This window comes from Anabrus simplex, chromosome 10, assembly GCF_040414725.1.
Source record: "Anabrus simplex isolate iqAnaSimp1 chromosome 10, ASM4041472v1, whole genome shotgun sequence".
Lineage (NCBI taxonomy): Eukaryota > Metazoa > Arthropoda > Insecta > Orthoptera > Tettigoniidae > Anabrus > Anabrus simplex.
This window is the reverse complement of record NC_090274.1, coordinates 14795073-14856020: the sequence shown is the minus strand read 5'-3', so window position 1 is coordinate 14856020 and position 60948 is coordinate 14795073. Positions and strand designations below refer to the sequence as shown.

Sequence of the window (60948 nt, the reverse complement as noted above, 5' to 3'; positions counted from 1 at the left end):
AGACCAGAACCATGTCATCTGGGTACATATACAGTGATAACTTTGATATTTGCCTTTACTGACCTAGTGTGTCTTCTGGCATGGGCTAGAGTAATTTTGTTACTTTCATTGATCTGTCTCTGTCTTATCCTTGGCTTTGACAATATGAAGGTGACTGAGGTATGAGTGATGCTAGTAATGCCATTCCTTTTGGAGCCAGTCCCTGCTATGAATGGTGTGAACATGTTGCTCATAGGGTCGGTCGGTGCATGCATTTCAGTGGGCTTGGCTGACTGATATGTAATAGCAACTTCTGGCTCGGTGAGGAAAGCAAGGGGAAACTCATTTCTCCAGTACGCCTCTTCAGTGATGCCTAGGCCATCTATGACAGCTGATGGCAGAGCTGTTGAGGATCCAACCAGCCTTAGGGCTGAAGACTGAACATACATATATACATACATACATACAACTCTTTGATATGTCCTTAATTACAGTGACGTTACTAAGGATGAAAATCACTTATATCAGAATGTTATTGAAAGCGTTAGTCGCTAAGCAACCCGTTAAGTACCCGTTAAGGATAAGCCTTCGCCTGGAATTATTGGAGTGATAATTTAATTATTTGATTTTATGATTAATCAAAGTTGAACTTAGAGATCTATCAATGTCTCATGATTCACCGGCAGGTAATTCCGGAGAGAATAAAACAGAAATGAAGCAAATCGGTCCAGTAGAACGGACGGGCGGATTTGCCAAAGCGGTTTTTAGTAAACTCTTTTCACATATAGAGAATAATAAATAATAATAATAATACACCGGTACTGGTCGACTTCCAAGTCCATGGTGATTCCATTGGGGGATGTAAAATCCCCGACAGTGGTAGTAAATGGAGGGCGACCAAACTTCCTCTTTTATTCGACTCTGTCCTCCATTTTTGACCATTGTCCGGGGTCCGGGTGGATTATTAAAAAGAACCGTAATGCCCTCCCGTATTTAGTGAATCTGCTCATTTTGGGGGAATCTGTTTTATACTTCGTTTTTACAGGTATTCTTTATTGCGCGACGACATCATCGATATCTTGTAGAAATGCGATTATGGACATGGGCGCCCGCAGGATCTTTTCCAGGGGGGGGGGGGCACATTAACAATGTTCTTGAATATAAAAACCAATATAACGTCAGCAACATTAAATTGTTTACAGAAACTTCCAGTTATAACATATGCTAGATGACTGTGAGTAATTTCAGTTTATGAAATAATCTGGTATGATATTAAACAATTGATCATCAACATCTTTAGAATTCCAGGGGGGGGGGGCAAGTGCCCCCCCTTGCGGGCGCCCATGATTATAGATATGCAGTACACACGATTATTCTATGCATACCTTGTATTATGATAATAGACACTATTTACTATTCTATATATTGCATGCTTTTCTCTCAGCAATAGCCTGTCAGAGCACTGCCATATTATACTCCGCACTGCTTTGCTTCTAAATTGACGTTCTGGACGATTTTGGCTCTGTCTGGTGGTTATGCGCTGAAACAAAGACATCAAACCAAATACAGTAGAGACAATACGCGACACTTCCGGATTTAGCCTTGTTAAAATGGGAGAAAAGTCGCAAGTGGCGCTCCTAGTGGCTTGACCTGAAAATTCGTGCTAAATTCAAATATCAATGGAAATGTATATACGGAAATGGATAAATAAATTTCGTCTAGAAAGAAAGTGTTACTAAGATATTAACTTCAAAGTTGCTAAAGCAATTCTGGATAAATGAATGAAGAATTACTTAACAGGTTATTATTTAAAGACTGAAATTAGACATATTATCAAGATGTGAAATGGACTGCTCTGAAAGGGCTTGATCTTTCATTTATGCATTACGTTTTTAGCTTTAGAATTCCTGCCTGAACGTTCACGGCTATATTATTCTTTTTTCTCATTTAAAAGCATTCTATCATCATATTAAAACACTTGTCAACAAAAATATCGGCACATTCCTTACACACATGATTCAATGAATTTACATTTAAGAGCTGGACGATTTTCCTTTTAACTTGAAGCCTACTAACAGAAAGAAAATCTATAAATTTAGTCTCAAAAACATTCAAACTTTCCCTATAAGCAATACTTGCCATAATGCCGTTACATTAGGGTAAAGCAAATTTGCATCATCATATTGAAAATGAAAACCTACAACCTGTTATCCAGTCATTGACCGGGTCAGGGATGTAATGAATGAAACACATATAGGCTGTTATTACAATGGGGTCGCCACTCCCAAGGTGATTTATTAATGAGTGATAAATGCTACGAAATGATAATGGAGAGTGTTGCTGGAATGAAAGATGACAGGGAAAACCGGAGTACCCGGAGAAAAGCCTGTCCCGTCTCCGCTTTGTCCAGCACAAATCTCACATGGAGTCACCGGGATTTGAACCACGGTATCCGGCGGTGAGAGGCCGACGCGCTGCCGTCTGAGCCACGGAGGCTTCTGCATCATCATATTGTTTCAACAAAATATGTACATTTCTTAAATCACTCATATTTTCTTCAGTGCTTGACAACGCATTACAGCATTCCAAATGGGGTAACTTGGAACACAACCAGCTACACTCATATGCATATGTATTTTCCTGATTTAAATCAAACCCACAGATCACACCTACAACAACACATCGGTATCGAAGGTTAACTGCGGCACTATACAATAAAATATGCGTATGATATTTTAAGCCAGTTAAAATATGGGTCGAGCAGGTCAGAAGATTATGAAGTACTATAAAAATCTCTTTGTCACTGGAAGAATATATATGCTAACACAATATTACCGTACTTACATTTTGTTGTCACGAGGGAAACGAAAGGAAGACCGCGCATTCTTCTTTACTTCATAGTTACTGCAGCCAAACACAGCACATACCTTTCCCCTCATGTTTAGAGGAGATATCAAGGAATGACGCACGCATGTCAACTCACTGAAAACGCATAAATAACACCAAACAAATACACGTCCTCTTATGACAGATTCAGTAGTTCTCAGGTCAATCCGCTAGAGAGAGCTCTAATACCTGTCCCTCGATATCTCGCTGAGTGTCGCGTATTGTCTCTACTGTATTTGATCCAACCAATCCCAAGCTGCCATTCATATATACAGACTGCGATCTCGAAACCTAGTTGCCAACTGTAATATTTACATTCACCAGGTGGTTAACCTATCCCGCTCAGCGTGTATGGTATTCGGTACGGTGCGTGATCTTTTGCATTTTTCTTCAGTATTAGTGTTTTTCATATTAGTCGTTATCTCTCTAGTATGGTACAGTATAGCATAGTTTACAGTTTAGCACAGCATAAGTTATTACAATACAGGTTTAGTAGTTCAGTGTATAAAATAGCTGTAGTTTTATTTAGTCCGTGTATTGGTTAGTGTACTTAGTTCGTGCGTGTTTACTATGTTTCAGTGTAGTTCGGGAAAGACAAGGGGCAAAAAAGTGACTCTGTCACGCTGAGATCAGTGGAGTGCTCCCTTTGTAGGCCATAACCTCCTTCCTGAGCCAGCCATTAACAGTGAGTGATCTGTTATTTCCTCATTCTCTTTTATTCTTAATAATTCATTTTCTTTTTAGTGTCGGATGTTATTATTAAGTGTAATTTTTGTTCATCGTTTCCAGTCCCGATTCATCCGCTTTCCTCAGTACGGTTGTACATTCTACCGCGATCGTATTGCATCAGCTGTTCTCGCGGCAGGAGCGCGCTGGTAACAGAGGTAAGGCGATGTTCATTTGTTCTGCGAAACGTTAGTTTAGAAGTAAACCCGTGCGGAGTATAATGTGAGACAACTGACAATGTGCCAAGTGACAGGAGATAACCGGGATTTGAAGGAAGCATGTTTTAAATGGATAGCGCTGAAAGTAACATTGATTATTGTGATGTTGAAAAAATATACTCTGTATTTGGCTTTCAAACTGATGATGTGAAATATTTTGAGCAGTTCTGCAATTTCAAACAATTCCTGAAAGACAGTAGTGATGACCATGCATATAACAAATTACGTACCTTGCAGTCAGAAATGGACATAATCAGTTGTAGTTCAGAGTTATTAAAACTCGCAGAATAGTTTTTTCCTATATCAGGGCACACTGCACGCGTAGAAAGAGTACTTTCATTGGTCTCAGCACAATGGACCGATAATACTGTAGGAACCGTTTCAAAGTAGAATATGTTAAAATCCTCTTAATGGTTTACATGTGTGTATGTTAGACACGCCAAAACTCCTAAAGGCAACTGAATCTTGAGAAAAGTACCAGCAAAGCGTGTAAATTACATTCATTTTTAAAATGTTGTAAGAATTGACTGTATATTATGGAAACGGATACCTTTTCCTTATGTATGTGAAAATTAGAAAATGTGTAAATTCAGATTCTCAATGGAGGATTTTTGGTCGTCTTTTCGGTATTGTCCTCTTTTAGTTATCTATTTGCATTTGGTTACCCTATATAAATGTGTCATTAGAAAGAAATCACCACAATTCTCTGTTTCCCCATAAGTAAACTAACCGTGAAAAGCAGGGGTTTCCAAATGGCGGCTCGCGGGCCGCATTGCGGTCCGTAAGGCCTTTTTAAAAACATATTTTAATAAATGTGAAGAAAATTGACAAAAAAATATTTCAGAGCTCGTTAAAAAATGTAGCCTAATAATTGTTATATCCTTTATACACCTAGGTCAGAATTAATTCATTCTTTATTATTATGTGCGTATTGACCCAATAGCGATTCTGTTTTCTGAGTTGTCAAACAGCTCTCATCCTTTCTCCGTGGATCCTTTTTCGTTCTTCTGTCCACTTTCTTCCAGTTTTCTTTTTCACTTCGTTCTTTGGTTGCACTTTCCATCCATTAATTTTTTTCCTGTAGAGGTTTTTGCCTGTGGTGTTATTTGAGTTTATCTGGGCTTTTTCCAGATCCTTCTTCACTTCCAGTACCCATGGAATATTTTTTAGATGTTCTATGTAGCTGAGAATCTTGTGTGTCAGTCTACTTGCCGGCAGTCTGCGGACGTGCCCATAAAATTTCAGACGTCTTTTGCGGATGTCTGCTGCAATGTTGGAAAGCTCTTCTGTCACTTTGCGTGACCTCAGTCTATATCCATCTTCTGTTTTTCGGGGGCCGAGAATTTTCCTCAGGATTCTTCTTTCTTCTTTTAAAATGTTTTCTAGGTCACCTTTCCCATTCTGGCATATAAGACTTCGGGTTTCATTACTGTATTGTAGTGTCTGATCTTTGCATGGCGGGACAAGCACTTTTTATTGTATATGTTGTGAACCCTACCGTAGGCTTTCCGAAATTTTTGTAAGCGAATTTTCTGGGCAGCCTTCTCGCCTCCCGTTGGTTCAAGTATTTCTCCCAAGTACTTGAAGTGTGGTACTAGGTTGATTTTCCCATATGTCGTGTTCAAATTTTGGATGTCAAGATTTGAGTAGAAGAACTTGGTCTTTTCAAAGGAAATTTGTATGCCAACCTTTCCAGCACATTCACTAAGGGTTTCAATTTGTTTAACGGCTGTGACTACATCATCTGTCAGTATGGCAATGTCATCTGCAAAAGCGAGGCATGATATCTCAATACCGTCTTTGGGTCGTCCTAGTTGTATGGGGCGCCAGTATCCCATGTCTTTCAATGCCTTCTCCCACTCGCGGATGACTTTGTCAAGGACGAGGTTGAAAAGAAGCGGAGATAAGCCGTCACCTGTTTTTAAGTATTCACTTGGTCTGAATAATTATTTTAGATTTAAAAAAAACCTCAGCGGAAAATGAACCATTATAAAAATGGCTATGGAATCCGTACCAAATCTTGAACTTCATGCCAATCTCACTGTGGACATTTTATTGCTTTGTAGCATGCATTGAATACCAAGAAATTACTTAATTGCCATTGGTGTAAGAAGCGCCTTCAGTTCTTCATTATTCTCTCATTGATAGTACTGGCTGGTACACAGTGTTGCACTTTGGAAGAAATTTTCAGGGAAGTACTCCTGGAAGTACATTGCTGGGATTCTAGGCTCTTACAGCTGTTATCATTGTTCCCTTCACACTACTCCCATAAATAATTCTTCTTTATGTACTATCTTAACTGGGCCCAGCTGAGCACTGAACATCTGTTGCTCTATTTTTGAAAAACAAGAGCATGGTGGTTCCTTAAAGACCGGTTCATCGTTACCTCGAAACAGCTCTTGGTATATGTTGACATTTCTTTGGGTTCTCAATGTCCCTTCGTATGCTGTTGTAAAGGACATGAATGCTACAAAGTGTGATAGATATTGCATGAAGGCCGTGCTAACGAATATTACAGTCTTGGTCATTTCACGGTGAATGATTTAATTACGTGCATCCGCTGTGTAACTAACCAGTAAGTTGTTGTCGGCTTCTGCGCTGGGGAATTCTTTGTCCGCTTCGTCTGTTGTGACATTTATTCTGATTCACGGTCACACGTGTGGCGGACTTAACGTCTACGTCATTTTCCGTACAACGGGGGAGACCTGACTGACTCGGCAGTGTTAAAGCAAAATTGACATGGGACATTGTTTTGAGAATGATTTTTATCAAAATAGGGTCAATTATGTTATATTTATTTAGTACTCAAAACGATATTGTAATCCGTCAATATATTAAAAGTTTACTAACAACAGGTTTGGCAACTCCGTCCGTCCGTCCGTTCTACTGGACCGATTTACTTCATTTCTATTTTATTCTCCCTGGAAGTACCTGCCGGTGAATCATGAGACATTGATAGGTCTTTTTTTTAAAATATTTATTTACACATTTTGGCATTTGGTCCGTAAGACCATGCTGCCAGCTCTGTACAATTAGAAAACAGGATGGTCAAAGAGCAACATCTTTACCACTTGGGACCTATCAGATGTAAAGCTTTTCAGGCGTTTGCTCTATTAACCAGCGTTTCGTCTTAGGTCTGACACTAGACTCGTCAGAGTGGGATGTGTCAGACCCTACCCACTGTCGCTGGGTGTATGCACGTGAGCTTATCAGAAGCCTATATATGAGGCGCAGTCTGATAACTGCATACAGGAGATAAATCTCCACAATGGAATTATTGCCCGCCTAGCAATTCCGAATGGAAAATTCTAAATTCCCATGGAGGGAATTAGATATTTTTCACCAATAGAGCGTGTCAGAAACATATCAAATGTAAAGCTTTTCAAGCGTTTGCTCTATTAACCAGCGTTTCGTCTTAGGTCTGACACTAGACTCGTCAGAGTGGGATGTGTCAGACCCTACCCACTGTCGCTGGGTGTATGCACGTGAGCTTATCAGAAACCTATATATGAGGCACAGTCTGATAACTGCATACAAGAGATAAATCGCCACAATGGAATTATTGCTCGCCTAGCAATTCCGAATGGAAAATTCTGAAAAGCTTTATATCTGATATGTTTTTGACACTCTCTGTTGGTGAAAAATATCTAATTCCCTCCATGGGAATTTAGAATTTTCCATTCACTTGGGACCTTTCATGGCATTGTGACTAATTGGTGATAGAAACCCACGGTACAAAACTTGGGTTGGATGAGGACATTTTAAATACAGACTATAGAACAAATTCATCACAATGTTAAATTGGCTTCACTTAAAAAATTGGCTATTGCTTGATATATACGGATGTCATAGCTGCTGAACAACGACGAAACGGAAGTGGGAAGTGGAACTTTGAGTTGTATAAACGTTTGATATAAATTGGTCACTTGTGGTTTGTATCTAGTGCATCCTAGAATTGTATGGTTGAGGTCTGCTTCTTGATTGGGGTCAGAGGGACAATTTGGGAAGTCTATAATTTTGAGTCTGAACAGATGACTGGGTAAGATGCATGTCCAAGTCTCATTCTCATAATTGACGTGATATGGCGGCGAGTTAGAGATAGGTCTTTTAAGTTCAGCCAACACCTCCTAGATAATAAGGCCTAACAACAGCGTAGTGACGTCACGCTACGGAGGCGATGGCAATGCAGAGAAACGCGGAGCATAGTTAAACACAGACATGATTTTAATATTTTTTGCCAATGGAATAATTTATTTACTAACAAATAGCGTTTCAAATTTGAAGGATATTGAATTACACTGTCGTTATTACCGTATTTTAGTGACTCTGCCATTAAAGATAAACAGCAGACAGTTGTAAAACACGACAGCATTTTGCAATGTTAACTCACTTAGGCCGAATTGCTAACATCACAACAGAATGTTACAAACATATTTCAATTTAAATAGGCATTACGTGATCTTAAAAGAAAACTAGCACGCATAATATTAGCATAGGCCTACCATCTAGGCTGATGTAGCATCACTGGCAGTATATGCACATGAGCCTACAATGTTTCCTCCCTTGAAGTTCATGCATGGTTATGAGAATTTCACCTACCATCGATGTTACTAATTTGTAATTCTGTTCGAAACCTTTATGTATTCCAGAAAGTATGTAAGTTTCTAACCTAATATTGGACTACCATTCGGACTGGAGCCTACTCTTTTAAAAGTATTGACATATTGTGGCAACATTAAATTGCTACTGTCTCATAAATTTGTAAAAATCGCACGGCGCAACAGCCCTGAAGGGCTTGGCCTTGATCCTGCTCAGCCCGAAGGCCTGCAGATTACGAGGTGTCTTGGGTTCCGCAGGACGAATCCTTTCAGCCGTTATTCTTGGCTTTCTAGACCTGGGCCGCTATCTCACCGTCAGATAGCTCGCAAATGTAAACACGCAGGCTGAGTGGACCTCAAACCAGCCCTCAGATCTAGGTAAAAATCCCTGACTTGGCCTGGAATCGAACCGGGGCCTCTGGGTAAGAGGCAGGCATTATATCCCCTCACCACGGGGTCGGCCATAAATTTGTAAACATGAGGAGATATCAGACAGAAGGTTGAACAAATAACAAGAAAATCATGCACATACTCCTTTATGAACTAAGAAATATTTTAACTATGGCTATTAAATTAACTGTGGGGACATCATCCTCGGTGTTCAATTCACCAACTAGGACTAGAATTAACTTATTTATTGAATCTTTCTACACATTGTTACACTCATTCCTTGTGATGCAGCTATGATGTTTTGTAACTAAAGAATATACCGCATTTGTATTAGTAATTTTGTCCACATATTCATTAGAAATATTTTTTACGTTAATAAAACCCGTTTAGAATAAAGGCCATGTCTTATAAGATGATTGCATATGCCATGCAGTATGGTTGCCTTGATGTATCGACGTACAGAAAAATTACTTACGTTCCCTTCATCACAGTACAACAACCATCAGGTAACAAACGTGTTTATTGTACTTTTCAGCTGTGTTGAAATTCTGTGTATGAGATATGTACTATCTTCAATGGCTCTCTTTATTGCTCCTTTCTATTCTGCATTTTTGCCTGGTTCTTTTAACTACTCCTCTTCCAAGACCATGATTGTCAGAGACAGCAGTGGCTTATATCTTTTCCAACTGCCCATCATATTTATAGTCACATTCTGGCAGGATCAGTACCAGTTACTTCCCATAAAATATCACCGACTTTGAAATGCCTGTGGCATACCTGTAAAATAATGTATCACCGTAAGCGAAATTCGTGCGTTTACAGAGTGAATCGGCCTACACCAGCAGCTCCTGTAGGTGGTATGTTTTAATGGGTATAATAATAATAATAATAATAATAATAATAATAATAATAATAATAATAATAATAATAATAATAATAATAATAATAATAATAATAATAATAATACCGTTGAAATAATGTATCCCATGATTGTGATCTAACATAACCTTATATCATTGAAGAGTAAATATGCCTACATATCACCAGCTGTTGCGTGTAGTTAAATACGTCATAGGCCTATACTCATTATGATTGTGTGAGAATGTAATAATAATAGTTACTCACCATTGAGTTATTAGTAAATCTGTAGTCTTGTCTTGGAATTGCACGTAAACATATCTGCCGCATAACCTCGTCTTTCGTAAACTTAATGCATGCACTTCGTTATCACTGCCGGAATTCTCCTTAAAGTTGAGTACGCAGCACATCAGTACCATTACGTACAACGGTATTAACAATTGGCACCATTAAACGAATTAAAACTCTTCTAATTTCAGCGTTACATGGCCAAACTCATTGCTGTATTATTACTGAAAAGGTTCAAGCTTGCCTCCCGATTTTGACGTCACAGTATATTCCCAGAACAGTTGTGAGGCCTTATATATCTAGGAGGTGTTGGTTCAGCCAAGTTTGAGTAATCATAAAATGAAATCATTGAATGGTCACTCTAATAATTGCAGGCGAAGGATTACCCTAACCCGCAATACATTCTGTACTTAGCGGCTTGCAAAGCAAGTAACACTTTCATTACTATTTTGATATATGTGATTTTCATCCCAAGTAATGCCATTGCATGCAGCCATGTTTGATTACGACCTGTCAAGCCAGAGAGTATACACTTCATCTGATCACGGAAGAATACTATTTCCTGCTAGATACTCTTTGAATCTCTAACCTTTCCCAGCTTCCAAATATATTCAACAGAAGGCAGAGCGTGCCTAAAAACGTCTGCGTACAAAAAGACCCTATCATGATATACATCTTAGACATTATCTGGGAACACCTATCGAAAGGTAATCTAGCTACACTAGAAAGAGTGAAGGCCATGTATCTTAAAAAAGTTCTCTGCCTGTCAAAAAAGGCTCCTTCGAGAATAACCTGTGTGCTCACAGAATAACCGTTTTATATAGAAGAACTGGGATTAAAAATACCACTGCCCTCTACGACACAATACCAAGCTTTACATCAAGAAGTGAAGGATAAAAAAGCGAATATATGGATACATTTTTACTAAACAGGCGGCATGATTACGTCAGACTGGTTGAATTCTGACTACGAAGTGCGGCTTACCATAATGCGTTGCTTTACGTCGCACCGACACAGATAGGTCTTATGACGACGATGGGATATGAAAGGCCTAGGAGTTGGAAGGAAGCGGCCGTGGCCTTAATTAAGGTACAGCCCCAGCATTTGCCTGGCGTGAAAATGGAAAAGCACGGAAAACCATCTTTAGGGCTGTCGACAGTGGGATTCGAACCCACTATCTCCCGGATGCAAGTTCACAGCCGCGTGCCCCTGCGCTTCTTATTAAATGTTTATAAACCCATTGAAAGGGACAGACAAAACAATGTAACTACGACAGACATATCAAGACGAGTTATCTGACGTATTTATAGCGAATGCTGTGTAGGAACACGGGTTTTCTAGTTACTGGTACCTGGGCTGATTCCGCAATAGTCCGATATTCGAGCTAGAAGTCTGCAAATAATACTGTATTGTAGAAGTACTTTTCTTTGAGTTTTCCATCTTATTTCCATTTTCTTATTTTTCTTTATATGTTTTCCCGTTTTTTCTGAGGACGACACACAAACACAGTCCCCGAGCCAGTGCAAATAACCAATTACGGTTAAAATCCCCGACCCGGGGCCCCTAGAACCATTTAGCCATGGAGCCGGAGAAGTATAGTCGGAGCACCTTTTAGCGATATTTCTTTGTACGGCGGTGAGGGGTAAGGAGAGAGCTCTCCCGGTTCCGGTAATACTGCCAACCGAATGGAAATGAAGTCTTAATTGAATCGATAGTATGGTCGATCCATAGGAATTTTCTACACCTTAAGCCGGCCCCGTGGTGTAGGGGTAGCGTGCCTGCCTCTTACCCGGAGGCCCCGGGTTCGATTCCCGGCCAGGTCAGGTACTTTTACCTGGACCTGAGGGCTGGTTCGAGGTCCACTCAGCCTACGCGATTAGAATTGAGGAGCTATCTGACGTTGAGATAGCGGCCCCGGTCTAGAAAGCCAAGAATAACGGCCGAGAGGATTCGTCGTGCTGACCACACGATACCTCGTAATCTGCAGGCCTTCGGGCTGAGCAGCGGTCGCTTGGTAGGCCAAGGCCCTTCAAGGGCTGTAGTGCCATGGGGTTTGGTTTGGTTTTTATTATCTTAAGCCAACAACTGTGTCATATACACATAATATAATATTATATAACATTTCCCGATGCGAATCTTGTTCCTAGCATGAATTCTATAGTTTAGCTTTGCTGTGTAAACAACAGTACTAGTACGTAAAGTGTACGCCAGATGTCGCACAGCGATGCATAGAATAAGCAATTCATAGTTTGTGTTTTAAAGGTTGCCAATACGAATCTCGAAGATACTCGAGGTCGACCGTTTCAGCACTAGGGTGTCCATGTATACTCGTGTTAAAGAAGCCTGTGTTCCCAACCCAGTACACAGGAAAAGTACCGGTTACTTGATCTTTTTTTTTTTTTTAAAAAAAGAAACAGACACGATACACTTCTGTTTTTAAAATGTATTTTCTCCCAAACGGCGAGACCTGAATCATGAAGCACGGTTAATTATGATAGTAAGTTCTCACTATGGAGTGGGGCTTTGAGTATTTGCTCCCACCCCCACCCCGTGGATTGGGGCGGTAGAATAACACCCACGGTAGCTCCCTACCTGTCGTAAGAGGCGACTAAAAGGGGCACGAACATCTGTGTACTTTGGAGCGTGGGTTGGCGACCACGAGGTCCTTAGCTGAATTCTGGACTCCTTCCACTTATTTGTGCACTTTCATCTATCCCATCCGACCTTCCCTGGTCAACTCTTGTTCCGGTGGTTCAAATACGTCAGCCTCGTGTCGGTACATTTATAAGTACGTATACGTACTCCCGCGGGCCTAAATTCCGGCACCCCAGCTTCTTCAAAAATCATGCTAGTAGTTATTGGGACGTAAAATACCTTATTATTATTATTATTATTATTATTATTATTATTATTATTATTATTATTATTATTATTATTATTATTATTATTATTATTAATTCTTGATTCGTTATGCCCAACTAAGGATCGCATGTGAACTTATTTAGCACAACGTTTCTTCTTGTCTTCCCAAAATCTCTTCATCCTTTCGCTGTGCTCCTTTTTGCGTTCTTCCCTCCATTCTGTAGCTTGTCTTTTAGGTTGATCTGCAAATTTGTGTTAGTTTATGAGATTTATGATTTTTTTCTTTCTTGCAAGATTTCTTCATTTATACCAATTTCCTGAAGATCTTTGTTTATTTCTGTAAGCCAGTTGTGATTTTTTTAGATACTGCGAGATTTAGTATTTTCTTTATTAGCCTATTGTTATCCATCCTCATCAGGTGATAATAGAATTTTGATCTTCTTTCTCTAATGGTGTCTATGATTTTTTTCTATTACTTGATAGATTTCCTGTGATTTCCTTTCCATTCAAATACCATTTTCGCATTTAGGTCCTAGAATTTTCCTGAGAATTTTCCTCTCTTGTGTTTCGATGTTTTTTTTTATTTTTGATCTGCCACCAATTATCAGAGTTTCTGATGTATAAAGGGCCTCTGGTTTGACAACTGTGTTGTAGTGTCGTATTTTTGCGTTTTAGAATATTAGATTTTTTGTTGTATCTGTTCCATACACTTTTGTATGCTTTTTGTAATTTTGTAATTCTTTCTTTGTTTGCTTGTATAATTTCGCTTAGTTGTTTGAATTTATATACTTGAGAGATTTTTCCATATCTAGTGATTAGAGGATGGTTGTTAAATCCTGATTTTGTACCTTCCAAATACTTTGTCTTTGCAGACCTATTTTTGCCGCTATTTCATGAAGTTTTTTCTACGGATTGGAATGCTTCTTGTTTTTGTTGGAGAGGATTGCCAAGTCACCTGCAAAGGCGAGGCAGTCAAGGTGAATTTTGTTTTTGAGAAGTCTACCAATATTGATTCTTTATTTTCATTTTTCTATTCTTGAACCCTATTTTTTTCAGAGCTAGATTGAATAGTAGTGGTGATAATCCATCGCCTTGTCTGACCCCTGTTGTAATTTCGAATGGCTCTGAAATTTCTCCTAGAAATTGAACTTTCGCTGTTGTGCCTGTTAGAGTTTGCTTGATCAATTCCCTTGCTTTTTTGTCGACTTGAAATTCCTCAAGTGTGTTGAATACAGTCTGTCGGTCTATTGAATCATAAGCTTTTTTCTTGAAGTCAACAAAAGTAATTATTGTTTGTTTTGTTTTACGAATTTGTAAAATAATTTTTAGGTTTAAGATTTGTTCTGGGCATGATCTTCCTTTTCGAAACCCTGCCTAATATTTTCCAATGAGGTGGTCGGTTTGTTTTTCTAATCTATTCAATGGGGCTTTCTAGAAAATTTTGTAGACGACTGATAGTAAGGAAATCCCTCTGTAATTGTTTATGTACCGGGTGGTACACCTCCACGCCGCTAATTTAAATGCGCGCCAGTTAAAACTCCTCTGCTGGAGGAAGTCTGAACTTTATTGACGTTATTAATTTTCTACCTTCTCAGAAGATGTCACTACCTGTAAATTTTGGAGTTTTAGAACTGTGTCACTTTTGATGTGTTTTTGTTTCGCTTGAAGTAAGAAGTGTGAACTTTCTCTTCTAGAGGACACTACTGAAGATCTACAATAGTGCAACCTAGTGCGGAGTCAAAGAACTATTTTTTTGGAGAAAATTTAATTTCAAGAGTTTGTTCTTTGTTAAATTTCTTTCTGTCGTTGTTTAAGTTGGCAATATTTACCCCTTTCTTCCCCTTGTTATGAATGTATCCAATCCCGAATTTCTTCTATTAATTTCTGACCAATCTGGTGTATCTTCCCCCAACTTGAATCTGTTGCGGGGTCCTACCCAATAAAGAGTTTGTGGGAGGGTGTTTTCTTTCCCCTAACGCCTAGAACCTTCCGCGAGAGGATATAAACTGCTGATTTTCGGGTCTCCGGGCCACTTCTGTTCCATCTTTCAGTGTGTTAAGTACATAGCAGGGGGCGGGAAGCGCCTCTTTCTTCTCCAGCCGTTCAACACAAGGTAATGGCCGATTAATAACTTCTTTCTTTGCTAGCTCAGCAGTTTAACTTTCGGGGCGGGTTCTAAGCGTTCAACCATGTAACCTTTTCCTAAAATGTAACTACTCTTTTCATATATTCTCTTTTAAAACGACATATCGGGATAGAGAGTGCTTAACCCTCTCGAGCTCCCACTCACATCGTCCTGAGGTGAACTTATTTTTCTCAACCAATCCTTCCGTAATGTAATGTAAATTGCTATTAAGTCACCTCTGTAGTATGGGATTAGCCCTTGTATTAACGGCCTAGTGCCAAGTAGGTCTTAAGCAAAGTGTATTAGGAGTGCAAGTTCGCCTCCTCTCAAATTGTATTTTAGAGGTCATGTATTAATCTTCTTGTCATTTAACAGACCTCAGTAGGTTGGGTATTTTGCCCCTGTGTATATGTCCTTTGAGGACGGCTTAAAGGTGGAGTTCGGAGTGGCCTATGATAGGCTTGTATTTTAGGGGGAAGTTGCCCTTTTTTGAAAATTGTGTTTCTGCCTCAAGGAGGCTTTTGGATGTAATTGGAAGCAGATGGTTCTGGCATGTTTGGGGGTTTTCGGCCCCTTTGTTGTATGGTGTTCATTGTAAGGTTGGGCTCATTGCTCAAGAATTATGTTTCTGACTTTTGAAGCCCCAAATGGGGTACCTATGTAAATGTATTTCTCAATCGTGTTCCGGCTACTAAGTACCTGTTCTATTTGTTGTTACCTAATTTTGAAAAGAAAATATAAACTTGTTAAATTTTAAAATTAATTTCACTTTAGTAGCTTGACACCCATTCACCACCCAGCACCTTCTTTCATGCATAACTACCACCAAAACACGGTAACAAGTGGTAGCAGAGCGTGGTTGAATGGGTCTCAATTTAGCCCCTTTTGTCGGCTACACATTGTTTTGATCCGAATTCTAACCATTTTCTCAGTTGCTGGAATTTTTTGACCTTTTCAAAATTGGTCTGTCATCATGCCCGGCCCTCGCGATGTTCTCCTTCTTAACTATTTGCGCAAAGAGGAGTTGATCTATGAATTAACTATCAGAAATGTGCAATCTGGAGGCACGGTTGCAATAGACACTAACAAGCTTAGAGAGTCCCTTGATTTGCCCATTTCCATCCCCAATTTGGGAGAGAAAGAAATTGACGACTCTCTTTCCACGATCACGGATAATATTACTGGGCTAGCTTCTGTAGTTAGTTTTTTTGATGAAAATGATCCGTCTCCTAATCAAATTAAGCGTGTGCAAGGCAGGCTATATCATTTTTCGAATAGGGTTAACGATCTGTTGTCTCTAAAACTGAATGATGTTCAGAGGAAGGAAGCTAGTACGCTCCTGGAAAATATTTCCGAATTATCTAGTAAGGTCACTCAATTGTTAACTGGGGAAGTTCCTCCCAAATCTGATCTACCCACCATAGTAAATGCAGGTAGTGAGGAAGCGCCTCCCAAGGGAGAAGTTAATAGAATAACCGTTGCTGCTCAAACTATCCCTGCCCCATTGGACAACGAATCCGAACGTCGTGCATCATTGAGTAACATCCGTTCTGAATTAACTTCCTTACCATTGAAACCTTTACCTACTATGTCACCCGGGTTTAGTAGCTTGCCTCATCCATTGGCAATGTTGCTCAGAGGTATTTCTAAGTTTTCCGTTAATACCACCAGTGACGTAATTTCATTTTTAAGATTTCTAGTGGAATTTCAGGATCATGCCCTTGTTTTTTCTCTTTCTCCATGTCAAATCTTGCAAATTATCTATCCGTATGCTATTGGTATTCTCTCTGACAAAATAGTTAGAGCCATTGCCGAGCAATCATCTATTGAGGATTTCCATGCCCATTTGCTAGCTAACTTCATCCCTGCTAGGGCCAGGTCCTCCCTTATTCAGAAGTACTATTATCGTGTACAGCGCTTGGATGAAAACTTGGCTGATTTCATACAGGACATTAAGTTTTATACTAGGGTGTTTGCCCTTCATTTTCCTGAAGATCAGATTGTACAGGCTATTGTAGAGGGAATTTCACCTCCCTATAGGTCATATTTGTGTTTCGCGGCGTGCCCGCAAACGTTCTCGGAACTTGAAGCATTGGCCGTCTCAGCGGAAGGAGTTAGATACGCCGATTCTTTGCGTGTCGCGAAAGAACCCCCGCCTTCCATTAGTAATACTCGGCCTCCTCCTCGCCGATCAGTCACCCCCCGTAAATGTTATGCTTGCGGGTCGCCTGACCATCTGCGCAATAAGTGTCCTCTGATCAAGTCTAGTAGGGCAAATAATGGAGCGGGTTCATCACAAGGCTGTTTTAAATGTGGGGCTTTCTCACATATCGCAAAGAATTGTCCCAATTCGAATAGCACCCCCTCCTGCTCAACTTCTGGTGTAACTTCTAACAACAATCAAAAGTGACTAGTGGCGGCGGCTGAGTCAACTAATTCTGCTTCCCAAGGCTCAGCCCCTGGCAAAAAGGTCGAGAATTCAGGGAACGATAAGCCTTCAAATTCATCTTTTGAATGCCCTAAAGAATGTCTTAGGATTGCGGCGGATACCCCCGCACCTGTTCCTTTTCTTAAGATTGAGTTAAATAACGAGCCTATAACAGCTCTCTTAGATTCAGGGAGTGTTTGTTCGATTATTTCGGCTGAATGGTATTCTAAATTGAAATCGGTTTGTAAACTTCCTGACTATGTCTCTTCTCCTGTTCAATACATTTCGGCTAATTCATCTCCATTAGAAATTCTAGGTTCCTTACTGGTCAAGATTCGTATTTTTAAGTTTACATGGAAAATTAAATTGTTTGTGGCCAAGCAATTGTCTTGCCCTATTATATTGGGAGCTGACTTTATTTCTCACACTGGTCTTGTGCTCGATCTCCAGTCTAGGTCGTGCACATTCAAATTTGCTTCTAGTTGTAAAATACCACTATTAAAGTGTAATTCTGTGTCATGTTCATCTATTTCGCCTACCCAGGATGAGATGTTGTTAGACCTTAGACATCTACCTGAGGAGCAGGCTGATAGTATTCGTAAATTATGTCAGTCATTTCCAGAGGTGTTCTCTGATACTCTTGGTGTTACTGACCTTATTGAATACAAAATTGAGGTCACGGATTCGATTCCTGTCCGTTTTCCACCTTATAGGCTATCTCCACCTAAAATGAAGGCTCTGAAAGAAATTATCGATCAGATGTTGAAGGATGGTATTATTAGGCCCTCTAAGTCGGCGTATTCATCGCCTATTTTTCTAGTCCCGAAACCCCAAGGAGGCTTCAGGCCTGTCATTGATTACAGGGCTCTCAATCGGAAGGTGGTGTTGCAATCTGTGCCCCTTCCTGACCTTCATTCTTGCTTTTCATGGTTTCGTAAGGCCAAGTTCTTCACTATCTTGGACTTGAATCAGGCCTATAATCAAATTCCCCTTGCCGAAGAGTCTAAACACCTTACAGCGTTTGCCACGGACTGGAATTTATACGAATACAACCGCGTGCCTTTCGGGCTCCCCACGGGGGCAGCTGTGCTCACTAGGCTACTAGATAGGGTCTTCTCCGACATCAAATTCGAGTACTTATATCACTACTTAGATGATGTCGTCGTATTTTCAGAGACTTTTGAAGAACATCTAGACCATCTGCGAGAAGTTCTCGATCGCCTTCGTAAGGCTGGGTTAACTGTTAAGTTGTCCAAGGTTGCCTTTGCTAAGCCCTCTATGTCATTCCTAGGGCATATTGTGTCACCCGATGGGGTAGCAGTCGATCATTCTAGAACGCAGGCCATCCGTGATTTTAAACCTCCCAAGGACATTAAAGGTATCGCCAGGTTCATTGGTATGGTGAATTTCTTCAGGAAGTTTATTCCTAACTTCGCTAATAGAGCGGCGCCCTTAAACCTTCTTCGTAGGAAAGGCATCAAATTCGAGTGGGGACCTTCTCAACAAGCCGCTTTTGAAGACCTTAAATTAGCACTTTGTAATGCCCCTGTACTTGCTATGCCTGATTTCTCGAAGAAATTCATTGTCCAAACCGACGCGTCGTCGTCAGCGGTAGCTGCAGTCCTTCTTCAAGAGACTGAACTAGGGAGGCGCCCCATCGCCTATGCGTCTAGGACATTGTCGGCTCAAGAAGCCAAGTATTCCATCTATGAGCTCGAAGGTTTGGCAGTCTTATTTGCCTTAGAAAAGTTCCGTCTCTATCTGGAACACGTCAAATTCGACCTGGAGACAGATAATCAAGCCTTAAGCTGGGTCTTAGGTAGGCCGCGTCGTACTGGTCGTATAGCCCGCTGGGCTATTCGTATTTCCGCCTTCCAGTTTGATGTTAGACATATCAGAGGTACTGAAAATGTTGTTGCTGATGGACTCAGCCGTATGTTTCATAACGACGTCGAGACCCACGAACCGGTCGATAGTTCATCACCTTCCGAGTCCATACTATCTGGTGTTAATGCCATCTTAACAGATGCTCCCATGCTTTTTAGGGATATTGAGAAATACCAACGTGAAGATCCGACGCTGGCTCCGATAATGGAAACCCTTTCTTCTGGGGAACATGCTGTCCCTTATGTTCTGAGGAATGGTGTTCTATGTTGCCCTTCGAGGCATGATAAGTTGATGAAAGTTGTTGTTCCAGCGGTTCTTGTACCTATGATCTTCAAGTATTATCATGAGACCCCATTAGGAGGGCATCTTGGAATCTTTAAAACCCGTGAAAAGATTCGTGAAATGTTCATCTGGAAAGGTATGGACGGCGAAATTCGTGAACTTGTAAAAGCTTGTAAATCTTGTTTGCTCAGTAAACCAACCATGTCCACCAAGGTAGGCCTCTTGTCTTCGCATCAAGCATCGCGCCCCATGGAACGCCTGTATATTGATTATGTAGGACCCTTCCCCCAGTCAAAGGGAAATGCCAACAAATTCATCTTTATATGTGTAGATGGTTTTACAAGATTTTCGTGGTTATTTCCGACTAAGCTGGCTACCGCTCAGTCTACAATTACTTGCTTAAATTCTATTTTTGCTTCTTTTGGTCCGTGCCAATATATTGTATCTGATAATGCTAAGGCTTTTACATCTAATTTATTTCGTAAATTCTGTTTTGACTTATCCATCTCTCATGTAACTACTTCTGCTTATTACCCTCAACCATCTCTGGCTGAACGGGTTAATCGTAATCTCAGGTCCGCTCTTATTGCCTATCATCATGAAGATCATTCCAGGTGGGACACGTCCCTGCATTGGATAGCTTTTGCTTTGAATTCGGCGGTTCATGAATCTCACAAGTTTACTCCAGCTTCTTTGATGTTCAAGTTTGTTCCCAACTCGCCGCTCTCTAACCTCTGGTCTCTGAATGACATTCTACCCGAGACAATAGATCCGGATAACATTAAAGATCTTTGGAAGAAGGCTAAAGCCAATCTTAAAGTATCTCATGAAAAGGTTAGGGAAAGGTATGATCGTGGACGGAGACCCACCCCTTTAAAGGTAGGTGACCAGGTTATGGTCAAAAATTTTGTTCCCTCGGGCAAGCTTGCCCCCAGATTTCATGGGCCTTGTATAATTCTCGATTTCCTCACCCCGGTTACGTTGTTATTAAGCAATCCAGCCACCGAGAGGATATTTAGGGTTCACCTGTCACAGGTGAAACCAGTGTAAATTTTGTGTCAACTTGCTTCATATAATTTGAAAGGAATATGAAGGTTATATTTTTTTTGAGTTCAACTTTTAAGGCTTTCTGCCCCTTCTATAATATTTTGTCTTATATGTAAGCATTTCTTGTAAACCTCCCCCGACTGTTAAACTGCCATTCTGTCCTTACCTCGGCCATTACCACGCTCCCGTCTCCTGCTTCAATACACACTGTCGCTTGATTTGAGTAAATGCCATGGATATCTGCACGCCGCTGACCCCTCAACCTCCTCACCAAGCCTGTGCCCTTAAAAAAAAAAAAGATGATGGTCCAACACAATTCTGCCACCAAGCTTTAATGTTTCAGTGCCCCCGCAGCCGCGCGACGCCGTGCAACTACTGGAGCAGAGGACGGGCCCCCTCGGCCCCAGCGAGGACGACGTGTGCACGGCGAGCCGGAGCTCTCCTCCCGGCCAAGGCTGATGTGCGGCGCACGACCTGCTACTTGCCCGCAGCCTGTATATGTTCACCGCGGGCGCGGCGTGCTTCAACACCTCTGCTCCCCTCATAGTGCGGGCGAGCGGTATCTCAGGGTACTTGAGGGGTCCGAGCGGCCTCCTTTGGACGCAAGCTGCAACGGCCGGTCTGGCCATCCAACTTAGCCTACATCAACTACATGGACAGTCACTATAAGAGATGACTACACTTGGGAATTCAACAACAATTGGTGGACATTGCAAAATTTTTCATCACCTTTTAAAAGATTATCTTCAGAAATTCGCCTTCTACAAACATAAATACCTTACGTTACCAATTACAACAAAAATTTTGGAACTGAATTAAGAAATTTCTCAAATACTTCTGCAATTTATTTTAATATCAACATCAAAACTTGGGCCTTATTTTCAAACAAAAGTTTATGTTCTTCTGTGTTACCCCCTTGGAGGAACTTTTGGGGGGGGAGGTCTGTACCGGGTGGTACACCTCCACGCCGCTAATTTAAATGCGCGCCAGTTAAAACTCCTCTGCTGGAGGAAGTCTGAACTTTATTGACGTTATTAATTTTCTACCTTCTCAGAAGATGTCACTACCTGTAAATTTTGGAGTTTTAGAACTGTGTCACTTTTGATGTGTTTTTGTTTCGCTTGAAGTAAGAAGTGTGAACTTTCTCTTCTAGAGGACACTACTGAAGATCTACAATAGTGCAACCTAGTGCGGAGTCAAAGAACTATTTTTTTGGAGAAAATTTAATTTCAAGAGTTTGTTCTTTGTTAAATTTCTTTCTGTCGTTGTTTAAGTTGGCAATATTTACCCCTTTCTTCCCCTTGTTATGAATGTATCCAATCCCGAATTTCTTCTATTAATTTCTGACCAATCTGGTGTATCTTCCCCCAACTTGAATCTGTTGCGGGGTCCTACCCAATAAAGAGTTTGTGGGAGGGTGTTTTCTTTCCCCTAACGCCTAGAACCTTCCGCGAGAGGATATAAACTGCTGATTTTCGGGTCTCCGGGCCACTTCTGTTCCATCTTTCAGTGTGTTAAGTACATAGCAGGGGGCGGGAAGCGCCTCTTTCTTCTCCAGCCGTTCAACACAAGGTAATGGCCGATTAATAACTTCTTTCTTTGCTAGCTCAGCAGTTTAACTTTCGGGGCGGGTTCTAAGCGTTCAACCATGTAACCTTTTCCTAAAATGTAACTACTCTTTTCATATATTCTCTTTTAAAACGACATATCGGTATAGAGAGTGCTTAACCCTCTCGAGCTCCCACTCACATCGTCCTGAGGTGAACTTATTTTTCTCAACCAATCCTTCCGTAATGTAATGTAAATTGCTATTAAGTCACCTCTGTAGTATGGGATTAGCCCTTGTATTAACGGCCTAGTGCCAAGTAGGTCTTAAGCAAAGTGTGTTAGGAGTGCAAGTTCGCCTCCTCTCAAATTGTATTTTAGAGGTCATGTATTAATCTTCTTGTCATTTAACAGACCTCAGTAGGTTGGGTATTTTGCCCCTGTGTATATGTCCTTTGAGGACGGCTTAAAGGTGGAGTTCGGAGTGGCCTATGATAGGCTTGTATTTTAGGGGGAAGTTGCCCTTTTTTGAAAATTGTGTTTCTGCTTCAAGGAGGCTTTTGGATGTAATTGGAAGCAGATGGTTCTGGCATGTTTGGGGGTTTTCGGCCCCTTTGTTGTATGGTTTTCATTGTAAGGTTGGGCTCATTGCTCAAGAATTATGTTTCTGACTTTTGAAGCCCCAAATGGGGTACCTATGTAAATGTATTTCTCAATCGTGTTCCGGCTACTAAGTACCTGTTCTATTTGTTGTTACCTAATTTTGAAAAGAAAATATAACCTTGTTAAATTTTAAAATTAATTTCACTTTAGTAGCTTGAGACCCATTCACCACCCAGCACCTTCTTTCATGCATAACTACCACCAAAACACGGTAACAGTTTATATCTGATGTATCTCCTTTCTTTTGGAGTGGGTGAATTAGTGCACATTTCCAGTCTTCTGGTATTTTCTCAGTATTCGAAATGTTCTGTATGATTTTATGAATTGCGTAAGCCATTTTCTCACCACCTGTTTTCAACATTCAGCAATTATCCCATCTTCTACTGGTGCTGTATTATGTTTCAGTTCTTGAATTATTTGCTTAATTTCCTCTAGAGTGGGAGGTTCTGAGTCTGGATTTGGTGTAGGTTTCTTAAAGGTTAATTGGTTTTGTGGACTTCCGCAATATAATAGACTTTTAAAGTAGTCTGCAAGAAGTTTGCAGTTTTCTTTGTTATTTGTTTCTAATGATCCGTCTGGACGTTTGAAGCAAAGACTGGGTGCTTGTTAATTTTGAAGTTCTTTTAACAATTCTTGTAGTAGTTTCTAGAGTTGTTTTTCTGGAAGTATAAAATTTCTAATCACTAGATTGCGTGCCAAAAGCCTGGATTAAGTTCCAAATCTCTCCGCAGTGCTCATATGGAGTGAGGGCATATGACACTCTTGATGGTGATTCCTCCGTCGGATGGCGACGTTAAGCCTTGCGCAGACCCCTTGGTGCTATTCGACAGGAGTAGGCTAAGTGCCGGCACCGGGTTTTACCCTCTCCCTTCTTAGTATCATATATCACGCCATTCATTTCATCTCATTAACTCCTCTGTTGAGGTTGACGTCAGGAAGGGCACCCAGTCATAAAAACCCGCCTCGACAGATTCATCTTACCTCACCTCATACCCGACCCCGTATTTTATTTTCAGACGAACATCTCTTACGTTTCGCGCTCGCCATTTCTGTTTACCTCGTCGGCTGATCAGAGATTGTATGTAGAGGAGAGGAGATAAGACATATTTTAGGGCCAATGATTATTCATTAATGCACTTATAGACCCTCCTGCCATCTGTTGAGAATGCTGGAAAACAGCGCTCAGATAAACTGCAATCAACAAAACATAGGAAGTCACATGGCAACCATAGAGATGTCAACTAAAGCAATGTTCGCGTCCCCCACATACTAATGTTTCAAACATTGAAATATTAACCTGGTAATTATCGGTTACTATTCGAAGAACTTGAAAACCACCGAGAGAGTTGGCCGTGCGGTTAAGGGCGCGCAGCAGTGAGCTTGTATTCGGGAGATAGTGGTTAGAACCCCACTCTTGGCAGCCCTGAAGGTGGTTTTCCGTGCTTTCCCACTTTCATACCAAGCAAATGTTGGGGCTGTACCTTAATTAAGTGCACGACCGCTTCCTTCCCACTTCTAGACCTTTTCTATCCCATCGTCACCATTGGACCTATCTGTGTCGGTACGAAGTAAAGTAACTCGTAAAAGCTTGAAAACCATGTTCTTTGACTGCTTCAATGGCATCTAATGTCAATTATGCCACCTGCTTTCCAGTTAGCGAATAAGTGAAACATGACGAAACTGGGAGACTATTCTATAAAATGTTGGAAATCCTTTGAATAGAATACACAGCAGTTTGTTAGCCAGCTCGACTTCAACGCCCAGTGCATCTCTGTCGACATCTCTCACGCCGAAACATGTCTCAAGCTTCTATCATATTGTAGTAATATTTGAATACTGGTGTCCCATTGCTATCGGAAAGTTCAATATTACAAAGTCCATAACAAATATACTAGTTAGTAATTGTAATGAGGGTATTGCCTAATATATGGACACTGATATTCCATTACTATCTTAATGTGCGCCAGTAGAACATAGCCGACAGATGTCACCCGAGCATGGCCGAGTATAATCGACAGATCTCATCCGAGCACGGCCGAGTATAGCCGACAGATCTCACCCGAGCGCAGCCGAGTGGCTTCACATTGTCAGGCGCTAGACACAAGTATGTTCGCGCCGTTCTCACAGCCTTCTAAATCATAAACACAGTCGTTGTGAACTTTGTCATTCTGTTCTAGTTATATCACGCAGTCCAGTACAGAATTCTGCTAATATGCAAGGATAAATAGCAATAAATAGAAGAAGATTTGAGCTGGTACGAATGTTTGTTGTGAAAAGTGGGCGTGGCCTATGTGCATCGTCAACAGCTTTAAGTTATTTAGTAGACTAATGGAGATTTAATTCGCATTCCAATCTTTGGGAATATAATCTCTAAAGTCTAAGCAACGAAGTATGAGAATAAAAAAATATTGGATATTTTGGTGTATTTCATTGACGTTCCCCCTTAAGCTGACTGTTTATCCCCAACATACAATTACGCAATTTATTAATATTGAAAGTCTACATTTTGAGATGGAACAATTTCCTTACCGTCACTATGTCACCAAAAGCTGGTACTAAACTCACTTCTGCATTACAAATTCCTCGCCTTAGGGGAACATGTTCTGTTAGAAAACGCAGCTTTTCGCCTACTTAGCTACACTGACCGCTGAGGGTTATAAACAGGGTCGAAACTTCAGTCTTTAGAGTTCAGATAAGGAGGATGTCTTTGTTATCGCATCTTCGCTCACTACTGGGTTCTCACAACTGGTTAATTACTTCAAAAGCCTTGTTGATTGTTGTGAGTGGCAGCCAGGGATGGTTATTATTGGAACAGGTTGGGAAACCCTCGGAAATAACCACCGCACTCCTCTTGATGAAAGAAGCTCTGCACTACGGCGGCCTAAGTTTGGAATAACACTGTGTTGTGTGCTGTACCTTTATCAATATGTAAAATCACTCTTCAGCGGCTGAATTATGAAACAGTTATGGGCCGTCACAAGGCACGCCCCCCGTCCCGGGGTGTCTGTGGGTCCTTATCGCCGCCACTGCCTTCTTGTTATTTATAGTGAAATTGAAGAAGGTATTATGTTGGAGGCAGTGGTGATGGTAGAAGATGTGCAACGAAAAAAATATGTTAGCCTTGAAAAACATCACGATTTAATATGATTCCATTTAGTAGAAATTCTTGTGTGATGGTTGTATTATTTTTAGAAGTGAGTTCGATTGACTGTTTCGAATTATTTCTAACGGATGTAAGTTTTGTAGTAGGTAATCGAAACCAATTCTTATGCTAAAAAGTGCGTCGTAAAACTTGTAAATAAATCTCTTCATACACCCCGTGGACAGTAGAATAACACCCACGGTATTCCCTGCCTGTTGTAGAGGCGACTAAACGGGACGCCGGAGGCTCTCAACTTGGGAGCGTGGGTTGGCGACCACGGTGCCCTTAGCTGAGTCCTGGCATTGCTTCCACTTACTTATGTCAGGCTCCTCACTTTCATCTATCCTATCCGACCTCAACTCTTGTTTTTCCCGATCCCGAGGGTATTAGGGCACTCGAGGCCTAGGGAGTCTTTCATTTTTACGCCCTTCGTGGCCCTTGTCTTTCTTTGGCCGATACCTTCATTTTTCGAAGTGTCGGATCTTTTCCACTTTTGTTCCTCTCTGATTAGTTTTATATAGAAGATGGTTGCCTGGTTGTACTTCCTCTTGAAACAAGAATCAACACCACCACCTCTCCGCATATGACACGATTTTGGAAAGAATACAACTCTTGTGAAATTCAGCGGTTTATTGCGTCAATTTTGTTCATGGATATAATTCAAAAGCCGGAGATAAATATGTGTTGGTTACAAGGCAGTACTCACAAAATACCAATAAACAACAAAGAAAGCTAAAAAGAGTGTAAATAAATTGTGAAGTAAGCTTTAAATAACCATTGAATATTATATGAATGGGTTCGCATCACATCTCCTTATTCACTTCCATTAATTCCTTGCTTTCTACAAATATATAATTTCCTCTGAAAAACCTTACCTTCTGCGAGAACCCTCCAGTGAAGTGTATAATAGTTGTACATAAGAATATTATTTGATACACTGCACTTGCAGATACGTAGGTGCTAGGTGAAGAAACGAAAGAAACTTGAAATATTTTCATAACGACAATTGGAGACATGACGACATAAATACATTGCCGAGAATAGAAGTGGAATGTATAAATACGTATCCGTTGTTGAATGTAAATTAGGGTTTTCAAGATAAAGTTAATAATGATTGCGAAAATTCCCTGTTGTTTACATCCTCGTGCTGGCTAAGCCTTTCGTACTTGTGTTTAAATGTACCTGTTTTGATGATAGTATTTAACTTCCCACGCCTGTTCAGGAAATCACAAGTGAAGACGAGACTATAAAAGTCATGCTGTGCGTGTCTGATGATTACTTGATACATCATGAAGCTTTTAGCTGGAATGTTCTTACTTCCCTTGCTGGTAGCAGGGATCACCGTTCAGGAACAACCAGAAGGTACGTGCTATGTCTCTTTTTAGAGGTGTAAAGTCATCAAAAATTCACATATTGTTGTTACAGTTCTCTACTAGGGTAGAATATAATGAACCCAACTTGGCAGGTTCGATCCTGGCTTAGACCGGTGGTATTTGAAGGTGCTCAAATACGTCGGCGTCGTGTCGGTGGATTTACTGGCACGTAAAAGAACTCCTGCGGGACTAAATTCCGGCACCTCTGCATCTCCGAAAACCGTAAAAGTAGTTAGTGGAACAAATAACATTATTATTATTATTATTATTATTATTATTATTATTATTATTATTATCATTATATGAGGCCTATGCTGATTACTTGGTCTTAACGGAAAAATGTTTTGAAAGCCTGCAGTCTAATGTCTTGGAACTTGAAAACAGGCATTCCATAGTAACGGGTATTAATCTTGAACAGTTAAAAGGTTGAATTTGGAGAATGAATGAACAATTGGTCAAAATCTCATCAATTGCAAAAGATAGCTCTCTCTTTCTTTTGTGTGTACTATAGGTATGGGCTATTATTTTCTGAAATAAATATTTTCCCAGCATTTTAAATATTAGAAAAAACGGTACTGTAACGGGTGTTACACGAATGCAACCCACATTATTGATATACAGTAGATGGTGAAAAATCATTAACTCTGTGAGATGACAATTAGTAGAAACTTACAAACTTTATTGCAGACCAAAGAAACTCTAGAAAAACAAAACATAAATTCATGAAAATGAAAATCACTATTTTTCTTATTATTTTACTATTATGAATGTAACGGTTGTTACAAGAATTATAGCGCGTATTACACAGTTGACATAAAACATTATAACTGAGCAAAATACTTATAAGATTAGACGAGATAATAAATAGTATATAAGGACAAATTAAAGTAAGATTGTTTGTATAAATGAGCAAATGAAGCATTAGAGTGGATTTAGGATTTATTGAACTATACACGCCTTGGCCCAATACAAAGTTCAAATCCGTAATAGCCTAAGCCTACGAAACCATATAGAGACTTATAAACAAATTAATGACAAGTTAAGAATAGACGGCCAGCGGTCGACACGCTACCGGAGTGCCGTTGGCCCTGTGAAAAAATCTGTTTTATGGAAATAAATATTGTACAGGCTATGGTATATATCAGGGGTTTCCAATTTGTAAGGGCTCGAGGGCCATTTTGGAAACCTTAGTCATGGTCGCGGGCCGCACTTGAATAGGCCAATTTTCGTAAAATTCTGCAAATAGTAGAGAAGCACCATTATGAGATAATATGCATAGTTCAATTGAAAGGAGGGTTTGATCATTTTAATTGCTTAACACATTTTAAAATTGCATAAAAGAGTGACATTTGGAGCCGGGCTGACACGGTTGAGGCGCTGGACTTCTGACCCCAGCTTGGCAGGTTCGATCCTGGCTCAGTCCAGTGGTATTTGAAGGTGCTCAGATACGACAGCCTCGTGTCGGTAGATTTACTGGCACGTAAAAGAACTCCTGTGGGCCAAAATTTCGACACCTCGGCGTCTCCGAAACCATCCAAAGTAGTCAGTGGGACGCAAAAATAACATTAATACTTGAAATTTGGATTTTAAATGTTTTAAAATCCAAAGTTATCTGTTGAGAGCAAATGAATAGTTGAAAAGATGAACTTGTATTAAAGAATAATTAGTTCTGACTTGGGTCTATTAAGGTGTATAAAAATTCATATCGAACGAGTTAATAAAAATGTTTGTGATTTTTTCTTCACATTATTTCTTACAGTGCTCTCGCGGGCCGCAAAAATAGCTTCGCGGGCTACATGCGGCCCGCGGGCCGCCATTTGGAAATCCCTGGTCTATATAATAGACTCCTCACGCAGTGACCATCGCCCGGCGAAACCTGATACAGTGAGGCTGCTCCCTGCAACAGAAATTAAGCATTAGAGCTCATGAACAAATTTAACGACTTCCTGTAAATAATTCTGAAACTCCGTGTATTGTTATTTATTATTACATGCACATTGGAACGATATTTAAAATTCGAGATAAACTTAAGACAAAATCTAGCGTTAATATTGTTACTATTTCTCCTTTTTAAAACGTCAAAAACTGCATCTAACCTTTAATAATAATGATTTTAAAAATATGTAATCACTAGATTTGACTTTGTATAATATGTACTGTTCATATAGTTAAACATACCACTATTTTTTGATAGCTTACAAAAACATGCCAAGGTTGCACTTTTATGGAATCCGTGAAAATAGATGTAGGGAGTTTTAGTCCCGTTGATACGGGGTCGGGAATGACGCGAGCATAATTTATATAGTATATTTTACGGCCGGGTGCCCTTTCTGACATCAGCGTCGGTTGAAGAGTTAATGAAGATGAAATGATGCCTAGGATCTGTCCCGGTATTTCCCTCTAAGGGAAACCATTCCGAGGACAGTCGACGGCGGGGTTCGAACTCACTTGCCTGGCAATTCCGCTCGGAGTATGATATGAAAATGAGCATGTCGGTAGGGAGGAAATATTTTTTCTTTTCTTTGCTAGTTGCTTTACGTCGCACCGACACAGATATGTCTTATGGCGACGATGGGACAGGGAAGGGCTAGGAGTGGGAAGGAAGCGGCCGTGGACTTAATTAAGGTACAGCCCCAGCATCTATCAGAGACGAGTGGCAGCAGAAGAGACAATTCACAACAATGGTCAATGTAATGTTATTGTTGATCGGTTTTATAAGCGTTCTATATTGTAGGCCTTCACATTCAGTTTCCTTCCCACTCTATGATGGCGGTAGAATAACACCCACGGTATCCCCTGCCTGTCGCAAGAAGCGACTAAATGGGGTACCATGGCTCTCGTCTTTGGAGAGTGGATTGGTGACAACCGTGCCCTTGCTTCCACTGACTTGTACCCGACTCCTCACTTTCATCTATCCTATCCGACCTTCCTTGGCCAACTCTTGCTTTTTTCCGACCCCGACAGTATTAGAGCATTCCAGACCTAAGGAGTCTTTCATTTCACGCCCTTCGTGGTCCTTGTCTTCCTTTAGCTGATACCTTCATTTTTCGAAGTGTCGGATGCGTTCTATTTTTTTTTTTTTTTTGCTATTGGCTTTACGTCGCACCGACACAGATATGTCTTATGGCGACGATGGGATAGGAAATGGGTAGGAGTGGGAAGGAAGCGGCCATGGCCTTAATTAAGGTACAGCCCCAGCTGTGAAAATGGGAAACCACGGAAAACTATCTTCAGGGCTGCCGACAGTGGGATTCGAACCTACTATCTCCCGAATACTGGATACTGACTGCACTTAAGCGACTGCAGCTATCGAGCTCGGTCGTTCGATTTTTCTCTCTAATTAGTGTTATATAGAGGATGGTTGCCTTGTTGTACTTCCACTTAAAACAGTGATCACCACCAAATCTACTCCCTCTTGGTTTATTCTTCAAGCGATCTTTGCAGACAGAGACCACCGAAAATTTAAAACAATACATTTCCTTGTTACTGTGGACATGGCCGATTACGGAAATGCCACTCATTTTAAGTTCTGATCAATGTACAGATGATGGTAATAATAATAATAATAATAATAATAATAATAATAATAATAATAATAATAATAATAGTGTTACGATGTTTTGTGGATTTGCAGAGGTGAAAGAAGGTGCTGGTTGGAATAGGTCTCAACTTACGAAAGTAAAGTTAATTTAAAACTTTAACAAAGGTTATATTTTCTTTTCAAAATCAACAGATAACAACAACAGAGTAACAGGTACCAAGTAGCAGGAAAATAATTTAAGAAATTACAGTAGTTACAAGATTTGGGCTTCGAGCCCCAAGATTAATTTCTGAGCTCTCAGCTCACCACCACAATGGCTAAAGGGCAGAAAACCCCTAAGTACAAGGAGCACTTGCTCCTAATTACAACGTAAAGAAAAAGAGCAGACCCGCTCTCAATTTGACAAGCCTATCAAAGGCTACAACAAACTCCATTTCTATCTGCCCTTAAGGCACACCAAGAAACAGGGGTATTTGATACCCAACCTACAGGGCCTTTACATGAGGAAAATAAAACATCAGGTTAAGTTACTGGCCCATAATACAAAATAGAATGGAGGCGAAGCTTGCACTCCTAATACACTTTTGAAACCTACTTGGCACTAGGCCGCTTATGCAAGGGCTAATCCCATACTAAGGAGGTGACACGTTAAGAAAACTCTATTACAATATGAAGAGAAGAAAAACGGTTATGAAAACGTAGTCACCTCAAAACAATATGAGTGGGAGCTCGAGAGGGTTAGGCACTCTCTATCCCAATTTGTAGTTAAAGAGACGGAATTTTTACCAAATGTCTATTACATTTTAAAGATAGGTTACATGAGAAAAGCTTCGAACCTGCTCCAAGGGTTAAACCGCTGAGCTAGCAAGAAAAAGTTATTAAACGGCCATTACCTTGTGGATGAACTGCTGCCCGAAGAAAGAGGCGCTTCCCGCCCCCTGCTACATAATCACACACTAAGCAAGATGTCGATGAAGTGGCACCGAGACAAGAAAATCAGCAGTTTAAATACCCTCGTGGAACATTCGAGACCTTTCAAGAATGAGTACCCACACCCCCCCTCAACTTTATTGGATAGCTTAAAGCAACATCTCCATATCGGAGAAGACATACGTTATTGGTCAAAAATTAATTAGAGAAATTTGGGATTGGCTAAATTCAAAACAAGCGGAAAGAGAAGGGTTATACTGCCAACCCAAAAAATGACTGAAAGAAATTTAACAAAGAACAAACTTATGAATACCAATTTTCTTCAAAAAAAACCAGTTCCTTCACTTCGCACTAGGGTGCACAATTATAGTTCTTAAGTAGTGCCATCTAGAAGAGAATGCCCACACTTCTTGATACGGAATAAACAAACACAAATCAAAATAGACACAGTTCAGAACACTACAAGATTACCAAATTTACAGTAGTGACATCAAGAAATAGTAGAATTAGTTCAGTTTTCAAGGTTCCAAACTTCTTCTGTAGAGGAGTTTAAACTGGCGCAATATTTGAATTCGCGGCGTGGAGGTGTACCGCCCGGTACAAATAGTAATAATAATAATAATAATAATAATAATAATAATAATAATAATAATAATAATAATAATAATAATAATAATAATAATAATAATAATAATAATAATAATAATTGTTACCGTGTTTTAGCGGTAGGTAGAGGCGTAAGAAGGTGCGGGCGTGAATGGGTTTCAAACTACGGAATCAAAGTTAATGTAAAAGTAATTTAAAATTTAACTAGGTTATATTTTCTTTTCAAAAACAAAGCAATAACAGACATGGCAGGTACAAAGTAGCAAAACAAGGGGAGATACAATATTTACAGGTTTTGGGCTTCACGCCCTGACTTCTGCGATCAGCTCAGTTTTACCACAAACACAAGTTTTAACAGAGGGGCAGAAAACCCCATTCATCCCTAGGAGCCCCTGGCTCCGAATTACACAGAAAAGCCTCCACGAGGCATATGACACTCCATTTTCAAAAGAGCGATCTTAAAATTTAAGCCTCTCAAAGGCCACACCAAACTCTACCTTCAAGCTGTCCTCTAAGGACGTATTCACAGGGGTAAAATACCCAACCTACAGAGGTCTATTACATGAAAAGAAGGTTGATTATATGACCTCTAAAATAACAATTTGAGAGGAGGCGATCTTGCACTCCTAATACACCTTGTTTTTAAAACCTAATCTGGCTCTGGGCCACTAACGCAAGGGCTAATCCCATACTACAGAGGTGACTTAGAGAAGAACACTTTACATTACATAAACGACGAATAGTTTGAGAAAATAAGTTCACCTCAAAACAAATGTGAGTGGGAGCTCGAGAGGGTTAGCACTCTCTATCCCAATATGTAGCTTTACAAGAAAAAGATGAAAAGAGTAATTACATTTTAGGAAAAGGTTACATGATGGAAATGCTTCGAACCCGCCGCGAGTGTTAAACTGCCGACCTAGCAAGAAAAGAAGTTATTAATAGGCCATTACCTGGTGTTGAACGGCTGAAGAAGAAAGAGGCGCTTCCCGCCTCCTGCTATGTACTTAATACACTGAAAGATGGAACAGAAGTGGCCCGGAGACCCCAAAATCAGCAGTTTATATCCTCTCGCGGAAGATTCTAGGCGTTAGGGGAAAGAAAACACCCTCCCACAAAATCTTTATTGGCTAGGGAAAAGAAACCCCTACAAAGAGGAAGAAGAAACACATTATTGGTGGAACATTAATTAAAGAAATTCGGGATTGGCTAGATCCAAAATAAGGGGAAAAAGAGGGGTATACAGCCAACTTAAACCATGACAGAAAGAAATTTAACAAAGAACAAACTCTTGAAATAAAAATTTCTCCAACAAAATAGTTCTTTGATTTCGCACTAGGTTGCACTATTGTAATTCTTCAGTAGTGTCCTCTAGAAGAGAAAGTTCACACTTCTTACTTCAAGCGAAACAAAAACACATCAAAAGTGACACAGTTCAAAAACTCAAAATTTTCCACGTGGTGACATCTTCTGAGAAAGTAGAGAATTAATAGAATAGATAAAGTTCAACCTTCCTCCAGAAGAGGAGTTTCAACTGGCGCAACTTTTAAATAAACAGAGTAGAGGTGTACCGCCCGGTACAGACCTCCCCCCCCCCCCAAAAGTTCCTCCAGGGGTGACACATGAAATCAGTTTGAAACAAAGTCCAAGTAATGATGTTGATATTAAGATTAATTGCGGAAGCATTTATAAGATTTTAGTAATTTGGTTGGTTTCAATTTCAAAATTTTGTTGTTGCAGGTGCAGTAAAGTCTTTCTGTTTGTAGTAGTTGAATTTCTGAAGATAAACCTTTAATGCTTAAAAGTGAAGAAAAGTTTTGCAATGTCCACCAAATATTGTTGTTAAATTCCCAAATGTAGTTATCTCTTATAGTAACTGTCCATGTAGTTGATGTTAATGAAGTTGGATGGCCGGACCGGCCGTTGCAGCTTGCGTCCAAAAGGAGGCCGCTCGGACCCCTTAAGTACCCTGAGATACCGCTCGCCCGCACTATGAGGGGAGCAGAGGTGTTGAAGTACGCCGCGCCCGCGGTGAACAGATACAGGCTGCGGGCATGTAGCAGGTCGTGCGCCGCACATCAGCCTTGGCCGGGGGGAGAGCTCCGGCTCGCCGTGCACATGTCGTCCTCGCTGGAGAGGAGGGGGCCCATCCCCCTCCCCAGTCGCTGCACGGCGCTGCGCGGCTGCGGGGGCGCTGAAACATTAAAGCTAGGCGGCAGAATTGTGTTGGACTATCATCTTCTTTGAGGGTACAGGCTTGTGGAGAGGTTGAGGGGCCAGCGGCGTGTAGATATCCATGGCATTTACTATTATGAAGCCACAGTGTAAGGTGAAGCAGGAGACGGGAGCGTGGTAATGGCCGTGGCAAGAACAGGATGGCAGTTTAACGGATCGGGGTGGGTTTTACAAAAGGCTTACATCTAAAACCAAAATATTACAGAAGGGGCAGAATGCCTTAAAAGTGAAACTCAAAAAAAAATATAACCTTCATATCCTTTCAACATAATATGAAGCAAGTTAACACAGAAATTACACCGGTTTCACCTGGGACAGGTGAACTCTAAATATCCTCTCGGTGGCTGGATTACTTAGCAATAAGGTAACCGGCGTAAGAAAATCGAGAATGATACAAGGCCCATGAAATCTGGGGGCAAGCTTGCCCGCGGGAACAAAATTTTTGACCATAACCTGGTCACCTACCTTCAAGGTGGTGGGTCTCCGTCCACGATCATACCTTTCCCTAACCTTTTCATGAGACACTTTAAGATTGGCTTTAGCCTTCTTCCAAAGATCTTTAATGTTATCCGGATCTATTGTCTCGGGTAGAATGTCATTCAAAGACCAGAGGTTAGAGAGCGGCGAGTTGGGAACAAACTTGAACATCAAGGAAGCTGGAGTAAACTTGTGAGATTCATGAACCGCCGAATTCAAAGCAAAAGCTATCCAATGCAGGGACGTGTCCCACCTGGAAGGATCTTCATGATGATAGGCAATGAGTGCGGACCTGAGATTACGGTTAACCCGTTCAGCCAGAGATGGTTGCGGATAATAAGCAGATGTAGTTACATGAGAGATGGACAAGTCAAAACAGAATTTACGAAATAAATTAGATGTAAAAGCCTTAGCATTATCAGATACAATATATTGACACGGACCAAAAGAAGCAAAAATAGAATTTAAGCAAGTAATGGTTGACTGAGCGGTAGCCAGCTTAGTCGGAAATAACCAGGAAAATCTTGTAAAACCATCTACACACACAAGGATGAACTTGTTGGCATTGCCCTTTGACTGGGGGAAGGGTCCCACATAATCAATATACAGGCGTTCCATGGGGCGCGACGCTTGATGAGAAGACAAAAGGCCTACTTTAGTGGACATGGTGGGTTTACTGAGCAAACAAGATTTACAAGCTTTTACAAGTTCACGGATTTCACCGTCCATACCTTTCCAGATGAACATTTCACGAATCTTTTCACGAGTTTTAAAGATACCCAGATGCCCCCCCAATGGGGTCTCATGATAGTATTTGAAGATCATAGGTACAAGAACCGCTGGAACAACAACTTTCATCAACTTATCATGCCTCGAAGGGCAACATAGAACACCATTCCTCAGAACATAAGGGACAGCATGTTCCCCAGAAGAAAGGGTTTCCATTATAGGAGCCAGCGTCCGATCTTCACGTTGGTATTTCTCAATATCCCTAAAAAGCATGGGAGCATCTGTTAAGATGGCATTCACACCAGATAGTATGGACTCGGAAGGTGATGAACTGTCGACCGGTTCGTGGGTCTCTACGTCGTTGTGAAACATACGGCTGAGTCCATCAGCAACAACATTTTCGGTACCTCTGATATGTCGTACATCAAATTGGAAGGCAGAAATACGGATGGCCCAACGGGCTATACGACCAGTACGACGCGGCCTACCTAAGACCCAGCTTAAGGCTTGATTATCTGTCTCCAGGTCGAATTTGACATGTTCCAGATAGAGACGGAACTTTTCTAAGGCGAATAAGACTGCCAACCCTTCGAGCTCATAGATGGAATACTTGGCTTCTTGAGCCGATAGAGTCCTAGATGCATAGGCGATGGGACGCCTCCCTAGTTCAGTCTCTTGAAGAAGGACTGCAGCTACAGCTGACGACGACGCGTCCGTTTGGACGATGAATTTCTTCGAGAAATCAGGCATAGCAAGTACAGGGGCATTACAGAGAGCTAATTTAAGATCTTCGAAAGCGGCTTGTTGAGAAGGTCCCCACTCGAATTTGATGCCTTTCCTACGAAGAAGGTTTAAGGGCGCCGCTCTATTAGCGAAGTTAGGAATAAACTTCCTGAAGAAATTCACCATACCAATGAATCTAGCGATACCTTTGATGTCCTTAGGAGGTTTAAAATCACGGATGGCCTGTGTTCTAGAATGATCGACAGCTACCCCATCGGGAGACACAATATGCCCCAGGAATGACATAGAGGGCTTAGCAAAGGCAACCTTGGACAACTTAACAGTTAACCCAGCCTTACGAAGGCGATCGAGAACTTCTCGCAAATGATCTAGATGTTCTTCAAAAGTCTCGGAAAATACGACGACATCATCCAAGTAGTGATATAAGTACTCAAATTTGATGTCGGAGAAGACCCTATCTAGTAGCCTAGTGAGCACAGCTGCCCCCGTGGGGAGCCCGAAAGGCACGCGGTTGTATTCGTATAAATTCCAGTCCGTGGCAAACGCTGTAAGATGTTTAGACTCCTCGGCAAGGGGAATTTGATTATAGGCCTGATTCAAGTCCAAGATAGTGAAGAACTTGGCCTTTCGAAACCATGAAAAGCAAGAATGAAGGTCGGGAAGGGGCACAGATTGCAACACCACCTTCCGATTGAGAGCCCTGTAATCAATGACAGGCCTGAAGCCTCCTTGGGGTTTCGGGACTAGAAAAATAGGCGATGAATACGCTGACTTAGAGGGCCTAATAATACCATCCTTCAACATCTGATCGATGATTTCTTTCAGAGCCTTCATTTTAGGTGGAGATAGCCTATACGGTGGAAAACGGACAGGAATAGAATCCGTGACCTCAATTTTGTATTCAATAAGGTCAGTAACACCAAGAGTATCAGAGAACACCTCGGGAAACGACTGACACAGTTTCCGAATACTATCAGCCTGCTCCTCAGGTAGATGTCTAAGGTCTAACAACATCTCATCCTGGGTAGGCGAAATAGATGAACATGATACAGAATTACACTTTAACAAGGGAATTCTACAATTGGACGCAAATTTGAATGTGCACGACCTACTCTGGAGATCGAGCACAAGACCAGTGTGAGAAATGAAGTCCGCTCCCAATATGATGGGGCAAGACAAACGCTTGGCCACAAACAATTTGATCTTCCATGTAAATTTAAAAACCCGAATTTTGACATGTAAGGAACCTAGAATTTCTAATGGAGATGAATTAGCCGAAACATATTTAACAGGAGATGAGTCATAGTCAGGGAGTTTACAAACAGATTTCAATTTAGAATACCAATCAGCCGAAATAATGGAACAAACACTGCCTGAATCTAAGAGAGCTGTTATAGGCTCGTTATTTAACTCAATCTTAAGAAAAGGAACAGGTGCGGGGGTATCCGCCGCAATCCTAAGACACTCTTTAGGGCATTCAAAAGATGAATTTGAAGGCAGGTCGTTCTCTGCATTTACAACCTGTTTACTAGGGGCTGAGTCTCGGGAAGATGGATTAGTCGGCTCAGCCGACGCCACTAGTCACTTTTTATTATTGGCATAGCTGGAATTTGCACCAGAAGTTGAGCAGGAGGGGGTGCTATTTGAGTTTGGGCAATTCTTGGCGATATGTGAGAAGGCCCCACACTTAAAACAGCCTTGTGATGACCCTGCTCCATTCCTTGTCCCACTTGACTTGATCAGAGGACACTTATTCCGCAGATGGTCAGGCGACCCGCAAGCATAACATTTACGGGGATCGACTGGTCGGCGAGGTGGAGGCCGAGTGTTACTAAAGGAAGGCGGGGGTTCTTTCGCGACACGCAAAGAATCGGCGTATCTAACTCCTTCCGCTGAGACTGCCAATGCTTCAAGTTCCGAGAACGTTTGCGGGCACGCCGCGAAACACAAATATGACCTATAGGATGGTGAAATACCTTCCACAATAGCTTGTACAATTTGATCCTCAGGGAAGTGAAGAGCAAACACCCTAGTATAAAACTTAATATCTTGGATGAAGTCTGCCAGGTTTTCATCCAAGCGCTGTACCCGATAATAGTATTTCTGAATAAGGGAGGACCTGGCCCTAGCTGGGATGAAGTTAGCTAGCAAATGGGCATGGAAATCCTCAATAGAAGATTGCTCAGCGATGGCTCTAACTATTTTGTCAGATAGAACACCAATAGCATAAGGATAGATAATTTGCAAAATTTGACATGGGGAAAGAGAAAACACAAGGGCATGATCCTGAAATTCCACTAGAAATCTTAAAAATGAAATTACGTCACTGGTGGTGTTGACGGAAAACTTGGAGATACCTCTAAGCAACATTGCCAATGGATGAGGCAAGCTGCTGAACCCAGGTGACATAGTCGTTAAAGGTTTCAATGGCAAAGAAGTTAATTCAGAGCGGATGTTACTCAATGACGCACGGCGTTCAGATTCGTTGTTCGATGGGGCAGAGATAGTTTGAGCAGCAACGGTTATCCTATTGACGTCTCCCTGAGGAGGCTCTTCCTCGTTACCTACATTCACCGTGGCGGGTTGATCAGTTTTGGGAGGAGCTTCGCCGGTTAGCAATTGAGTGACCTTATTAGACAATTCAGAAATAGTTTCAAGGAGCGTATTAGCTTGCTTCCTCTGAACGTCATTCAGTTTTAGAGACAACAGATCATTAACTCTATTTGCAAAGTGATACAGCCTGCCTTGCACACGCTTAATTTGATTAGGAGATGGATCGTTTTCATCAAAAAAGCTGACTACCGATGCAAGCCCAGTAATATTCTCGACAATCGTGGAAAGAGAGTCATCAATTTCTTTCTCTCCCAAATTGGGGATGGAAATGGGCAAATCAAGGGACTCTCTAAGCTTGTTGGTGTCGATTGCAACCGTGCCTCCAGATTGCACATTTCTGATAGTTAACTCGTATATCAACTCCTCTTTGCGCAAATAGTTAAGGAGGAGAACATCGCGAGGGCCGGACATGATGACAGAACAATTTTGAAAAACTCAAAAATTCCAGCAACTGAGACAATTGTTAGAGTTCGAATCAAAGCAATGTTTAGCCGTCAAAAGGGGCTAAATTGAGACCCATTCAACCACGCTCTGCTACCACTTGTTACCGTGTTTTAGCGGTAGGTAGAGGCGTAAGAAGGTGCGGGCGTGAATGGGTTTCAAACTACGGAATCAAAGTTAATGTAAAAGTAATTTAAAATTTAACTAGGTTATATTTTCTTTTCAAAAACAAAGCAATAACAGACATGGCAGGTACAAAGTAGCAAAACAAGGGGAGATACAATATTTACAGGTTTTGGGCTTCACGCCCTGACTTCTGCGATCAGCTCAGTTTTACCACAAACACAAGTTTTAACAGAGGGGCAGAAAACCCCATTCATCCCTAGGAGCCCCTGGCTCCGAATTACACAGAAAAGCCTCCACGAGGCATATGACACTCCATTTTCAAAAGAGCGATCTTAAAATTTAAGCCTCTCAAAGGCCACACCAAACTCTACCTTCAAGCTGTCCTCTAAGGACGTATTCACAGGGGTAAAATACCCAACCTACAGAGGTCTATTACATGAAAAGAAGGTTGATTATATGACCTCTAAAATAACAATTTGAGAGGAGGCGATCTTGCACTCCTAATACACCTTGTTTTTAAAACCTAATCTGGCTCTGGGCCACTAACGCAAGGGCTAATCCCATACTACAGAGGTGACTTAGAGAAGAACACTTTACATTACATAAACGACGAATAGTTTGAGAAAATAAGTTCACCTCAAAACAAATGTGAGTGGGAGCTCGAGAGGGTTAGCACTCTCTATCCCAATATGTAGCTTTACAAGAAAAAGATGAAAAGAGTAATTACATTTTAGGAAAAGGTTACATGATGGAAATGCTTCGAACCCGCCGCGAGTGTTAAACTGCCGACCTAGCAAGAAAAGAAGTTATTAATAGGCCATTACCTGGTGTTGAACGGCTGAAGAAGAAAGAGGCGCTTCCCGCCTCCTGCTATGTACTTAATACACTGAAAGATGGAACAGAAGTGGCCCGGAGACCCCAAAATCAGCAGTTTATATCCTCTCGCGGAAGATTCTAGGCGTTAGGGGAAAGAAAACACCCTCCCACAAAATCTTTATTGGCTAGGGAAAAGAAACCCCTACAAAGAGGAAGAAGAAACACATTATTGGTGGAACATTAATTAAAGAAATTCGGGATTGGCTAGATCCAAAATAAGGGGAAAAAGAGGGGTATACAGCCAACTTAAACCATGACAGAAAGAAATTTAACAAAGAACAAACTCTTGAAATAAAAATTTCTCCAACAAAATAGTTCTTTGATTTCGCACTAGGTTGCACTATTGTAATTCTTCAGTAGTGTCCTCTAGAAGAGAAAGTTCACACTTCTTACTTCAAGCGAAACAAAAACACATCAAAAGTGACACAGTTCAAAAACTCAAAATTTTCCACGTGGTGACATCTTCTGAGAAAGTAGAGAATTAATAGAATAGATAAAGTTCAACCTTCCTCCAGAAGAGGAGTTTCAACTGGCGCAACTTTTAAATAAACAGAGTAGAGGTGTACCGCCCGGTACAATAATAATAATAATAATAATAATGTTATTGGCTTTAGTCCCACTAACTACTTTTACGGTTTCGGAGACGCCGAGGTGCCGGAATTTAGTCCCGCAGGAGTTCTTTTACGTGCCAGTAAATCTACCGACACGAGGCTGATGTATTTGAGCCCCTTTAATTACCACCGCACTGAGCGAGGATCGAACCTGCTAAGTTGGGGTCAGCAGGCGAGCGCCTCAACCGTCTGAGCCATTCAGCCTGGCGATGTACCGATAAAACTCTTATTTTATACCGAGTATGTGAGTTTTAGAACGTTGGTCATTCGGATGTGTAATTTGAAAGAAAAGTACGGCGGTATCTCGGGTCATTGTCACTTAATCAGCCAATCAGATCACTTCGCGGGCAAATTCAGATGTGCTTTGCGAGGTGGTGTTGCTAAAACCTGTGCGTGGCTTATGACCGGCTTGAGAGCGCCAATAGAAGAAATAAACTTCTCCAGGGGAGCGACTTGAACAAGGATAGGCTGAAACCCACCGTGTGTTAGTGTTTGATGCTCATTTCTCGGTATGGCTCACAAGCCCAATTCGAGCATTTCTGGTGCTTAATGATTCGTGCCACACTGTGTTGTTTACTATTTAGGATAACTAATTCGAAACCTTATTTTATTTCAGGGGAACCCCGGCCGAAGAGAACTCCTACCTTCAAAAAGTCTTCCGGACACCTCGGAGGATGTGGAAGATCATGCGGCCGTAGAGGAGTCATCTTTGGGCTCCCTGTGTATACCCACCCGCAACCTCGGGTACAAATCGTCAAAGTTGTGGAACAGCCGGTATACGTACCAGTGAAAACAGTTGTCAAACATGTTCCAGTAGTTCTCTACATAAAACAAAAACAACAACCTCATCGACAATCCACACACTACGTACATCAGCAGCAGCCTCTTTGCTATCGCTGTAGAAATGGAGGTGGTGGAGGAGGCTCGGGCAGTTTCACCAGGGCAATATCGTCGACGTTTTCCTACAGTGAAAGCGGGTGAGAATACAGTCATTCCTTCTTTCAACCAGAGTGTCAATACACAGCTCGTTGCACTTTGTAGGCTGTAGTTAACAGTTGTTCCTAAACTTCCTTCAGGAAAAGTATAGTTCGAACCACGGTTACCACATTACGCCAAAACAACTCTAAAAAAGCTTGCCCCTGTGATTGGTTATGTTTTTTATGTTGTAGAAATAAAACTACAGTGGAGCCTCGATATCCCGAATCACCTCGGGAGTTAAAAATTATTTCGAGATACAGAGATTGCCGTTTTTGAGCTTGTATAGCACATAATTGAATTATGTGTATCTACGGACTTATACTGAATACGTTATTTTTAACAGTACTTAAAAAAATATACAAGAAAAGTCATTTTACAGCATCACTTTAATTATAACTCTTATTATAGTAACTTTATAGAAGATACAGTAAATACATTAGTGAAACAATACATTTTCTTAATGTCTTTCTTTTATTGCGTGTTTCAGGTCTTACAGAAAGAAGAAATGATGACATGACAACCACAACAACAACCAACAATATAACAAGTAATAATAAACTATATACCCTTTGTTTTAATGCTTTATTTATCAATGAATGTCTAATAAACAGTTCAAGTGAACCTACCTGAGTAACAGAGTGCATCCCCAGATAAGATACATTTATCTGTATTTTACTTTGTCAAGAGGACTAGGAAATACAGAGATACTGACTGTTGAGTAATGTGATGTAGTTAACGTCCTTACATCTATATCCCGTCCTACCGCTCTCCGCTTGACAAGTCTTCTTTTTGCAGTTATTTTTATAACGACTGCCGTTGGTGAGACTGGAACTGTTGAAACAAAAATCAGTTAAATTTAAAAAAGGCCACTAATGCTATGATTTATTTACAGTATGAGTTGTTCAAGTTCGACACATTTTTCTTGGTTACCTCTTCATCTTCGTTTCTTAATTCGTCCACCATCCAGGGTTGGTCTTTCCTTCGAACTCAGCGAGGGATCCTATTTCTACCGCCTCAAGGGCAGTGTCCTGGAGTGTGAGACTTTGGGTCGAGGATACTGCTGGGGAGGAGGACCAGTACCTCTCCCAGGACCCCTCAACTGCTATATTGAACAGGGGGCCTTGTGGAGGACAAGGAAGAGGGAAGGAAGTGGCCGTGGCCTTAAGTTAGATAGCATCCTGGAAATAGCCTGGAGGGGAAGTGAGAAACCACTGAAAACCACTTCGAGGGTGGCTGAGGAGGGAATCAAACCTCCCTCTACTCAGTTGATCACCCTAACCACTACACCACAGAGGCGTACTTCCTTGGTTATATAATACAATCAATAGCTTTCAAATCAATCAATCAATCAATCAATCAATCAATCAATCAATCAATCAATCAATCAATCAATCAATCAATCAATCAATCAATCAATCAATCAATCAATCAATCAATCAATCAATCAATCAATCAATCAATCAATCACTAATCTGTATTAAGCGCTGTCGCCCGGGTGAATTATTCCAGTCACTAAGTCCTTTTCGTATAAACGCATATTTGCCCCAATTTGTCCTCTTGAATTCCAACTTTATCTTCAAATTGTGTTCTTTCCTTCTTTTAAAAATACCACTCAAACTTACGAGTATTTGTCTGCTAATGTCATTCCACACCATCTTTCCACTGTCAGCTCGGAACATACCACTTGGTCGAGCTGCTCGTCCGCTGTCCGTCTCAGAACCTTGTGGAGATCTTTTGCAGTGTTGGGCTGAGTGGCTCAGGCGATTGAGGCGCTGGCCTTCTGACTCCAACTTGACAGGTGTCAGATGCGTACCAATTAATCATAGAACGTTGTTTTCGGTGAAATGCGCTCGTAAGAAATACCAGGATTACTTGGAGAAGACACGCCTGAAGGTCAAAGAAGAGGACAGAAACAATGAATAAGTGATGAAATAAGAAAACTGGAGTATGAAAAAACTTAAAAGAATGCAGTCACAAGAATGTGAAGCCAAAATTGAAGATAAAATATGCCCACTTGATCCTGAAAAAATTGCGTGTAATTTTTGTGTGCTGCATTTCTGTTTTTTACATTATTGCCAACATTGTGTGTTCATTAGTAATTTCAATAGCAATACTTTCATTATTCATGTATAAATAAAATGTATTAACATTCATTATTATCTGGCAGATCATAATTGTATGTACTTTACTGTTCAAAATGTTGTATTTCCTATTTGAGCAATAAATATTGTGTAAAGGTGTGTGTTGGACAGCTATTGGGGTGGAGGAGGCTGCCAAAAATTGCGCAAATGCCAAATGTTTGTCAGGGAAATACAATATTTTGGTCAGGGAAAGTCTGGGAAATGTCAGAGAAATTAGTTTGACTTTCTGGCTGGGAACCCTGTATACCCTTTATAGACCTATAGACGGTTGCTCACGTCCGCAGGATTCTACCTATTGATTGCCCTCTACGTGTCCCCCGGGTGGTGCTAAGCGAGCAACAGCGATATAAGGTGATACAATTGAACGACATAATGTTTCAAACTTTTGGAAATAACGGTTCTTTTCAGAACCTCTCAACAATAGATATTGGACCTTCAGTCCGTATTGTACAACTAAATATTGAAGGCTTAAGTCACGCCAAGTGTAAACATCTCTGAAAACAGCTGAACAACCTCGACATTGATATCGTCAACATTCAGGAGACGCACACCACAGATGAACAGGACTTCGAGAGAAGAGGAAGAATATTGGGCTATACCCTAGTCGACGCTATCCACCATCAGCAGTATGGGATTTCCACCTATGCCAAATCCAGTCTTACAGGAGTTCAATTTGTTGAGTCAAGTGTAAAGGATCTCACTTTCACTAGAGCAATACAGTTAATATTAACGTGTATAACCCTCCTACCATCAGATGGCCTCCTGGCATTTTGTCAACCTTCAGCCATCCTTGCATTTACACTGGAGATTTTAACAGCCATCATACTAACTGGGGATATGCCACAGTTGTTGAAGATGGTGAGGCGAAAGACAAGGGCACTTTCCATTCTGATCGCTGGAGGAGAGACTACAACCCCGACCTAATATTTGTGTCCAAGGATTGCTTTGATCAACCTCTCAGTACTACACGTACAATATCGTCTAGTTTCCCAAACAGCCACCATCGACCAGTCCTGTTGGAAGCAGGTATGAAGATACCCCTGGTGACGTCAGTACCTTTACCCAGGTGGAATTTTAATCGTGCAAACTGGGATAAATTCTCTAAAGATCTTGATCAGAAACTATGCGATATAAACCTACAACCAACTGCCAGTAACTATGATGACTTCGTCAGCTTAGTCATTTCAGCTGCCAAAACGAACATTCCGAGAGGTTTCAGAAAATATTATGTGCCTGCTTGGAATCCAGAAAGTTAGGCTCTGTATGAAGAATATCAAACAACAGGCCGCCATGAAGTTGCTTAACAGCTTCTACGGTCATTAGACAAGAATAGGAGAGAAAAGTGGGAAGCAACAGTGAAAGATATGGACTTTGCAAAATCGAGCAGACAAGCTTGGGGAGTCTTAAGTCGACTTACTGGAGAACATTATTCTAAAAAGCAGTGCACTAACTTGAGCCCAGATGCCAAAGCTCACCGAGCTCACACATGGAACAAAGACGAATGAGGAACTGTCTAGGCCATTCTCTATTTGAAGCTGCTATCAAAATGCTGAAAACCGGTAAGGCTGCTTGCCCAGATAATATCTACAACGAATTCCTTCGAAATATGGGTCCACATAGCATAAAGTGGATCACTTATCTTTTTAGTTACATCCCTCAGACTAACAACCTGCCAACGGAGTTCAAACGGTCAAAGGTGATCGCCCTTCTTAAACCTGGAAAGTCGGAGTAGCGACCTGAAAACTACGGTTCAATAGCAATTCTCAGTTGCATTTTTAAACTTTGGAACGAGTCCTCCTCACTAGGATAGCACCACTCATTGAAGCTGTAATCCCTCCAGAACAAGCTGGTTTCAGAAGAAATTGTAGCTTTACTGATCAAGTTTTCTCTCTTACCACTCACATCAAGGCAGGCTTCACAAAGAAATTAAAATCAACAACTGTCTTTATTGACCTGACACGTGCATATGATGTTGTCTGGCGACATGCACTAATTCTAAAACTGCTGGAAGTAATTTCCTGCTTGGAAATTGCAAAGCTAATTTCCAACATGCTCTGTGGGAGGGAGTTTGTAGTATTCCTAGGTGATTCTAAAAGCCGTAACAGAAAATTAAATAACGGTGTGCCACAGGGATCAGTATCGGCTCCAGTTCTCTTCAACTTCTACATCCATGTCTTACCATCAACCACAGCTACTAAGTTCATCTATGTAGACGACATTGCACTGGTAGCTCAAGGCAGAAATTTTGAGGATGGAGAAGGCATTCTTTCAGCAGACTTACTCAAAATGACAACATTCTTCAAGTCTTGGCGTTTGATCCCAAGTGCTTCTAAGACCGAGGTTTCATGTTTCCATCTCAGCAACCGACTCTCAAACTACGAGCCATCTGTTTTATTCCTTGGTGAAAACTAAAGTACAAACCGTTCCCGAAATATTTAGGAGTCACACTGGACAGAACTCTGAGCTACAAAGAACATCTCACCAAGCTCCCTGCACAGGCTTTGTGGCAGTTCCTGGTGAGCCTCGGCTGACTGCTTACGATTAGCGGGTATCAGTCTTGTCTACTCCGCAGCGGAATACTGAGGCCCGGTATGGCTGGAAAGTCCACATGTGCATAAAGTGGATACTAAGCCGAATGATACGATGCGCTGCAAAACTGGTACTGTAAGGAGAAAGGCAGCTCTGCTGAGAGAAATAAAGAAGATCTGGTCATCTCCCTCATTACCAGTTCACCAGCAATTTTGTTACCCATCGCCATAATGACTTCGAACTAGGAGACCAGCAAGTGTCCTTGCCGGCCGACTCTTGAGGGATAATTTTAATCTAAACCAGAGCTGGCGGGATGAGTGGTCAAATTCAACATCTGGAATTAATGCTCCTGAGCTAAATCCAACTCGGAAAATGAAGGGATTCGACTTCCCCCCCCCAAAAAAAACTATGGTGTCGCCTCAACAGACTGAGAACTGGGCATGGACGCTGCAATTTCTTACACCATAAGTGGGGTTGGATGGATTCTGCAATGTGTGAATGCAGTGAAGAGGAGCAGACCATGGACCATGTCATCCTGCGCTGCCCTCTTCATGCCTACTCCGAAAGCCCCAGCGACCTGTTTTAGAAAGTGCTGTAGAGTGGCTGAAACACTTAATTCATTCATTTATTCTTTAATATTATTTCCTGTTTTTAAGTATTCGCTTGGTCTGAATATCTTATTTTAGATAAAGAAAATTAAAATCCAAACTTCGGCGGAAAATAAGTCCTCACAAATTCCAGTGCTGGGCCTTAACCATTATAAAAATGGCTAAGGGATCCGTACAAAATCTTGAACTTCATGCCACTCTCACTGTGGACATTTCTTGCAACGTAGCATGCAATGAATACCAAGAAATTCTTTAATTGCCATTGGTGTAAGAAGCGGCTTCACTTCTTCGTTCTTCTTTTATTGGTTGTACTGGCCGGTACACAGTATTGCAATTTGGAAGAAATTTCCAGGGAAGTACTCCTGGAAGTACATTGCTGGGATTCTAGGCTCTTATAGCTGTATATCATTGTTCCCTTCACACTACTCCCACTAAATATTCCTTCTTTAAGTTTCGTTTTGACTACAATAATCATTTCATTTTGTCTATGTATTGTTTGTACTTTCTGTTGTTTGTGAAATATGAATTCAAATGTACATAATGACATTGTTGAGTGCTCTTCTTCCAAATTCAATTGTCCTGGGTATAATAGCATTTTTTATGTTTAATTTTACTCTTTTATGCAATTGTAAAATAGTGTTTTAAGCAATTAAAATGATTAAACCTTCATATCAGGTGAAATATGTATATTATTTCATACTGGTACCTCTGTTCTATTTGTGCAATTTACGAAAATTGGTCTATTATTAAAGTGCGGCCCGCGACATTGCCCAGGGTTTCCTATGTGTCCCTCGAGCCTCTACTAATTGAAAACACCTGTTATAAAGTGACGTCTAGCTCATATATTACGGTTGGTACTCAAACCACCGCACCAGAAGATTCATACATTTTCGCGACATTCCAGTTATGAAAGTTGTTCGAGATTTTAAAACGTTTCTGTTCAGAAGTGCCATAGTGCTTTCCAAGGTTCAATTTACGTTGTACAGGCACTTAGGCACAAAACTTTAGCACATAAACATGAACACAAATGCGGTGGTCAGAAAGTAGTGTGTGCAAATGTAGGATGCACCAAATTCACGTTAATGTTAATTCCATAACTTATAGCTTATGACCAAATAAAACCACGTTTAATAACAGTTTCGCTTGACCGCACTTTGGAAACGGGAAACGGTAGGCGCCAAAACTGAATTAAGTTCCTTCTTCATAACATTTTCATAGTTACTAGCAATGTACAATGTATGGTGTTGTTCGTTACTATCCTCACGGATGTAGTTACAAAGTTTCGAGTTAATGAAATAAAGCACATGATCTGATGTGCTAATAGAATGTAATATTATGTCAACAAAACACTTGAAAATACATCACACAAAGAAATTGAATTAAACGTTCCTTGGAACAACACTACGCGCCGAACTGTTAAAAGGTCCTTAAAAGATCTTCGTCACGGAGACATATATACTCATAACTTTTCTCAGAATCTACCAATTTAAGCAGTTATTGCCTCAAAAGAAAGCGCTTGATCCACAGAGTGTTTTTAGACAAAAATTAACTGCGTACCTCAATTAGAACGAAAGATATGATTGCTTCAATGAGAAAAAAATGTTGAAGAAATGAGACGTCAAATTGAATGTGCACTCATACCTTTCCTCAGAATCAAACAATTTGAGTAGTTAAGAGCTAAAATGAAAGAGCTTGATCCACTGAGTGTTCTTAGGCCAAAACGAACTCCGTACCTCAATTGGAACTAAAGATATGATTGCTTCAAATATACAAAAAATTGAAAAAATCAAATAATTTGAGGAAGGCGGAAGTTAAGTGATTTATGGTACCTGATGACAAATCCGTGCATGAATAACGTTCAGTTAAAAAAAAGAATGAAGGAAATCGACCGGATAGAATGGCCGGACTGACTGACTTTAGTTTTCATATTTTTTTTAAATATATAGATACTTTATGTTATGCTTTGGTTATGTACTATTTTAACTGGGTCCAGCTGAGCACTGAACATCTGTTGCTGTATTTTTGAAAAACAAAAGCATGGTGGTTCCGTAAAGACGGGTTCATCGTTACCTTGAAACAGCTCTTGGTAGGCCTATATGTTGACATTTCTTTGGTTTCTCGATGTCTCTTCGTATGTTGTATAAAGGACATGAATGCTACAAAGTGTGATAGACATTGCATGAAGGCCGTGCTAACGAATATTACAGTCTTGGTCATTTCACGGTGAATGATGGAGATTACGTGCATCCACTGTGTAACTAACCAGTAAGTTGTTGTCGGCTTCTGCGCTGGGGAATTCTTGGTCCGCTTCGTCTGTTGTGACATTTATCCTGGTTCACGGTCACTCGTGTGGCGGACTTAACGTCTACGTCATTTCCCGTACAACGGGGGAGACCCGGCTGAATCGGCAGTGTTAAAGCAAAATTGACATGTGGCACGTTTTGAGAATGATTTCATCAAATTAGGGTCACTTATGTTATATTTATTTAGCACTCAAAACTATATTATAATTTACTTTTTAATTAATTCACTTAGTTGTACTTGTAGTGCCTGAGCTGATTCCGCAGTAGTCCGTGAATTCATTGCCGACAACACTGCAAACAACGAGCTACAAGTCTGCAATTAACACTGCTTGAAAATACATTTTTCTGGGGGGGGGGGGGGGGGGGGAGGGGCCGAAGCTCGCTCCCCCCGCGTGACCATCGACTCAATCTACATGGCCTCCAACATGCTATTAATTTCTAATAAGAAAGAGATAGCTGGGAAGAGTGGGAAATGATACAAGGAGTATCTGCCTGTTTCCATGTCAGACACGCTACCAGGCAAGGTTACGCAGTAGTATTCGTGTTCAATAAGCCTGTGTTCTTAACAGAGCTAACAGGAAAAGCACTGAAGTGTCTTGATGTTAACAATAATACTAAAAACGGACACCTAGACTTCAGCTCTTTTTTATCCAAACGGCAGAACTTGAATCATGAAGCACGGCTAATTACGATGATAGGTTGGAGTGGTATTTCTCCTGTCATTCCCGCGTTTTCTTTCTATGTCACTATGACGTGGGACTTTGTTCTCTCCCTCACTCGTCATGAAAGTCAACTTGTCGGTGCTGTTGACAGAAGAATCACCATGCAAAGTTTTCAATCCCCTCCCTGAGGGTGAGGGGCGGGCCACCTAGCAAGTAACACCTTCTCTCTGACCAGGAGATTCGGAAAAATGTAATTCTTGCCATTTATGCTGAACCAGCGGCTGGCCTATCTATTGTCATCTCGTAACGCCACAATGTGAGTTCTGTTTCCATGTACGTTTCATTGTAGGTTCACTATAATTCACAGTGGTTGCTTGTATATCATCCTCTTTATTTTTTATATCTCTGTAAATGTAATTTCTTCGTTTCTACATGTACCGTAACCATTTCGAGGGTCAAGTATTTCCTGCTAGTTTCCTCTCCACCGTTCTTACTTCTTTATAATCTCAACTGACTTCACAAGACTAAACGAATGCGCCAAGGAAAAAATTCACTAACTTTATCTGAATCAATTTCAAGACCACTCTAACGCTAATCGAAAGCTAGATTATAACGCTCGAAAATGCAAGCACACTTCTGGTAGGTACGATTAAATAGCATAATAATCTCCGAGACTTCATCATCATTTCATCCTCATCATGACGCGCCGGTCGCCTACGGGAGTCAAATCAAAAGACCTGCACCTAGCGAGGCGAACATATCCTCGGACACTCCCGGCACGACCTCGGACACTCCCGGCTCTAAAAGTCATACACCATTTCATTTCATGTCCGAGGCAACTCGTGCAAATGCATTTTTCAGCATCCAAAACTCCTGTGAGCAGGAAACTCATCCGTGATCATTTCTCTAGGAAAACATCCATTATACCATTAACTAGGTTAGTAATATCCTGCTGCATACCACACACTCCAAGAGAAGTCTCACAATACCTTCTGAACGCAAGAAATTCCATGCAACAGACCAGCAATTGAACTAAGAATAAAGACGGAAATTATGTTCAAGTGGGAAGCGGCTTTCACCTAGAGAATTATACCAGGCTTTCAGCGAAGGAAACGGTAGGTGGATTGTGAATATTGCCTCTTCACTTCAGTTCTACGTTCTTTCCAGAAAATATCTGGAGAGAATATGACGCCATGCTTGCCGTAGCAACTAAGAGTAAGATCAACATAAGCGAGAGACGCTCCCGCAGACTATGTTGTCACTTCCCATGTGCGATCTAAAAAGGTCCACGTATAGAGTGAGAAAGAAAGAAGACAAGGAAACAAATAGCTCTGCTTCTTTCTATCTGAAAAGCCGGACATCGGTCTAGCAGTGCCTTGAGAGATATTGTGAACCTGTGCAATCTAGAAGAGTCTAGATATATAGAGAGGAAGAAGACAAGGGAACAAATAGCTCTGCTTCTTTCTATCTGAAAAGCCGAACATCGGTCTAGCAGTGACCTTGTCTGTCGTGTATTAGACTACTGTTGATTATGAACCAACCTAGCAACCGTGGAGGCTGTGATGTAAGGTGTGGATGGATGGTCAGGCAATATTATCTAGCAACCGTGCAGGCTGTGATGTAAGGTACGGGCGGATGGCCAGACAATGCTATCTAGTAACCGTGCGGCTGTGATGTAAGGTATGGATGGATGGTCAGACAATAATATCTAGCACCCATGCAGGCAGTGATGTAATGTATGGATGGACAGTCAGGCAATATTATCTAGCAATCGTGCAGGCTGTGGTGTAAGGTATGGATGGATGGTCAGACAATAATCTAGTAACCTTCCACGCTGTGATGTAAGGTACGGATGCATGGTCAGACAATGTTACCTGACAACCGTGCAGGCTGTGATATAAGGTACGGATGGATGGCCAGACAGTGTTATCTAGCAGACGTACAAACTGTAATGTAAGTTATGGATGGATGGCCAGACAGTGTTACCTGGTAACCGTGAAGGCTGTGATGTAAGGTACGGGCGGATGACCAGACAATGTTACCTGGCAACCGTGCAGGCTGTGATGTAAGGTACGGGCGGATGACCAGACAATGTTACCTAGCAACCGTGCAGGCTGTGATGTAACGTATGGATGGATGGTCAGACAATAATCTAGTAACCTTCCAGGCTGTGATGTAAGGTACGGGCGGATGACCAGACAATGTTACCTAACAACCGTGCAGGCTGTGATGTAAGCTATGGATGAATGGCCAGACAATGTTACCTAGCAACCGTGCAGGCTGTGATGTAAGATATGGATGGATGGCCAGACAGTGTTACCTAGCAACCGTGCAGGCTGTGATGTAAGATATGGATGGATGACCAGACAATGTTATCTAGTAACCGTGCAGGCTGTGATGTACGATATGGATGGATGACCAGACAATGTTATCTAGCAACCGTGCAGGCTGTGATGTAAGATATGGATGGATGACCAGACAATGTTATCTAGCAACCGTGCAGGCTGTGATGTAAGGTATGGATGGATGACCAGACAATGTTATCTAGCAACCGTGCAGGCTGTTATGTAAGATATGGATGGATGACCAGACAATGTTATCTAGCAACCGTGCAGGCTGTGATGTAAGGTATGGATGGATGGCCAGACAGTGTTACCTAGCAACCCTGCAGGCTGTGATGTAAGGTACGGGCGGATGACCAGACAATGTTACCTAGCAGCCGTGCAGGCTGTGATGTAAGGTATGGATGGATGGATGGCCAGACAATGTTATCTAGCAACCGTGCAGGCTGTGATGTAAGGTATGGATGGATGACCAGACAATGTTATCTAGCAACCGTGCAGGCTGTGATGTAAGATATGGATGGATGACCAGACAATGTTATCTAGCAACCGTGCAGGCTGTGATGTAAGGTACGGGCGGATGACCAGACAATGTCACCTAGCAACCGTGCAGGCTGTGATGTAAGGTACGGGCGGATGACCAGACAATGTTATCTAGCAACCGTGCAGGCTGTGATGTAAGGTACGGGCGGATGACCAGACAATGTTACCTAGCAACCGTGCAGGCTGTGATGTAACGTATGGATGGATGGTCAGACAATAATCTAGTAACCTTCCAGGCTGTGATGTAAGGTACGGGCGGATGACCAGACAATGTTACCTAACAACCGTGCAGGCTGTGATGTAAGCTATGGATGGATGGCCAGACAATGTTACCTAGCAACCGTGCAGGCTGTGATGTAATATATGGATGGATGGCCAGGCAGTGTTACCTAGCAACCGTGCAGGCTGTGATGTAAGATATGGATGGATGACCAGACAATGTTATCTAGCAACCGTGCAGGCTGTGATGTAAGATATGGATGGATGACCAGACAATGTTATCTAGCAACCGTGCAGGCTGTGATGTAAGGTATGGATGGATGACCAGACAATGTTATCTAGCAACCGTGCAGGCTGTGATGTAAGATATGGAGGGATGACCAGACAATGTTATCTAGCAACCGTGCAGGCTGTGATGTAAGGTATGGATGGATGGCCAGACAGTGTTACCTAGCAACCGTGCAGGCTGTGATGTAAGGTACGGGCGGATGACCAGACAATGTTACCTAGCAACCGTGCAGGCTGTGATGTAAGGTATGGATGGATGGTCAGACAATGTTATCTAGCAACCGTGCAGGCTGTGATGTAAGGTATGGATGGATGACCAGACAATGTTATCTAGCAACCGTGCAGGCTGTGATGTAAGGTATGGATGGATGGCCAGACAATGTTATCTAGCAACCGTGCAGGCTGTGATGTAAGGTATGGATGGATGACCAGACAATGTTATCTAGCAACCGTGCAGGCTGTGATGTAAGATATGGACGGATGACCAGACAATGTTATCTAGCAACCGTGCAGGCTGTGATGTAAGGTACGGGCGGATGACCAGACAATGTCACCTAGCAACCGTGCAGGCTGTGATGTAAGGTACGGGCGGATGACCAGACAATGTTATCTAGCAACCGTGCAGGCTGTGATGTAAGGTACGGGCGGATGACCAGACAATGTTACCTAGCAACCGTGCAGGCTGTGATGTAACGTATGGATGGATGGTCAGACAATAATCTAGTAACCTTCCAGGCTGTGATGTAAGGTACGGGCGGATGACCAGACAATGTTACCTAACAACCGTGCAGGCTGTGATGTAAGCTATGGATGGATGGCCAGACAATGTTACCTAGCAACCGTGCAGGCTGTGATGTAATATATGGATGGATGGCCAGGCAGTGTTACCTAGCAACCGTGCAGGCTGTGATGTAAGATATGGATGGATGACCAGACAATGTTATCTAGCAACCGTGCAGGCTGTGATGTAAGATATGGATGGATGACCAGACAATGTCACCTAGCAACCGTGCAGGCTGTGATGTAAGGTATGGATGGATGACCAGACAATGTTATCTAGCAACCGTGCAGGCTGTGATGTAAGATATGGAGGGATGACCAGACAATGTTATCTAGCAACCGTGCAGGCTGTGATGTAAGGTATGGATGGATGGCCAGACAGTGTTGCCTAGCAACCGTGCAGGCTGTGATGTAAGGTACGGGCGGATGACCAGACAATGTTACCTAGCAACCGTGCAGGCTGTGATGTAAGGTATGGATGGATGGCCAGACAATGTTATCTAGCAACCGTGCAGGCTGTGATGTAAGGTATGGATGGATGACCAGACAATGTTATCTAGCAACCGTGCAGGCTGTGATGTAAGGTATGGATGGATGGCCAGACAATGTTATCTAGCAACCGTGCAGGCTGTGATGTAAGATATGGATGGATGACCAGACAATGTTATCTAGTAACCGTGCAGGCTGTGATGTACGATATGGATGGATGACCAGACAATGTTATCTAGCAACCGTGCAGGCTGTGATGTAAGATATGGATGGATGACCAGACAATGTTATCTAGCAACCGTGCAGGCTGTGATGTAAGGTATGGATGGATGACCAGACAATGTTATCTAGCAACCGTGCAGGCTGTGATGTAAGATATGGATGGATGACCAGACAATGTTATCTAGCAACCGTGCAGGCTGTGATGTAAGGTATGGATGGATGGCCAGACAGTGTTACCTAGCAACCGTGCAGGCTGTGATGTAAGGTATGGATGGATGGCCAGACAATGTTACCTAGTAACCGCGCAAACTGTGATGTAAGCTATGGATGGATGGCCAGACAATGTTACCTAGCAACCGTGCAGGCTGTGATGTACGATGTGGATGGATGGTCAGACGATGTTACCTAGTAATCGTGCAGGTTGTATCTTATGGCTAGCTGGCATCTGAAATTAGCAGCCATCGATGGATGGCCATGGCCGGGAGACATATTTATGATCGTTTGATTTTCGCAAAGAGAAAAATGTTTTTATTTTTTATAACGGTTTAAAGTTATAATGTAAATTTATGACATGTATCGAAGTCAAAACGATTAGGCCAGTATTTGCTAGGATTGTTTTCATTTTAATGTCATTGTTCCTTCAAAGAGCAGTGATACTGTTGTATTTTCTATTAATTTAAAATTTCAGTATTAAACTCAAATAAATGAACGAGACATTTATACATATGATTCATGTCGATCATATTAGAGAACTTTAAATTCACACTATGCTATAATGTTACACTTAACTGCTAGAATTTCATGATATGAAGCTTACCTGAAAGCATAAAATCTTAGGCAAGCAGGAGGCTGCAATATTTGAGGAGCAGGCAAGCCTCGCTGGTTTTATTTTACTAGAATTAATTTAAGTTTTGGAACGTTATTGCTGTATGAAATCATCGTACGAACGTCAGAAATATCTGCATGGCTCTCGTTGTTTCTCTCGAGATATAGCAGAACCAGTTTTTGTTAGAGTCTCTTGCAATCAGTAAGAAAAAAGTTAGCTATTAAGTGAAGTATGGCACAGACCTTGAAGAGGAACTCCTCAGGAGTCTTACGCAGGTAATTTTCATAACTAACAAAGAATTCCAGCTCCATCTATCTCGCAACAAATGTGGCAATCCTTGTTTTTCTGTACACTAAGTTCCATTGTTCAATACTGGTCACATTCGTATACTGTACCACGAAATGTCGTACATACATATTCATTATAGAGCGTTATGCCTTTCAGCGTTCAGTCTGCAAGCCTCTATGGTTACTAACCGCCGCCGCAATCCTTTATTTTTAACTAGTCCTGTGGCCGCGTTTCGTTCTAAACCTCTTATTTTAAATCGTTACAAACTGAGTCTTACCATCGTCGTGTTGGTCTCCCTCTACTTATCTTACCCTCCATAACAGAGTCCATTATTCTCCTAGGTAACCTATCCTTCTCTATTCGCCGGTTTACGCCTATAGGTTCATCCATCGAGTACATTCCTAACTTAGCCTTTATCTCCTCATTCCGAGTTCCTTCCTGCTATTGTTGTCTTTTCATCGGTCTGTTATTGCTTGACATACCTGGGTGGGACCATTCAGCTTCAGAATCCACTAAGATGTGGAATGATCGCAGCTGTAAGAGCGATGAACGACATGGAGAACATTGCACAATTTGCAGGAAAATTTCTGAGCTTCAAAGATTTAGGAGACTTGGTAAAGTAAAGGAAGGCAAAGTCATTTAAGAAGTGTAATTCGAGACTCTGCTCAATCAGTGAGCTTAGTAAGGAGTAACACTAGAGGCGGCAAACTATCGATAGTAATCGCCATCGATATTTTCCTATTTTCCGATATTATGAGCTCTACTATCGATAGTAATCGATAGTTTTCAAAAAGTCGAACGAATCATATCATTATGCCCGAAAATAGAACATTTATTGAACACGATCCACAAAAAAATCAGTAGAAAGCACAACTATTTCATCCTATGTAATTTCTGAAATTCAAATCGGAATCACTCAAAAATCTCTTCAGGGGCACGTCCGAGACATTCTTGGGCTGCACGCGCTTACCCATTACGTGACCGCCCAAGAAATTCTAGTTCAGCTGCAGTGTTCATATTGCGATCGCCCGACATTTTCTCGGGTATAGTAATATCTTTGGAAAATGTTTTACAGCGTTCTCAACAGATGACAGGAGAGTTTTCAGTTGCTTTCATGAAGTCTTTGACCTAAAATGTGCCTTATCTTCTCTCGCCTACATACAGTCTCTGACAATATATAAATATCAATTTTTTTTGTCCCGTATTGGCATCAACTCAACTAAGGTTAGGTTGAATGGATAATTCCACCTTCCAAAATGCTAAATAGTCTTTCTGCTGGCACTGAAGTCGCAGGTACACAGAGATACTTAAATGCACACCTACGAATTGAAAGGTTCTTTCCAACACGCAGTTTGCTGTCAGTACATGGACGCATCCATATACCGCTCTATACGCATGCGCTGACTTCGTATCGGTTCCGGGATTGATACACGATTGGGTTGTGTTGAAATGAATTCTCGTTCATGAACTCCAAGGAATAGGAGTAACGCAATTACTGTACTGACTTGGTGTAATGCCGATATTTTCCCACATTGCCCGTAATGTCTTTTATGATGCTCACTTCTTTCATGTCGATTCGTAATATATTGAGCAACTCCTCGGCTAATGCGGAAATGCTCGAAAAACCCATTTTCATTATACTGAGGAACAGTTTCTTCTGAAAAATACTTCGTATTTCAATTATATTTTGTTTCAGCTGGTACCTTTTGTGCCTTCATAAACTATAGGCCTAACGTAACACAATACATAAATAACTAAAGAAAGATGTTTAATTACCGTCACCTAAATAATTTTCATTTATTTTTATTTTTGCGAAAAATAGTACCTCCTCTCCTTCACTGGATGGAGAGTGTAAAAATTCGTCGTCACTATCCATCCTAACCTCAGTAACCAAACAGCTGATTAATTTATCAATTGGAGAAGAGATGTGCATAAAAACAGCTGATTAAGGAACTCCAAAGAAAACAGCGTACAGCAGGAACACTGCCTTCGTGATGTCCAGGCCATACTGTAGCAAGCGCGGGAAAGCAATCAGCTGATCGTTAGGGGGGAAGTTTAGCACGTGAGTTAGTTGAGTTACATGTGAATTCTTCGCTGTTTTATTGAAATTTTTAACGTTGGCCGCAGGTTTACTCAGATATATACCAGACTGAGTCGTTATCGACTGCATTATTAAGTGAAAAGTCCTCAATTAGTGAAGAAAACTTAGTGTGAGCGTGTATTCGTGTGAAGCTTTTGGTTAAGAATATCGCTCTGCCGTGTGTTAATTTTGTAGTTTATTTGTGTAATGTTATATCCCTAGTGTAAAATTAATTGGGTTAGTGCCTTCAGCGTTTTATTATCAACTACGATGTGTATACAGTTGAATTAAGGTTATCAGTGAGAGAAATCTCCATGCTAAGAGTTGCCGTGTGCTGGGCTGCAAAGCAAATTATAAACGAGGAGAGAACACTCCAGTACTTGTGTTTTCTTTTGATGAAGAAAGACTTACTGTAGGTTATGGAAGAAGGGTATTCCTAGGGAGGAATTAATAGTTAATCACCCCACAGTTGTGTGTATCAACCAATTTCCTAAAGACTAAATCGTGAGGGAAATAAGAGTGTCTCGTCCAGATGGTGAGTTAAAATGTCTTATTATGTCAAAAACATGGGTAACATTATATATATTTTTATGTAATCAGACTTACGGCTTATTTGAATTCGGTGTATCTCAAAATCCAAGTCCAATTTATCCATTTTACCATTTTAGGTAGAAATGTATTGTGAAATAACAGTGCTGAGATTTTTCCTATCAAATTTCATATCATAGGCAATGGAACAGGGTTATTCCATGAAGACTGAATATGAAAATAATTGTATAGGCATTGTTTGCTGTTTAAAAATCTACATTTTTGAAACAATAACTGAATGACATTAATGTTTTGTTATCGTTGGAGGTTAGCTTACTCGCAATCTTTCTTGCAGGTATTTAATTAGTGGTACAGAAATAATTTACATTGGTTGCTTGTTTTCTATCAGTGTGTATGATGTGAATATTCCAGTTGAAAAGAAAACGAATAGAAATCGCAAGAATATATCTCAGAGCGTTAATCTGTACTCACGGAAACGAACGGATATACTCTAGAAATAGAGCCTTACGAGGATGGATATGCATTGTATGTCAAAACTAACAAATATTTATGAATAGTTTCTCGTTTTATAAGGTGTTAACAGTTTCTTAAGTAATTTAAACGAGTGTGTTATTCAAGCGGAGCGGATGCGTATCGCCTCCAAGTCCCACCCAAAGCGTGACGTCATCAGAGCTACACTACGGCCTGTATATCACGAAGGCAATGGCAGGAAGCAACGATACAGTGTTTCTGCGCATGTCACAGAAATGTACGGCTCAGTACATGCTTTAGACTGCGGACTAGTTCCGACCGCCAGGGATCGATGCGAAGATTTAGTTGGAACGCCTGACTGCAGTACATGGACGAACGCAATTTTGACTGTGTTGGAAAGGATTTTTTCGTACTGCGCATGCGCAAGAAGACCCTGTACTGGTACAGAGACTGTGTTGGAAAGAACCTGAAACAAACTCCTCACCAGTTAACTGCAAACAGCTGAGCACGAAAAAAAAAAAAAAAAAACTATCGTTGATTATCGATAATAGGCAACTGACTATCGATGTATGACGATAGTGGTCGCTATCGATAGTTTTCCGCCTCTACAGGACGAATAGAAGTACATAGTGTGACGACTTCTGCTGTTTGGTATGTTCCTACACTACGTGGCGCTGGTGTAGGTAAACAGGGATCAGCTGTCCCTGACCATGTGATTTTAAATGAGATCTGATGTGACTTAATTCGGAATTTATCGTTTAAATAAATTATTTAATACCGTGTATTTATTATTGTTATGTTTCAGGAATGTGCATTCTCTTTACTGACCGTTGACTGTGTTTGTGTGCGATCTGTGTTTCGTGCAAATTAAGATTATAGTGTTCCTTGTTTTGAAAGTAATATGTGACAAATTCATAGGAAATATTTTACATTTAGTAATGATTTAATGACATTACTTCTGAAATTGGCTCGTCAGTGTCTTAACGAATATGTCAAACGGGTATGTGTGTATAGAGCTATTTCATTAATTCACCACAAAATCAAACTCAGTTGCAATTACCTTAAAAAAAACACATGTTCGACTGTTAGTGTACCGGTACATGCTACGTAATATAAACACATTAAAACTCTGCAGGCACCCACATGATGTTACGTACCGGTATGTCATACATATCTAATTCCTACATAACTACTTAAGTTAAATTATATATTAACGTGCTCACATTAATGAATCTTATCAGCACTTCACCCCATCAGTCAGTTAACTGGACACCTTGGACATTTTCCGGGTATGTTTTGCGGTCGTACAAGCTTGCATTTCTTTCCGTACTTCTTTTGTTCGGAAATAAAATCGGCATCGTATGTAATGAAAAATTAATTTTGGTACCAAGTCCTGAGCATGTTCAG

The 60948-nt window shown here is 41.1% G+C and overlaps 1 long non-coding RNA gene across 1 annotated transcript; it reads left to right on the top strand.

Annotated features, from left to right (window-relative positions):
* The first annotated feature begins 3448 nt into the window (after window positions 1–3448).
* Window positions 3449–42845, top strand: LOC137502411 (uncharacterized). Its single transcript, XR_011018777.1, has 4 exons — window positions 3449–3550; window positions 3655–3749; window positions 41840–42200; window positions 42689–42845. It is a non-coding gene; the product is annotated as an uncharacterized lncRNA (long non-coding RNA).
* Window positions 42846–60948: the final 18103 nt, after the last annotated feature.